The sequence below is a fragment of the Oncorhynchus mykiss genome, chromosome 27 (assembly GCF_057628025.1).
Source record: "Oncorhynchus mykiss isolate SJ-2025 chromosome 27, ASM5762802v1, whole genome shotgun sequence".
In the NCBI taxonomy this organism is placed as follows: Eukaryota; Metazoa; Chordata; class Actinopteri; order Salmoniformes; family Salmonidae; genus Oncorhynchus; species Oncorhynchus mykiss.
This window is the reverse complement of record NC_143048.1, coordinates 8,528,447-8,600,535: the sequence shown is the minus strand read 5'-3', so window position 1 is coordinate 8,600,535 and position 72,089 is coordinate 8,528,447. Positions and strand designations below refer to the sequence as shown.

General features: G+C 43.6%; 2 protein-coding genes across 4 annotated transcripts in view; both read left to right on the top strand.

Annotated features, from left to right (window-relative positions):
• Positions 1-21,231: 21,231 nt before the first annotated feature.
• scn2b (sodium channel, voltage-gated, type II, beta) lies at positions 21,232-51,834 on the top strand. Of its 2 annotated transcripts, XR_002471125.3 has the most exons (6): positions 21,232-21,493; positions 42,729-42,895; positions 44,617-44,827; positions 45,962-46,157; positions 47,026-47,096; positions 48,584-51,834. XR_002471125.3 is itself a non-coding variant. In XM_021587450.3 (5 exons), the coding sequence occupies exons 1-5, from the start codon at positions 21,409-21,411 to the stop codon at positions 48,609-48,611; spliced, it is 687 nt and encodes a 228-aa protein (XP_021443125.1). In that variant the 5' UTR covers positions 21,246-21,408; the 3' UTR covers positions 48,612-51,834. The 2 variants fall into 2 exon arrangements, 1 of the variants encoding a protein (XP_021443125.1); XM_021587450.3 differs by lacking the exon at positions 47,026-47,096 and having other exon boundaries at positions 21,246-21,493.
• Positions 51,835-58,827: 6,993 nt separating this feature from the next.
• LOC110507447 (sodium channel regulatory subunit beta-4) overlaps positions 58,828-72,089 on the top strand; it is a 30,812-nt gene continuing 17,550 nt past the window's right edge. Inside the window, exon 1 of one of the 2 annotated variants that reach the window (XM_021587447.3) lies at positions 58,828-59,665. In XM_021587447.3, coding sequence (XP_021443122.1) covers positions 59,572-59,665 — 94 coding nt within the window. In that variant the 5' untranslated portion in view covers positions 58,828-59,571. The remainder of the gene's footprint in view (positions 59,666-72,089) is intronic. The other variant, XM_021587448.3, reaches the window with a different exon arrangement.

Here is a 72,089-nt window from a genome sequence, read left to right as displayed (position 1 = left end):
TGACAACAATAAGAATAGTAGATATAATACTAATGAAAGAAGTACAAATATAACAAATAAAACAAATAGAAATGTAATAATAGTCCATGTTCGGATTAATTCAACAAAACAAAGACTGGTCCACATATACAGTCTACTAATTATAACACATGGACAGAAGAGTACATTTTATTTTATATTAGGTTGCGGCAATCTGTGACATACTATGCTGCCAACTCTAACCTCAGACATTTGCCCCAAAAATATGCAAAGTTAATCTTTGTTTGATTGTTATGTGAATGGAAAAAAAATACATTTTGAATTTGGGGAAGGAGACTCTTCCCAGCACATTCGGGAAGTATTCAGACCCCTTAACTTTTTCCACATTTTGTTACCTTACAGCGTTATTCTAAAATGTATTACATTAATTATACACACACAATACCCTGTAATGAAGAAGTGAAAAAAATATTTTTTTAATCTTAGCAAATTTATTTTAAAAATCAAAAACAGAAATACCATATTTACATAAGTATTCTGACCCTTTTCTACGAGACTCGAAATTGAGCTCAGGTCCTGTTTCCATCAATCATCCTTGAGATGTTTCCACAACATGATTGGAGTCCACCTGTGGTCAATTCAATTGATTGGACATGATTTGAAAAGGCACACACCTGTCTATATAAGGTTCCACAGTTGACAGTGCATGTCAGGGCAAAAACCAAGCCATGAGGTCAAAGGAGCTCAGGTGGTAGCGTCTGATAGAAACATGGCCCAGGTGGTAGCTTCTGATGGAAACATGGCCCAGGTGCTAGCTTCTGATCAGTACCCAGAACATGGTTGCCACATTCTCAGAATCCCAGAAATGTGTATATTTACAGTAGCATGTCTGTACTTTCTCACATTTGCCATTTAAGTATTGGTGATGCCAGTTATACCAAAACAAGACAGCTATCATGTGGGGAAAAAATAGACAAATTGCAAAAGAATCACTTGGGTCCAGTGTCGTGGGTAATAATATTACTGACAAAGATATTGAGAGCTTCTGTCTGCAGTTTTGTCAAAATCATGTGGATAAGAGAGCCTTGTTCTTTCAATGTACTGTACCTACATAGTACTCTAATTACCCCCAATTCATGTTGATAAGATAGCCTTGTTCTTTCAATGTCCTGTACCTACATAGTACTCTAATTACACCCAATTCATGTTGATAAGATAGCCTTGTTCTTTCAATGTCCTTTACCTACATAGTACTCTAATTACCCCCAATTCATGTTGATAAGATAGCCTTGTTCTTTCAATGTCCTGTACCTACATAGTGCTCTCATTACCCCCAATTCATGTTGATAAGATAGCCTTGTTCTTTCAATGTCCTGTACCTACATAGTACTCTAATTACCCCCAATTCATGTTGATAAGATAGCCTTGTTCTTTCAATGTCCTGTACCTACATAGTACTCTAATTAACCCCAAATCATGTTGATAAGATAGCCTTGTTCTTTCAATGTCCTGTACCGACATACTACTCTAAATACCCCAATTCATGTTGATAAGTTCACTTACAGTAGTTAGTGCACATATACTCATACTTTTTGTACTATATACACACATCACAGGAGGCTGGTAGGAGGATACATAGGAGGACAGGCTCATTGTAATGACAGGAATGGAATAAAAGGAACTGAGTCAAATGTGGTTGGTTTGATACCGTTCCATTTATTCCATTTCAGCCATTACAATGAGCCCGTCCTCCTATAGCTTCTCCCACCAGCCTCCACTGACGCACATCCTTCCCTGATCAGTTAAGGCCAAAGTGCTATGGGGTGAACAGCTTCTCCAAGCTTTGTGTAGGCTGCTTTTGCATTGAAAGGTTCCTCCGTTTTTTTTTTGCATGAGCTGGACCACAGACCTGGGTCTGGGGTCTTTGGGTGAACTCCAGGTAAAATAACTACGGGCATAGCGCCATCTGAAGCCCTCACTTCCCTCACTGATGGATAGCTTCAGAATCTTGTGCAGCTCCTCATAGGAGTCACGGGTAGGAAGGCACAGCTGGTTCAAACAGGTGTGCAGTGGCCAGGGTGCTGTGTGTAGGAGCAGCGATGACCTGGAATGAGGGGCCAGAGGGTGGGTGTCAAAACTCCCGGTGGGCAGCCGAAAGGAGCACGGGGTGAACTGCAGCAGGTGGTCAAACTCCTCCCGGGTGAAGCTGGACACATCACCTTCTCTCTGAAGTGCCAAGACCCCCCGACGATCACAACAGGGGCCTTGAAGTCCGACACGTTGATGTCCCCTGTGACTACACATCAACAGTTCATTCAAACCTTTGAAAAAGTGCTCCGCCTTGCCTCATACTTTGAGCCCCTCCAGATATCAGCTCCACCCCTTTTTCCAGCTGTCCTAAGAGAAGATATGGGGTGTATTCACAACAGTAGGAATGAATCGGAAGCAAATAGAAGCAAACAGAATGAAACGGGAGTGACTGAATTTGTAGAATTAGAAACTCTTGTTTTTATTGCAAAACATTTTCCACTGCAAAACGTTTTGCTACGGTGTGCAATAATGGAATACATCCCTGGTGGTGTCCACTATCTGCCTCAGGTGAGAGGAAGACTGTGCTTTCCTCTGGCTATGATGGATGGGGCTCATGATGCATACCTCACAGCAATAAATCAAGGCTCTCTCCTTCACAAACTCTCTCCGAATGATCTATACTGAATGTAAATATTAACGCAACATGTAAAGGATCGGTCCCATGTTTCATGAGCTAGAATAAAAGATCCCAGAAATGTTCCATATGCACAAAAAGCTTATTTCTTTCTCTCAAATGTTTTGCACAAATTTGGTGACATCCCTGTTAGTGAAAATTTCTCCTTTGCCAACATAATCTAAAGTCTAAAGTACTTAAGTAAAAATACTTGAAAGTACAATTTAAGTCGTTTTTTGGGGGGGGGGATCTGTACTTTACTTTACTATTTATATTATTCCCAACTTTTACTTTTACTTCACTACATCCCTAAAGAAAAGAATGTACTTTTTACTCTGTACATTTTCCCTGATACCCAAAAGTACGTGTTACATTTCGACAAGAAAAGGGTCCAAATCACATGCTCATCAAGAGAACATCTCTGGTTATCCCTACTGCCTCTGATCTGGCGGACTCACAAATCACATGCTCATCAAGAGAACATCTCTGGTCATCTCTACTGCCTTTGATCTGGCGGACTCACAAATCACATGCTCATCAAGAGAACATCTCTGGTCATCTCTACTGCCTTTGATCTGGCTGACTCACAAATCACATGCTCATCAAGAGAACATCTCTGGTCATCCCTACTGCCTTTGATCTGGCGGACTCACAAATCACATGCTCATCAAGAGAACATCTCTGGTTATCCCTACTGCCTCTGATCTGGCGGACTCACAAATCACATGCTCATCAAGAGAACATCTCTGGTTATCCCTACTGCCTTTGATCTGGCGGACTCACAAATCACATGCTCATCAAGAGAACATCTCTGGTTATCGCTACTGCCTTTGATCTGGCGGACTCACAAATCACATGCTCATCAAGAGAACATCTCTGGTTATCCCTACTGCCTCTGATCTGGCGGACTCACAAATCACATGCTCATCAAGAGAACATCTCTGGTTATCCCTACTGCCTTTGATCTGGCGGACTCACAAATCACATGCTCATCAAGAGAACATCTCTGGTTATCGCTACTGCCTTTGATCTGGCGGACTCACAATTCACATGCTCATCAAGAGAACATCTCTGGTTATCTCTACTGCCTTTGATCTGGCGGACTCACAAATCACATGCTCATCAAGAGAACATCTCTGGTCATCCCTACTGCCTTTGATCTGGCGGACTCACAAATCACATGCTCATCAAGAGAACATCTCTGGTTATCCCTACTGCCTTTGATCTGGCGGACTCACAAATGACATGCTCATCAAGAGAACATCTCTGGTTATCCCTACTGCCTTTGATCTGGCGGACTCACAAATCACATGCGTTGTTCGTAAATGATGTCTGAGTGTTGGAGTGTGCCCACGGCTATGTGGAAATGGTGTCGTCTGTTTTTAATTATATTTTAGCAATTACATTTACTTTTGATGCTTAAATATATTTAAAACCAAATTCTTTTAGACTTTTACTCAAGTAGTATTTTACTGGGTGTAACGGTTTTCTTGGTGAGAAGGAGAGTCGGACCAAAATGCAGCGTGTAGATTTCGATCCATGTTTTAATGAACAAACGTAAAACACGAATCAATACAAACACTACAAAAATAAAGGACGTAATGAACGTAACGAAAACCTAAACAGCCTATCTGGTGAAAACACATAGACAGGAACAATCACCCACAAACACACAGTGAAACCCAGGCTACCTAAATATGGTTCCCAATCAGAGACAATGACGAACACCTGCCTCTGACTGAGAACCATATCAGGCTGAACATAGAAATAGACAAACAAGACATGAAACATAGAATGCCCACTCAGATCACACCCTGACCAATCAAAACATAGAAAATACAAAGTAAACTATGGTCAGGGCGTGACAGTACCCCCCCCCCAAGGTGCGGACTCCGGCCGCAAAACCTGAACCTATAGGGGAGGGTCTGGGTGGGCATCTGTCCGCGGTGGCGGCTCTGGCGCTGGACGTGGACCCCACTCCATGACAGTTTTAATCCCCCTCCTAAACGTCCCTAAATAGGTTACCCACCACAATGATAACATGGGACAGAGGGACAGCTCGGGACAGAGGTAACTCGGGACAGATGGGTAGCTCAGCCCTGAGAGGAAGCTCAGCACTGAGAAGAAGCTCAGCACTGAGAAGAAGCTCAGGCAGGTGGTTAGATCCGGCAGATCCTGGCTGGCTGGCGGTTCTGGAAGATCCTGGCTGACTGGCGGATCCGGAAGATCCTGGCTGACTGGCGGATCTGGGAGAATCTGGACGACTGGCAGATCTGGGAGAATCTGGCCGACTGGCAGATCTGGGAGAATCTGGCCGACTGGCAGATCTGGAAGAGTCTGGCCGACTGGCAGATCTGGAAGAGTCTGGTCGACTGGCAGATCTGGAAGAGTCTGGTCGACTGGCAGATCTGGAAGAGTCTGGACGACTGGCAGATCTGGAAGAGTCTGGACGACTGGCAGATCTGGAAGAGTCTGGACGACTGGCAGATCTGGAAGAGTCTGGACGACTGGCAGATCTGGAAGAGTCTGGACGACGGGCAGATCTGGAAGAGTCTGGTCGACTGGCAGATCTGGAAGAGTCTGGTCGACTGGCAGATCTGGAAGAGTCTGGACGACTGGCAGATCTGGAAGAGTCTGGACGACTGGCAGATCTGGAAGAGACTGGTCGACACAGACTGGCTGCTCTGGCTGCTCCATGCTGACTGACAGCTCTGGCTGCTCCATGCTGGCAGACTGCTCTGGCTGCTCCATGATGACTGGTAGCTCTGGCTGCTCCATGCTGACTGGCTGCTCCATGCTGACTGGCAGCTCTGGCTGCTCCATGCTGACTGGCTGCTCCATGCTGACTGGCAGCTCTGGCTGCTCCATGCTGACTGGCTGCTCTGGCTGCTCCATGCTGACTGGCTGCTCCATGCTGACTGGCGGCCCTGGCTGCTCCATGCTGACTGGCGGCCCTGGCTGCTCCATGCTGACTGGCGGCCCTGGCTGCTCCATGCTGACTGGCGGCCCTGGCTGCTCCATGCTGACTGGCGGCCCTGGCTGCTCCATGCTAACTGGCAGCTCTGGCGGCTCCTTGCAGACTGGCAGCTCTGGCGGCTCCTTGCAGACTGGCAGCTTTGGCGGCATCCTGCAGACTGGCAGCTCTGGCGGCTCCTTGCAGACTGGCAGCTCCATGCAGACTGGCAGCTCTATGCAGACTGGCAGCTCCTTGCTAACTGGCAGCTCTAAGCTAACTGGCAGCTCTATGCTAACTGGCAGCTCTATGCTAACTGGCAGCTCTATGCTAACTGGCAGCTCTATGCTAACTGGCAGCTCTATGCTAACTGGCAGTTCTGAACAGGCGGGAGACTCCGACAGCGCTGTAGAGAAGGCAGGCTCTAACAGCGCTAAACAGGCGGGAGACTCCGACAGCGCTGAAGAGAAGGGAGGCTCTGGCAGCGCTGGACAGGCGAGGCGCACTGTAGGCCTGATGCGTGGTGCTGGCACTGGTGGTACTGGGCCGAGGACACGCACAGGAAGCCTGGTGCGGGGAGCTGCTACCGGAGGGCTGGGGTGTGGAGGTGGTACTGGAAAAACCGGACCGTGCAGGCGCACTGGAGCTCTTGAGCACCGAGCCTGCCCAACCTTACCTGGTTGAATGCTCACGGTCGCCCTGCCAGTGCGGCGAGGTGGAATAGCCCGCACTGGACTATGCAGGCGAACCGGAGAAACCGAGCGCAAGGCTGGTGCCATGTAAACCGGCCCAAGGAGACGCACTGGGGACCAGCTGCGTAGAGCCGGCTTCATGGCATTAGGCTCGACGCTCAATCTAGCCCGGCCGACACGCGGAGCTGGAATATACCGCACCGGGCTATGCACCCGCACTGGAGACACCGTGCGCACCACTGCATAACACGGTGCCTGTCCGGTCTCTCTAGCCCCCCGGTAAGCACAGGGAGTCTGCCCAGGTCTCCTACCTGGCGTAGCCATACTCCCTGTTAGCCCCCCCCCAAGAAATTTTTGGGGCTGCCTCTCAGGCTTCCATCCGCTACGTCGAGCTGCCTCCTCATATCTGCGCCTCTCAGCTTTCGCAGCCTCCAGTTCTTCCTTGGGGCGGCGATATTCTCCAGGCTGAGCCCAGGGTCCTTTACCGTCCAGTTCTTCCTCCCATGTCCATTTCTCCAGGTGGTGCAGCCTCTCCCACTGCAGCTGCTGCTGCTCCTGCTGCTGCTGCCTCTGTTCCTTCTCCTGCTGCACCTTGGTGCGGCTACACTCCCCTGGTTTAGCCCAGGGTCCTCTCCCGTCGAGGATTTCCTCCCATGTCCAGAAATCCTTATTGCGCATCTCCTCGCGCTGCTCCTGCCTGTTGACACGCTGCTTGGTCCGTTGGTGGTGGGTGATTCTGTAACGGTTTTCTTGATGAGAAGGAGAGTCGGACCAAAATGCAGCGTGTAGATTTCGATCCATGTTTTAATGAACAAACGTAAAACACGAATCAATACAAACACTACAAAAATAAAGGACGTAATGAACGTAACGAAAACCTAAACAGCCTATCTGGTGAAAACACATAGACAGGAACAATCACCCACAAACACACAGTGAAACCCAGGCTACCTAAATATGGTTCCCAATCAGAGACAATGACGAACACCTGCCTCTGACTGAGAACCATATCAGGCTGAACATAGAAATAGACAAACAAGACATGAAACATAGAATGCCCACTCAGATCACACCCTGACCAATCAAAACATAGAAAATACAAAGTAAACTATGGTCAGGGCGTGACACTGGGTGACTTTCACTTTTACATGAGTCATTTTCTATTATGGAATCTTTACTTTTACTCAAGTGTGACAAGTGATACTTTTTCCAGCACTGTCATGAAGCTGATTAAACAGCATGGTCATTACACAGGTGTACCTTCAGCAGGGGACAATCAAAGGCTACTCTAAAAGGTGCAGTTTTGTCACACAACACAATGCCACAGATGTCTCAAGTTTTGAGGGAGCGTGCAATTGGCATGCTGACTGCGGGAATGTCCACCAGAGCTGTTGCCAAAGAATTGTACTTTCATATCTCTACCATAAGCCACCTCCATCGTTTTTTTTGAGAATGTGGCAGTACGTCCAACCAGCCTCATGACCGCACACACAGCCCAGGATCTCAACATCCGGCATCTTCGTCTGGGACCAGCCACCCGGACAGCTGATAAAACTGAGGAGTATTTCTGCCTGTGGGGAAAAACAGATTCTGATTGGCATAGATTATGGCCTAAGGAATTTATTTAAATTGACTGATTTCCTCATAACTCAGTAAAATCATTGAAATTGTTACATGTTCTTATCATATTTTTGTTCAGTATGTGTGTGTGCTCTAGGGCAACAGTATCTAAGTATAATTTGTATTTGTTGTTCTGTTACTGGATTTTTTTTTGGAACACCATTATTTTTTGTCTTACTGAGATTCACTGTCAGGGCCCAAGTCTAACATAATCTGTGCAGAAGATCTAGGTGCTGCTGTAGGCCCTCTTTGGTTGGGAACAGATCTAGGTGCTGCTGTAGGCCCTCTTTGGTTGGGAACAGATCTAGGTGCTGCTGTAGGCCCTCTTTGGTTGGGAACAGATCTAGGTGCTGCTGTAGGCCCTCTTTGGTTGGGAACAGATCTAGGTGCTGCTGTAGGCCCTCTTTGGTTGGGAACAGATCTAGGTGCTGCCGTAGGCCCTCTTTGGTTGGGAACAGATCTAGGTGCTGCTGTAGGCCCTCTTTGGTTGGGAACAGATCTAGGTGCTGCTGTAGGCCCTCTTTGGTTGGGAACAGATCTAGGTGCTGCTGTAGGCCCTCTTTGGTTGGGAACAGAGGCACCAGATCATCTGCAAACAGTAGACATCGGATTTCTGATTCGATTAAGGTGAGGCCGGGTGCTGCAGATTGTTCAAGTGCCCTTGCCAAATCATTGATGTCGAGGAGGGTGGAGCTCAAGCTGCATTCCTTTCTCACCCCATGGCCCCGAGGAAAGAAATATGTGATTATTTTAACTGCACACTTGTTTGTTTTTTTTGTATATAGATTTTATAATGTCGCATGCTCCCCCCCACAACCGCTTTTCATCAATTTGTATAGCAGACCCTGAAAATCAACCAAGCATAAGACTTTGCTTTTGTTTTGTTTTGTTTGTTTGTCAATAAGTGTCAAAAGCCAATTTGACATTTGCTCAGGACATTATTTTCACTGGGGAAATGTTGGAGTCTGCCGTTGTGCGGGGGATTTTTCTGAGACTGCCGTTAACGCAGATTCCACTGTAATTATTGGGGTCAAATTTGTCTCCAAGTTTGTGGATTGGTGTGATCAGACCTTGGTTCCAAATATTGGGGATGATATGAGAGCTGAGGATAGTGTTGAAGAGTTTTTAAGAACAGACCATTTTAATTTGTGCTCTGTGTATTTTATCATTTTGTTTAGTATACCATCAACACCACAGGCCTTTTTGGGTTGGGGGGTTTGTGTTTGGTCCTGTACTCATCCAATGTAATTGGAGAATCCAGTGGGTTCTGGTAGTCTTTAATAGCTGATTTAAAGTTTGGTAAATGATCATCTAAAAGTTTTTGTTCTTGGTTCTTTGTTATGTGGCCAAAAAGATTGGATGAGTACTTTATCAGTACATCTCCATTTTGGATAGTTAGCTCTTCGTGTTGTTCTTTGTTTAGTGTGTTCCAAAATCCCCAAAAGCTGATAAGTGTGATCTGTATCCTTGATGTCATCCCAGTGCCCATTACAAGCTTGGATCCAACCTTACCCTGAGGCTATAGAGACATTAGACACATGATGAAGTGGGAAGGGCCCGGTGTGCAGCTCCTCTCTCCTATCTCCTGACTGTGGCGTATCTCAGATTTCATGAGTGTGTGGTCTCAATGAATATTCATGAGATGATTAGAGGAAAGCGCATGAATTCTTGATGAATTATTAACACATTTACGACACATTGAGGTGCTCGTCTGTTTTTGGCCTCCCAGAGGAGTGTGATATGATGCCATTCTGATATCTAGTGGAATTAAATCAGCACCACGCTGCCAGTGTGGGGAGGGATTTACTGTGATCGGCAAATATAGTCCCTCTGAAGACCATATCAGTTCACTTCCTGATTATGCTTTTTTTGAGGGCTCATGATTCAGCTGTACCTTTTTTTATGGTTGTTTGATCCTGTTGTTTTTCCTGTGTCTGCTAGGTAATGAATCGACCAGGTAGTGTGTTTGGTGTGCAAATGACAGATTCCATCTCTGTTTGATTAAAATGCTACAGTGTAACCAGCATAGGGCTACTCTGAGGGCCATGGGTTTTGCAGCTGCTCTATCCCATATCTATCTGCTCGGAGTATCTTAAATTAGATCATTCAGAGAGTCTATGAAGGAGAGAGATTTGATTTACTCCTGTGAGGTGTGCATCATGAGCCTCATTCATCACAGTCAGAGAAGAGGACAGACCTCCTCTCACCTGAGGCAGATTGTAGTCATTAGTGAACACCATAGCAAAATGTTCTGCAACAAGGGTTTCTATTGGACAAATTCAAGTAGGTCACTCCCCATTTCATTACGTTTGACTCTATTTGCTTCCGTTTGGATCCTAGTGAATACACCCCAGATCTGTGGAACAGAAAGTCAAAGGGGATGCTTCATCCCCATGGAAACAGCAGCTCTACTTCGCTTCCTCATAGACAGAGGGCGCTAAAGGCTACTATACAGTCTGCAGGAGCCCCACTGAAGGAAGAGTTTGAATGATTTGAGAGTATTATCAAAGGAACTACACATGGTGAGAAGATATTACTACTTTTTTTTATCCTTCTAACTGGAACAAAAAAAGATGTGTTTAAAACAGCCTTTAAAATGCCCATGAATTTAATCAGAAGACTGAGAACACACAATGTGGTTTCGTCAGTGGGTCTTCTGGGGAAGGGGAAACTGTGAGGGACAGAGGGACAGAGAGAGAGAAGGACAGAGGGACGGAGAGAGAAAGAGAGGGACAGAGGGACAGAGAGAGAGAGGGACAGAGGGACAGAGAGTGAAAGAGAGGGACAGAGGGACAGAGAGAGAGAGGGACAGAGGGACAGAGAGAGAGGGACAGAGGGACAGAGGGAGAGAGAGAGAGAGAGAGAGAGAGAGAGAGAGAGAGAGAGAGAGAGAGAGAGAGAGAGAGGGGGACAGAGAGAGAGAGTAAATGGACATTTAAATGTTATGTGTCCACATAACTGAGTGTGTGACTAACCTTGTGAAACTGTCCTGTTCAAATCTCCTCTTCTTGGGAGTATCATCCCGTGTTGAAAACCAGCTTGCACCTGTGTCATCGTATATGTGTATTTGTTATGGATCCCCTACTCTTTCAGGATTCCAGCAAAATTAAGGCAGTTATACAATTTTAAAAACATTACAATACATTCATTACATAATTCTCAACAAACTAAGTGTGTGCCCTCAGGCTCATACTCCACTACCACATATCTACAACACAAAGTCAATGTGTACGTGTGTGTATAGTTCGTGTGTGTGTGTATGCATGTGTCTGTGCCTATATTTGTGTTACTTCACAGTTCGTGCTGTTCTATAAGGTGTATTTTTGCCTTCTTTGTAGATCGGATTCCACCGCTTGCATAAGTTAGCTGATGTGGAATAGAGTTCCATGTAGTCATGGCTCTATGTAGTACTGTGCGCCTCCCATAGTCTGTTCTGGACTTTGGGACTGTGAAGAGACCTCTGGTGGCATGTCTTGTGGGGTATGTATGGGTGTCCGAGCTGTGTGCTAGTATTTTAAAACAGACAGCTCTGTACATTCAGCTTGTCAACACTGCTTAAAAAAAACAAGTAATGAGGAAGTCAATCTCTCTTCCACTTCGAGCCATGAGAGATTGACATGCATGTCATTAATGTTAGCTCTCTGTGTACTTTTAAGGGCCAGCCGTGCTGCCCTGTTCTGAGCCAACTGCAATTGTCCAAAGTCCCTATTTGTGGCACCTTACCACACAACTGAACAGGTGCGACAAAACTAGTCCTGTAGGACCTGCCTTATTGATAGTGCTGTTAAGAAGGCAGAGCAACACCTTATTATGGACAGACTTCTCCCCATCTTAACTACTGTCGTATCAACATGTTTTGACTATGACAGTTTACAATCCAGGGTTACTCCAAGCAGTTTAGCCACCTCAACTTGCTCAATTTCCACATGATTCATACGAGACGTAGTTGAGGTTTAGTGTTTAGTGAATTATTTGTCCCAAATACAATGCTTTAAGTTTTGGAAATATTTCAGACTAACTTATTCCTTGCTACCCATTCCGCTCTTTGTTAAGTCTTGCAGTTATTTCAGTCACTGTAGTAGCTGACGTGTACAGTGTTGAGTCACCCACATACATAGACACACTGGCCTTACTCAAAGCCAGTGGCATGTCGTTAGTCAAGATTGAAAAAAGCACGTGGCCTAAAACAGGGGAATTCCTGCTTCTACCTGGATTATGTTTGAGAGGCTTCCTTTAAAGAATACCCTCTGTGTTCTGTTCGACAAGTAACTCTTCATCCACATTATAGCAGGGGGTGTAAAGCCATGACACATACTGTACGTTTTTACAGCAGTAGACTATGATCAATAATGTCAAAGCTGCACCAAAGTCTAACAAGTCAGCCCCTACAATCATTTTATCATAAATTTCTCTCAGCCAATCATCAATCATTTCTGTAAGGGCTGTCTGTGCTTGTTAAGTGTCCTTCCCTATATGCGTACTGAAAATCTGTTGTCAATTTGTTTGCTGTGAAATACCATTGTATTTGGTCAAACACTATTTTTTACAGAAGTTTACTAACACGGAACCCAAACCGTCTGCGCGCGTGCGCCATCGTGCGCTGTAGTGCATAAATGTATTTTGTCCCCCTACACCAAACGCGATCACGACACGCAGGTTAAAATATCAAAACAAACTCTGAACCAATGACATTAATTTGGGGACAAGTCAAAAATAATTAAACATGTATGGCAATTTAGCTAGTTAGCTTGCACTTGCAAGCTAATTGGTCCTATTTAGCTAGCTTGCTGTTGCTAGCTAATTTGTCCTGGGATATAAACATAGAGTTTTTTTTTTACCTGAAATATTTTTCATATTTTATTCAACCTGGAAAATATTTTATTTTACCTGAAATGCACAAGGTCCTCTACTGCGACAATTAATCCACACATAAAACGGCCAACCGGATCGTTTCTAGTCATCTCTACTCCTTCCATGCTTTTTCATCTTTGTACTTATATGGTGATTGGCATCTACACTTTCATAGTGTTACCACGACAACCGGCAAAGCATTTCGTCTTTCAATCACCCACGTGGGTATAACCAATGAGGAGATGGCACGTGGGTACCTGCTTCTATAAACCGATGAGGAGATGGGAGAGGCAGGACTTGCAGCGCGATCTGCGTCAGAAATAGGAATGAGTTCTTTTTTAGCCCTTGGCAATGCCCCGTTGGGGCGCACGAGCAGTGTGGGTGCAATAATTGAATAACATGGATTTCTACATTTATTTTGCAACGCGACATGTCCGGTCTGGTCTGCACATAAGGGTTGGTAACAGGCTAATTGTTTGGCTATTTGAGCCATTAAAGGGGGCTTTACTATTCTTGGGTAACGGAATGACTTTAGCTTCCCTCCAGGCCTGAGGGCACACGCTTTCTAGTATAGATAAAGTCCCGCCAAAGAACAGGAAACTATAAAGAGATGTGCTTATCACCCAATGCTTTAGAATTCAGATTGTCTCCACTGCGCTGTGTATGTTGGTTTGACTTGGAGTCCAGCAGATCCTTATTTTATATACCCACCACAATAGAGAGAATTCTGACAAGTAATATGTTTACTCTTTGAGTTTCCAACACAGTACACATGTGATTTAATACATACACAGTACCAGTCAAAGGTTTGGACACACCTACTCATTCAAGGGTTTTTCTTTATTTGTACTATTTTCTACATTGTATAATAATAGTGAAGACATCAAAACTATGAAATGGCACATATGGAATCATGTAGTAAGCCAAAAAGTGTTAAACACATCCAAATATATTTTAGATTTGGAGATTCCCTGTGCCTTGATGACAGCGTCTTTCGTAACAGCACGCGTGGGTGTACCAGAGGAATGACAATGACACATCTCAGACACTTTATTGAGGGGTGTGTTTTTCCTTCTCTCCAAAATGAAAGAGCTCTGTTGACCACGGATAGATGTGCCAACCCCCCCCACCCCCTTCCAATCCACACACACATAAGCACTGTTTAGTGAAGGGGAACCACCAGTATGTTGCTGTAACTTGTAGCTGTAAGCCTTTCCACAGTGACAAAGTGAAGAGGCACATTGACCATAGAGACCAGGCCTTTCATCGTCATGAGCCAAACCAGATAAATCAATATGTAATGCATCGCAGAGTCAAGAATAGGTAAGATAATGGTCATGTTCAAATGTAAGTAAGGAACATTGTTGAAACTGTTGGTCACCCAAGAACATGGAAATATAATGGTTTGCACATTGGCAACATGGCTGTTCTATCTGTGAAGGAGACATACTTATATGGCTGGCAGACTGGTGCAATTGACATGTTGAATCACACACTATACCCCATAATGACAAAGAAAAACCCAGGTTTGTAAATGTTTTTTCGCTAATTGATAAAACATACAAAAATGGAAATATCACATTTACATAAGTATTTAGACCCTTTAAACGGTACTTTGTTTTAGCACCTTTGGCGGTGATTACAGCCTCGAGTCCTCTTGGGTATGACGCTCCATGCTTGGCGCACCTGTATTCTTCTCTGCGGATCCTCTCAAAATCTGCCAGGTTGGATGGGGAGTGTTGCTCCACAGCTGTATATTCAGAGATGTTCGATCAGGTTCAAGTCCGGGCTCTGGCTGGGCCACTCAAGGACATACAGAGACTTGTCCCGAACCACTCCTGCGTTGTCTTGACTGTTTGCTTAGGAGGGGGATATGAGGAGAGGGGGATATGAGGAGAGGGGGATGTGGGGAGAGGGGGATGTGAGGGGAGGGGAACCATGTCCTGCTGGAAGGTAAACCTTCACCCCAGTCTGAGGTCCTGAGCACTCTGGAGCAGGTTTTCATCAAGGATCTCTGTACTTTGCTCTGTTCATCTTTGTCTCGATCCTGACTAGTCTCCCAGTCCCTGCCGCTGAAAAATATCCCTACAGCATGATGGTTCCACCACCATTCTTCACCGTAGGGATGGTGCCAGGTTTCCTCCAGAAATTACGCTTGGCATTCAGGCCAAAGAGTTCAATCTTGGTTTCATCAGACCAGAGAATGTTCTGAGAGTCTTTAGGTGCCTTTTGTTAAACTCCAAACTAGCTGTCATGTGCCTTTTACTGAAGAGTGGCTTCCGTCTGGCCACTCTACCATAATGGCCTGATTGGTGCTGCAGAAATGGTTTGGTTTTCGCTCTGACATGCTCTGTCAACTGTGGGACCTTGTATAGACCAGTATGTGCCTTTTTCAAATAATGTCCAATCAATTGAATTTACCACAGGTGGACTCCAATCAAGTTGTAGAAACATCTCAAGGATAACGAATGGAAACAGGATGCACCTGAGCCTTATTTCGAGTCAGGTAGCAAAGGGGCTGAATACTGTACTTATGTAAATACGTTTTTTTTTTAAAATTATTTTTCTAAATGTGCAAACATTTCTAAAAACCTGTTTTTTCTTTGTCATTATGGGGTATTGTGTGTAGATTGCTGAGGATTTGTTATTTATTTAATACATTTTAGAACAAGGCTGTAACGTAACAAAATGTGGAAAAAGTCAAGGGGTCTGAATACTTCCCAAAAGCACTGTATGTTTGCAATTATATGCTAGTTGCATTCTACTGCGGTACAAGTCTAAATGAAGAGTGTATTTTTAAAACGCTATACCCACAACTTTTTCACATTTGTTTTTTTTCATCAGAAATTATTGCCTATGTTTACATGTTTTAATACTGTTCTCAGTTTTTTTATAAAAAATGTTTTGTGTGTGTGTGTGTGTGTGTGTGTGTGTGTGTGTGTGTGTGTGTGTAAAAATGCCATATGTCCATTGTTTTGCTGGAATGCAAGGTTCGATTCCTATATATTTTACTGTGATATGTGGTTGTCTCACCTAGCTATCTTAAGATAAGATGAATGCACTAACTGTAAGTTGCTCTGAATAAGATTGTCTGCTAATTTGTCAAATCTAAATGGTTTACATACAGTACAGATCGCATCTGCATTGAATATCTTTAATAACACTTTTTAAATATTGATGTCTCAAATGTATCATTTGTACTATTCTGTATTAAAAATGTAGTTGTTTGTTATATTCGGACTGGTCTCTGAGAGTGAGGCGGGTATATAGCATTTTGCTATTAAAACCATGATTATTTGTCTCTCTGAAATGAAACCAGTGACAGACTTGAAACAAATACATGTCTGTCATTGAACAACCACATGCCATGATTAGATAATGACAAAATGCACAAGAAAAGAGCTTAATGGATAAAACCGTCACCATATCATATACCACTACCAAGACTGAATTGTCACCGTTGAACCAAGAGTGTTTCTGGTTCGGAAACATCTCTGAAGGTGACTTCTCGCTCCTGCTGCTGTCGGTGACAGTCCAACGTAGTGGCACCTACCTGTGTCTCCTATGTCCTCCACCTGGCAATCCAGACATCCATGAGAGTCACACACAGCTCAGAGTGGTGAAGAGATCAGGTATATACTTTATTTTATAAAGATAACAGTTTGACTAAGCATTAAATACAAATATATGTAAAAAACGAATAATAATAATCAACGTGTATACGCGGGTAAAGGAGTTGTGCTATTCAAGTCAGATTGACAGATTATCTTTCGCCTTTACACCTTGAGATCCCAGGGCGGCACAGGAGTTTCCCAGCAGATTCCCATTAACCTGATGTAACCCATCCGGAGACAGACTGTACCTGCTCGCTCGAACACAACACAGGACACAAACTGCTATGTCACACTCCAGAGGCTCAGGGCCCCGCCCCCTCCCACACCATCTAGAGGAGAGGGCATCCACGTTACCATGGTGAGCACACTGTGTACAGAACAGAGGCTTTAATTCCTCTATTTTGAGATGATCATACAGCCATTTCTTACACTCAATACAGTCCTTGATAATACACAGGTTTTTTGTTTGGCCACTTGACTGAATGTGTGTGTGTGTGCCTGTATGTGCGTGAGCTCATGTGCATGTATGCGTGTTTGTGATGTATCAGAGTAATCTCCTACATATCTCTCTCCTCCCTGCATCTAGCACGGCACTCCCGCTGGGCCTCCAGGTGTTCCTTCCCAGCCCAAGACTCACCCCAGCAGAAAGACTCTCCCAGATGAGATAATAACAGTGGTGTTTTTTGTCCTTTAAACAATGCAAGTATTTCCACTGGGATAGAGTCAAGAACCTACCCAACCCTCCCTAAAGACTCAGACACAGGGAACTGCTGTGTTGAGGCTAATAGCTTGGCTTTTTCAAATGGAGAGAATGACCAAATCTCCCTTTGTTCCTTTGTGACATTGCCCGAAGAACCACTGTGTTTGAGTCATTTCAGAAGGGGTGAAAGTCTGTTATTTTGGAAGAGAATCCAGAACCACTTATATCCACATTCATGTCTCACACTATAATCAGAGTGGTAATTGATTAAGATTCCTATAATTTAGCTATATAAATATAATGTATTAGTATTACTTAGAAGATCCATCCCTCTTGCTAATGGTCCCCTGGGTGCCGAGGAGTCCTCTTAGCTCTTCAGTGTAACCCTAACAGAGATGGACAGTTATTATGTTTGACAGGTAGGGTTTTTAAAAAAAACAGGAAGTGGGTAGAGGGATTATCTTGCACATGGTTTCATCCACCAGCTGGCTCTCTCTGTAGCAATTATCCTGTGGACATTCCACAGGATATGTACAGAACATTCACAGACCATGCACAGGACAATCCATTTCATGTGGCCTTTAGGTACTTTGGCAAGGATGTGATTTGTTTTTGTTGTTGTCTTGGTGTGAAGTATTTTAGTTGAAAATAAATAAACAATTATTTTGCTAAAACTGGCTAAAACTGTTCTTCAAAACGGTCTTGCCTGTCTTGCACATGACAGTTAGGGAAATAGGTAGACACTTCTGTTGAGATGCTAGATTGTTTTTGTTTGATTATTCAACAAGCATACTAGCTCTGTTATTGGTAAGCTGATTTGCTTTTTTATCTGATTGGGGAGCAACATTTGATGTAGCCTTTAGAAATAGGTCATGTCCCGTCTGGAATGACTTGACCGTTACACAATGTGTCCTTATCCCTTAATCCCAGAGTGCTCCTCTCTCAGAGGTGTGGCTGAATGCTTATTGCTCAACATTATTGGGCAGCTCAGTTTCAATACAGATCAATGTCATCGATGACCATTGACAGCAGACTTTAAAAAGACAACTTTGGAATGTATATCATCACACCGTGATAACTTATACAAAAATGTATTATATTGCTTAATCTTCCCATCAATCTCCTCCACTGTTTATCTAATGCTCACCATTCCCTCTCTTGTTTTGTCTCTCTATCTCTCTGCCCTTTTCCAGTGTGACGTGTGAACATCCTTGTCTATTTATTTGTTTCTGCTCTAAAGCCTCTCAACTCATCCCCTGAATCCCCCAGAATGATTGCGTTCTCATCTATGTGAAGGTTTATGCCAAATGGCACTGCCTGCTGTCAAATGATGCCTTCTCCCAGGGGGCACACACAAACACCACACACACACACACACACACACAGCAATATGTTGGAAAGGCCAAACTAGAGCCGTGGAGTCCTTTACACTCATGATCTCCACTGGAGTTGCATCCCCGAGTACTCTGTGGGTTATGCTGCTGTTCACACTTTATTTATTTCATCCTCTTATCTTTAGCATTTCCCACTATGTTCCTCTGCATTAGCTATTCGTGTGTAGCTCCATTGTGCTTGACTGACCAGCGAGGGCTTTGATACCGAAATCTCTCTTTTGTCGGTATTGATCTTTTCATCCCCATCCGTTCATCTGGAGCTCACAGTACATCCCACTCTTTCCCTGTTATCTATCTCTTCCCCCCATCCCCGCCATCACCCCACCCCTTAACATCCATATTAGAGCCCCCTTCCTCCCTTGTTTTCTTCCTAGGTACCTCTTTATTCCTGCACTTGCTATTGATGAACAGAAAGGGAGGGGTCGGGTCTTGCTGCGAGCAGGTTGAATTTTTTGTTTGTTTGGCCACCACGACTGCTTCGTTCTTCGTATTCTCTTTTCACAGACTTCCCAAACTCCTCCTCCCCGGAAACTGAGAGACAGTGCTCATTAAACATCTTCATCCTTTGTCTTTGGATTTCTCTGTTAAGTCTATGACCCTTTGCAGAGATATCACTTTTAAAATGTTCAGAATTACATTACCTTCAAGATCATCTCAGCTCATATCAGCTTTTCTGATACCTTTTATAATCCCATTCATTTCAGTCTAAAAAGCCAGGAGGCCTGTTGTCCACAGGCTATGTTAGAAGATGGCCAATATCCATTCAAATCGTGTTCTACCACTGCGAAAGTGCATTCTACCGCTGGACACTGAACTTCCAACAATGCCTTTTAAAAGGGAATTTCCCCAATGTTCGTGGAGATGGTAAACGCTGTGAATGTCAGCTCAAGTGTCAATTACCAACCGTGCGTCAATCGAATTAAAACAACAACAAACAAACAAAAAATCCATAAAATGTGTCTGTTGAAGATAGACGTAGCAGTTTTATGCGTGGGCTGCGTCTCAATCCGGCACGTCCACCTACTTTGACCTTCCGCATCTGCGGCGGAAAGTGGCAGAGCTACAGCGCCGTTTGTCAGACCGGGAGACATCCCAAAAAAAAATCGGTCTTCTCATGAAAATGTCTGTAGAGTCCGAACGGTTTGGCCTACTGACTAATACCACACTATGGAAAGATGGGGCTATCATTCGTGAACACGGTGGTGTTCTCTATTTTGCTCCATGACCCCCACAAGTGTCACGGGACTTGCCTGAAAGTGACCCATACCTCCATGGAAGTATGGAGGTAGTTCTGTGCCAACAAAAAAAAGAAAGTGTTAAATATGTGTCCAAAAATATTTCCTGAGCTTAAATCTCCTAGATATAGGACAAACTCCTCAAAACCTTATACCTTATGATAAAAAATGTTTACTGTCTTTTTATAAATGTGTCATTCAATGCGTTTCTATGGGCTATAGTAGTAAACGCCAAAGGGCTTTGACTTTCAGAGATTAAAAGGCACCTCTGACATCACCTAAACAAGAGCAATGCATTTGTCGGTCAACGCGCTACAGATTCAATCCCAGACCGTTTCTGTCGGTGTTATAGGTTATTGTTTATGTGTACGGCAGTCCAACTGCTCAGTAATTAATCAGGACTTCAATTATTGACAACTAACATCCTTTACTCATGAAAATGCCCAGGGTATTTCGTTAAGTGGAAACTCTATAAACAAATACACACACACATACAAAGCAGGGCCGTAACTTTGGTTTAAAATAAGGGGGGAACAACATTCGACTTGCCATTCAAAGCTCAATTTGTGCCCGACTGTCCTGCACCCTCATTTGAGACACACTTGTCAAAAACAGTGCAAATATACAATTCAGAATTCTATTTCCATGACCGCAATCAAACAATGTTTTTTATTCATTCCTCTCAGGATGATGTCATGAAAATATTCCTGTCCTTTACTCAATGGGAGATTCCCATCTCCCTCACTAGCTTTAAGAACCAGCTGTCAGAGCAGCTCACAGATCACTGCACCTGTAGACAGACAGACAGACAGACAGACAGACAGACAGACAGACAGACAGACAGACAGACAGACAGACAGACAGACAGACAGACAGACAGACAGACAGACAGTTTTTCAAACCTCTGGGCCCCCAGACATTTCACAATTATGCTGACCTGATTGACCTATTTAAGTGCTTGATGATTAGTTGACAAGTTGAATCAGGTGTGTTAATAATTGTGGAATAGGTCAAATACATGGAACGGTTTTACGTCCCCCAAGGAAAGGTTGGAAAATCCCTGGTCTAGGACACACAGAGATAAAAAGATATCAATATAATTGATTCCGTTAGCTAGTCTATAGCCTATTTATATTCCACATGTATATTTATCACCTATACTGACAGCACAATACACGCACATAGTCTACTGCATGGGAAAATGATAGTCAACACATGTGATGTGATTCTATTTTGAGCCTGATCAAACAAACAACACAATACACTATTATATGATTAAATCTCATTCGTTTATCTAAGGGCATCCGTGAATTATGAAATGCAAGTGCTTTTCCATGATTGTTAAGTTGAAACTGCAGATCGTTGTGGGTAAATGTAATTTAATAATTGTACATTAAAATATAAGATATGAAAGGGGTAAATGGAGGGATAGAGAGGGAGGGAGCTAAGAGTGGAGGCTTTTATTCCATTTCCAACCTCCCCGCCTTCTTTGGAGAGACACCCACAACCATATAATCAACTATTTCTACAGCTACAGTCACTGCCAGCCATATCATAGCACTGAAAAAAGAACACATATTTTAAGCTTTTTTTTAAGTACAACAGAAGATTTGACGATATTTGTATTTTAATCATATAGCGTGACGTTTTACTACAAGGAGATACAATGCATTTTACATTACAAAAGCGAAATAAGACGTGGATGCCAGCTATCAACTTGAGCATCGTGGGATTGGTGGTTTATAGTATGGGTAAGTAGGCTATAACGGAAACGTCTCATGTAACAGCGGATCGTAATTTTGAAAGATGAGTGACAGAGACGCGAGACGACAGAGATTTTACTATCTTGGATCAAATGTGCACCGTTTCCTCGCGCGTTGTGTGTGTGTGTGTGTGTGTGTGTGTGTGTGTGTGTGTGTGTGTGTTTGTAAATGAGCAAAATTAAGATATTCCTGAAATGCTGTATGATTATTGTAGGCTACCTAGTTAATAGACTGGTGGCCCACGAAAATCGCCGCTTGCCATCACTGTAAATTGCCAACTTCATCACCTCTAAGCCTAACACTTTAGGCTATGTCAACAGACTCAGTCAAGGATCCAAAACAGTTGGCTAAACGATGTGCGGTTGTTTTAAATCCAGAGATAAAGTGCCGTGAATCACAAAAAAACATAATTCCAGCGTCCCAACGCCTGATCTAAACCGAAACAACGTGGGGATGTATTATTGGCCCGCTCTCTACCTATAGCTTATTCAGAATATGGAACAGTCGTTTAAGTATCAGGGCTCAGGCAGGTCCAGTGATGCTCTCTCTACTGATGCAGGTGCGGAGTGGAGTGGATGGACGCTGACGCACGGACACCGCGTATCTCCATCATCTCTGCACTAGAGACGCATCGCTAGCAACATCGCCTTGCGTACAGGCTATTTGTAAACAGGCCTTGAATCTGAAATAAATGCTCGTTTCTCCTCAATTACAAATAAAGAAATCGTCATAGTGTTTGCTTTCTCACAATAGCGGGTCGAAGCGTGACTGGCAGCTTGCTTTGCCTCGGTCGGCTAGCTATGACGAAGCCAAACTATACTGAGTTTAGCGCATCTGGGTGGATACACTTATCAATTCACATTTCCTCACTAGTGTAGGTTATATTTCCCGTTTATTCACATAGCCAACACTTTATTATTCGTATCCCAAAGAACAGTCAGATAAAGATGGATAGTGAGAGCGCTGTTTTGTGCTAAGCAAAGGCCTGCTTGGCAACAGGCTACTGGTGCGTAATGACAGCTCATGAGATGAATTTCCCGATCTGTGATTTTGATGCCATGACACCATTAAGCCTATACAGTAGCTTAAACCTGTATTTTCCACATATGTCTGTTCATATCTGTGTTATCGTAATGTTGTAGGATATTACAATAAAAGGTTGGTTAAAAATGTAGAAAATATATATTGGAAAACATATAATTGCCATGCAGTGTCTCTAGTCTAGTTCACACTGTCTGGTCACCGTGCAGTCTGCAGCAGAAGAGATGACTAATACCACACCAGCCTCTGAAACCTTCACCATTTTAGAACAATCATGTATTGTTATGATGCTGCACCTCCTAGACGTTTACACTAGGGGGAGACAGTGCCACGCAGACGGTCTACTTTTTAGACCAGCAGCGATTATGTCTAATGGGCAATGCTGACAAGCTCACATGCATCCTCTCATACTATTTCAAGGAGCAGTTGGTAATAGTAGACGTTTAGGAGCTCAAAAATGCTATTTAACATCAGTATGGACGATATAGAGGACTAGTATTGATATAGAGGTCTAGGCTACACTCGATGACCACCGGGTGCTGACGAACAACCAACAGTATTTGTGATTTGGTATCGGGATCTTTGAGTATACTTTTTTTTATCCACAAGGGGGCAGGCTAATCCACATCCACTGCCACTGTATAGCCCGCACTGCAGTCTGTAGACTACTGTGGCTATGCAGCAGTTAAGCTCAGAGCTGGCAGCATTGATTTCATGGGATAGATCATCAATTCCCATTCTCCGGATGGTGTAACCAGGCTGCTCCTTTTGAATGTGAGGAAGTAGAGAGGAGGAGTAGCTGCTTCCTCGTGGAAGGGACACTGTAGGGTACATGTTTAGATTGAGCTGTGAGGTAGATGCTACTGTGTGTAGCCTGTAGTCCCATAGCCTGCATAATGACCTTGCCTGTCAGCAGGTTCACCGAATCATGTGCCCTGTGTCATATCAAAGGCACATATCTCAGTCATCAGACAGAGATCCAGTATATTTGACCAGTCTTGAACACTGTTACCTCCATATAGCCAAACGTAATAACATTATGACCACCCATATTAAGGTCCCTCAGTAAGGTATTATACTACATTATCCTTCCCCTATTGAACCCACTAGTCATTAAGTATGCTGAGCCACTGCCCACAGCAAAACAAACACGCACACACACACTCACACTGAACACACACAGGACCATGGACATTGGCAATCACCTTTATTCAAGGCTATGGATCACTGTCTGAATGGGCCCAGAGGTTACAGGCGGTCAAGGTCTATGAGAAGGTCTGTCCATCAACCACCTGGGTCAGCCTATCCATCAGCCAGTCAACACCTGCCCCGTCAGCAGGCAACCCGGGTATGAACCGTCCTGGGCTGCAATCACCCAACTACAGGATGAGAAATGGAATCGACATGGGGGTGAGATGACATCTATGCCACTGGTAGAGAAAGAGACAACAGAAAGAGACAACAGCTTCTGGCCCAAACCAGAGCCATGTGTCTAGAGACTTGTGCCATTGAGTTTTCTGCATTATGATTAATTTACATGACACTTAAAAATGATACGTCAGCCATGTTAGCCCTAACGCCCCATTACCTTACATGGTCAAATATTGAAATAAGGCTACAGTTGAAGTCAGAATTTTACAGACACCTTAGCCAAATACATTTAAACTCCGTTTTTCACAAATCCTGACATTTAATCCTAGTAAAAATTCCCTGTCTTAGGTTAGGTAGGATCACCACTTTATTTTAAGAATGTGAAATGTGAGAATAATAGTTGAGAGAATTATTTATTTCAGCTTTTATTTCTTTCATCACATTCCCAGTGGGTCAGAAGTTCACATTCACTCAATTAATATTTGGTAGCATTGCCTTTAAATGGTTTAACTTGGGTCAAACGTTTCGGGTAGCCTTCCACAAGCTTCCACAATAAGAATTTTGGCCCCTTCCTCCTGACAGAGCTGGTGTAACTGAATCAGGTTTGTAGGCCTCCTTGCTCGCACACTCTTTTTCAGTTCTGCCCACAAATTTTCTATAGGATTGAAGTCAGGGCTTTGTGATGGCCACTCCAATACCTTGACTTTCTTGTCCTTAAGCCATTTTGCCACAACTTTGGAAGTATGCTTGGGGTCATTGTCCATTTGGAAGACCCATTTGCGACCAAGCTTCAACTTCCTGACTGATGTCTTGAGATGTTGCTTCAATATATCCACAACATTTTCCTTTATCATGATGCCATCTATTTTGTGAAGTGCACAAGACCCTCCTGCAGAAAAGCACCCTTACAACATGATGCTGCCACCCCCGTACTTCACGGTTGGGATGGTGTTCTTCTGCTTGCAAGCCTCCCCCTTTTTCCTCCAAACATAACGATGGTCATTATGGCCAAATTGTTATATTTTTGTTTCATCAGACCAGAGGACATTTCTCCAAAAAGTATGATATTTGTCCCCATGTGCAGTTGCAAACCGTAGTCTTGCTTTTTTTATGGCGGTTTTGGAGCAGTGTAGCATTTCAGGTTATGTTGATATAGGACTCGTTTTACTGTGGATATAGATACTTTTGTACCTGTTTCCTCCAGCATTTTCACAAGGTCCTTTGCTGTTCTGGGATTGATTTGCACTTTTTGCATCAAAGTACGTTCATCTCTAGGAGACAGAATGCATCTCCTTCCTGGGCGGTTTGACGGCTGCGTTGTCCCATGGTGTTTATACTTGTGTACTATTGTTTGTACAGATGAACATGGTACCTTCAGGCGTTTGGAAATTGCTCCCAAGGATGAACCAGACTTGTGGAGGTCTTGACTGATTTATTTTGATTTTCCCACGATGTCATGCAAAGAGGCACTGAGTAGGAAGGTAGGCCTTGAAATACATACACATGTATACCTCCAATTGACTCAAATTATGTAAATTAGCCTATCAGAAGCTTCTAAAGCCATGAGATCATTTTCTGGAATTTTCCAAGCTGTTTAAAGGCACAGTCAACTTAGTGTATGTAAACTTCTGACCCACTGGAATTGTGATATTGTGATAAGTGAAATAATCTGTCTGTAAACAATTGTTGGAAAAATGACACAAAGTAGATGTCCTAACCGACTTACCAAAACTACAGTTTGTTAACAAGAAAAATGGTTGAAAAATTTAAAAATTTAAAAATTAGTTTTAATAACTCCATCCCAAGTGTATGTAAACTTCCAACTGTATGTAACTGAATGTGTAGAATTAGAACAATTATTCCAAATTCTAAAAGTTGGCCCAACTCTTAAAATACATGTCTCTGGTCCAAACTAGTCTTGAACCAGATGAAAGGGTACCAAGCCACAACCACAGTCTCAGTGGATTGCTGTTGTTTTTTAGTTAGTGAGCTTTCCCAATACTGATCTACCACCTTAAAGTCCTTTGCACACAATTATACTCGTACAAGCACACACACGCATGCACAAACACTTATTGAACCATTAAGTCTGGTCTTTGTATACACACTGCACAAACATTCTGCTGACAATGTCCTGTTGGTTAAGAAACCACAGGAAACTACAACCCCACTCTCCCCACAAAACACTCCGAGATTAGTAAAGGAGGAATGGTAGAAACTCAATAAAAGCTTGCAGTCTCTTCCATGCTATTAGTGTTTTGGCTGAGTCTGAAATGATATGTGTAGTACTGTAGTACAGTATTATCAGTGGCGTGCCGTGGGCCTGGGGCCTGGGCCTTCAGTGAGGTCCTACACAGTCCCACCCGAATTAATCCACCTCTTATTACCATCATTATGATGCCATGGCTCTAGACACTATATATTTAGACAGAAACGCAGTATAACCAGGCGTTGCGTCACCTTGAAATTGACATTTCTATTCAGAGAATTGCAGGGGAAGAGTACAATACCTTTACATTGTGCAGCTCCGTTGCCCTGCGCGCTTGTTCGTTGAGCTGTAGATCCACTCGGGTGTCCCCAAAAGTTTTCAAAAGCACCATTGCTTGTAAGTGCCCAGCCGTACTTTGGTGTCTCGTTGCTGCCTTGGTTAGACAACTCAAGTTTGCAAAGCCAGTCTGGCTCCAAACACCAAATCGATCACTTGCAAATAATAGGCATTCCCAGCAGTACAGTTTGCAGTGCTTCTCGGAGCCTGTGAGCCATTGATAGCGCTCGTAGTTGGAACTTTGAAAGTGGTGAACGAAACCCTTTCCCGCCTGTGACAGGCTTTGTAGCGTCGGCGTCGGGCGACCTCTCCTTACAATGTCTAACTTTTCTTGAAAAGTTCGTCTTGAGAATGGCGTTATAATTATATCCTCGACCAAATCGATATGTTCTCCTCCTTCCGCCATTGTGGGTTGAAAAAACAGCTTAGTAGTACGCAAATTCATTTGTTTATCAAATTCAGTTTCCTAGTTCTGAGGTTCTGCATAGACCTGCCCATAGGACTTGCCTCTCAATATTGGTAATCCAATCAAAAGACGTGCACGCACTACGCCTGCTAGCTGGCTCCTGTGTAACACTGGAGCCAGCCAGCAGGCGTACAATAGCCAACTCTAAAGCTGATTGGTGGATGCTAAATTTTCATTTCCATTCACTTTAAGCTACAAGCGCCCGCACTGTTGATTCTGAAGGCCTGAGGGCAGATTTTAGACATCTGGCAACACATGATGGCTGAATATGATTGGATAAAAGATCTAACATAAAGACCAGCCCTCCAAATCTCAACCTGGGGCTGGAAGCATTGCAACCAAGAGGAAAGCTATGAAATTAAGAGTATAACTCTTACTCTGGGGAATAATTTAATACATATTTGTGGGAAAATATATTTTAAAAAAAATTATATTCTGATGATGTTTAGGCCAGCAGAGAAAGCCTTCCTGGCCCTGACGGCCCACTACTGAGTATTGTATCTACACTCTTAGAAAAAAATTTGCTATCTAGAACCTAAAAGAGTTATTCGGCTGTCCACATAGGAGAACCCTTTTAATAACCCTTTTTGGTTCTAAGTAATACCATTTTGGTTCCAGGTAGAACCTTTTTTGGTTCTATGTATCCCCTAACAACGGGACATTCTACTCCATAGCAACTGGACATTAAGAACTGTAATATCTTATGTGTCACCGAGTCGTGGCCGAACGACGACACAGATATAAAGCTGGCGGGATTGTCCATGCACTGGTAGAACAGAGATGCTACGTCTGGTAAGATGAGGGGTGGGGGTGTGTGTCTTTTTGTAAAAAAACAGCTGGATCGCGATGTCTAATATTAAAGAAGTATCTAGGTATTGCTCGCCTGAGGTAGAGTACCTTATGATAAGCTATAGACCACACATTTACCAAGAGAGATCTCATCTATATTATTCCAAGCCGTCTATTTACCACCACAGACCGATACCGGCACTAAGACCGCACTCAACCAACTCTATAGGGCCATAAGCAAACAACAAAATGCTCATCCAGAATCGGTGCTCCTAGTGGCCGGGGACTTTAATGCTCGTAAACTTAAATCAGTTTTACCACATTTTTACCAGTATGTCACATGTGCAACCAGAGGGAAAAAACTCTACACCACCGTTACTCCACATACAGAGATGTATACAAATCTCTCTTACCCTCCATTTGGCAAATCTGACCATAATTCTATTCTCCTAATTCCTGTTTACAAGCAAAAACTAAAGCAGGAAGAACCAGTGACTTGCTCAATACAGAAGTGGTCAGACGACACGGATGCTGCTCTACAGGACTGTTTTGCCACAGACTGGAATATTTTCCAGGATGAATCCAATGGCATTGAGGAGTATACCACCTCAGTCATCAGCTTCATCAATAAGTGCATTGACGACGTTGTCCCCACAGTGACCGTACGTACATATCCCAACCAGAAGCCATAGATTACAGGCAACATCCTCATCGAGCTAAAGGCTAGAGCTGCTGCATTCAAGGAGCGGGACACTAATCCGGACTCTTATAAGAAATCCCGCTATGCGCTCAGATGAACCATCAAACAAGCAAAGCGTCAATACAGGATTAAGATTGAATCCTACTACACCGGCTCTTACGCTCGTCGGACGTGGAGGGCTTGAAAACTATTACGGACTACAAAGGGAAACCCAGACGCGAGCTGCCCAGTGACGCGAGCCTACCAGATGAGCTAAATGCCTTTAATGCTCGCTTCGAGGCAAGCAACACTGAGGCATGCACGAGAGCACCAGCTGTTCTGGATGACAGTGTGACAACGCTCTCGGGAAGCCAATGTGAGCAAGATCTTTGAGCAAGACCTTTAAACAGGTCAACATTCACATTAACATTCAATCCGCGGGGCCAGATGAATTACCGGGACGTGTACTCAAAGTATGCGCAGACCAACTGGCAAGTGTCTTCACTGACATTTTTAACCTCTCCCTGAGTCTGTAATGCCTACATGTTTCAAGCAGACCACCATAGTCCCTGCGCCCAAGGAAGCAAAGGTAACCTGCCTAAATGATTACCGCCCTGTGGCACTCATGTCGGTAGCCATGAAGTGCTTTGACAGGCTGTTTATGGCTCACATCAACAGCATCCTCCCGGATACCCTAGACCCACTCCAATTCGCATACCGCCCCAACAGATCCACAGATGATGCAATCTCAATCGCACTCCACAACCCCCTTTTCCACCTGGACAAAAGGAACGCCTATCTGAGAATGCTGTTCATTGACTACAGCTTAGAGTTCAACACCATAGTGCACACAGAGCTTATCACTAAGCTAAGGACCCTGGGACTAGACACCTCCCTCTGCAACTGGATCATGGACTTCCTGACGGCCACCCCCAGGAGGTAAGGGTAGGCAACAACACGTCTGTCATGCTGATCCTCAACACTGGGCCCCTCAGGGGTGTGTACTTAATCCCCTCCTGTGCTCCATGTTCACCCACAACTGTGTCGCCAAGCATTACTCCAGCACCATCATTAAGTTTGCTGATGACACAACATGAGAGAGGCTATAGGTAGGAGGTCAGAGAACTTCCAGTGTGGTGCCAGGACAACAACCTCTCCCTCAATGTGAGCAAGACAAAGGAGCTGATCGTGGTCTACAGGAAAAGGATGGCGGAACAGGCCCCTATTAACATCAACGGGGCTGTTGTGGAGCGGGTCGAGAGTTTCAAGTTCCTTGGTGTCCACATCACCAACGAACTATCATGGTCCAAACACACCAAGACAGTTGTGAAGAGGGCACGACAAAACCTTTTCCCTCACAGGAGATTGAAAAGATCTGGCATTGGTCTCCAGATCCTCAAAATTTCTACAGCTGCACCATTGAGAGCATGGTTGCATCACCGCCTGGTATGGCAATTGCTCGGCATCTAGTATTCAGCCTACCTGGCATGAAAATGAACCACGGAAAAAGCGTCTTCTATTCGCTATTGAAGTGAATAGATTACATGTATTTTTCCCCCTGGCCCTGTTTCGAGACAGGTGCAAGATAATGGTCCATTCTAAATCAAAACAAATTTCACATATACATTATGTAGTATATGTAAAGACAAGATTAAATCAAGAATAGTCTAATGGGACAGGGGGGCAGCTGCTGCACTCGATGCAGGGATAACTTTAGAAGAAATTAACACAGCCATAGCACAATTTCCAAACAGCAAGGCCCCTGGGCCCGATGGATATGTAATAGAATTCTATAAGAAGTACTGCGCCAGTCTATCTCCACTTATGTTGCGAATGTTTAAACAATCCAAAGAAAATGCCAAACTCCAGCAAACACTGTATGAGGCTACAATAGCACTGATCTTGAAAAAAAGATAGAGATTCCATGGAGATGTCGTCTTATCGCCCCGTGTCGTTACTCCCCATAGAAAACAAGGTGTTGACAAAGATATTGGCAAACCGATTGAAAACATATACTGTATTTCCGACATCATACACCCTGACCAGACAGGTTTTATCCCGGGCCAAAATATATACTACAATTTGAGACGCCTGTTCAACGTAATGTATCACGATCATAAGGTTGAGGCAGTGGTAATAGCTCTTGATGCAGAGAAGGCGTTTGACCGGATTGAGTGGAAGTATATGATGTCGGTTCTGGAGCACTTCGGGTTTGGAAAGGAATTTATTAATTGGATAAGAATTATTTATGCAAACCCAATGGCGCCCGTGGTAACCAATCAAGAAACGTCGCAGTCATTCCGCTTGTTCAAGGGGTGCCGACAGGGGTGCCCTATTTCGCCTGCTCTCTTCCCTATAGCCATGGAACCCCTTGCTACTCGCATTCGGGCATGTGCCGATATAGCTTCTGTTAAAATAAAGGACACACAGCACAAAATTTCCCTATATGCAGACAATGTTCTTTTGTTTTTGTCCAAGCCTAAAACTTCTATTCCACCCTTACTTAACTTGATAAACACATTTGGCTCCTTCTCTGGCTACAAGATAAACTGACAAAAAAGTGGGTTGATGCCAATATCACGGCCTGTGGATATGCAATTTCTGCAATCTACCCCGTTTAGAACAGTGATGGACAAGTTCACAAGCCTTGGCATTGTAGTGACAAGAGACCTTGATCAGCTATTGAAAGCGAATTGGGACATGAAAATATATCAGCTTAAACAAAATATAGATTTTTGGAAAACTCTGCCTATCTCCTTGGTTGGTCGTATAAACACTATTAAAATGGTTGTCCTACCCAGGTTTCTTTACCTCTTCCAATATCTACCCAATTTCATACCACAAAGCTATTTTAAGAAACTGGATTAAATAGTAACTCCATTTTTATGGGATAACAAGGCAGCCAGAATTTCAAAGAAGCAGTTATGCAAGCGCAAGATAGAGGGGGGCTTTGGCCTTCCTCATTTTAAACTGTATTATTGGGCTGCTAATCTGAACATTGTGTCTTTCTGGAGGGAAAGTTTACCTGCGACGAGACAGAAGGATATGCCTTCATGGCTTTTGATTGAGCAGGCCTCCTGTCAACGTTCCTCACTCCCTGCACTTCTTAATAGCCCATCATATGTGAAAAAATCCACTTATGACTCTAACCCAGTTATTTGTCATACGCTTAGGATCTGGAAACAGATTAGGTATTTTCTTAACATACCCACTGTTTACAGCCCAATTTGCCTGAATGATGCTTTCCACCCTGCATTGGATGATATGGTGTTTTCACAGTGGAGGGAGAAGGGGCTTGTCAAACCCTATTCAAAAGGGTCAGTCTCTAGACTGCCCACATAGAGGTATCCATAGACACCATTAAAAGGGCTTGGGAGCAAGAACTTGGTTCAGAAATCTCAGATGAGGACTGGGTAGAAGCTCTCAGGAACATAAACCACAGTTCAGTGAATGCCAGACACGATCTTGTACAGTTTAAGGTGATACACAGCTTACATTACTCAAAAGTAAAACTGCATAAAATATTCCCGGACACCTCACCACTGTATGAGAGGTGCAAGCATGATGAGGGGACATTGACCTACTTATTCCTAAGTTACATGCTTACTGGGCTCTCATTTTTGATTACTTATCTAGAGCCTTTGATAGAGTTCTAGCCCCAGACCCATTGATCACTCTGTTTGGTACAGTCTATGGGAATAACCAGGAAGGGAAAGCTTTCTCTCTTTGTACTCTATTAGCCAAAAGGCTCATATTGTAATTGTGGAAATTGGAGACTGTACCTACCTTTGGAATGTGGTTACGGAATTTGGGGAATGTAATACATATGGAAAAGATTCGATACAATACCTCCAATAGAAGTCCAATGTTTTACAAAATATGGCCGCCGATACTGGATAAATGGTCTAGTCCCGCTTCATAACTGGGTTAACGATCTGCTGCTACTCTGTGCTGTGCTCCACTCAATATTTATTTTTTGGCTTAACTACACTGCTTGTAGTGACTATATGCTGTCTTCTTATACATGTACCACCTAATAGGATTTTTATTTTATTTTGTGTATGTGTGAGTTGAGTTTTGTTTTGTCCTCTAAATTGGCCATCCCATTCAACAGTACAATGAATGTCATTGTTTGTATTGCTGTCTTTTTTATTAGATTTTTTATTGGAAAATAATAAACATATTATAAAAAAATTTAAAATAGTCTAATGGGTGACAATATTAGCCTATCACTTGTGAATGATGCCCAGTGGATCGCAAGAAACAAAGTCTGTTTTGTGTTATTTTTTCTAATCATAGTCGCACACCTCATCTAGCCTAGCCCATAGGCCTGTATGCTTTGATAAGGTTTGTATCACAAGTAAAGTGGCCAAATAACTTCTTAAAATTAAGCGCGTTAATCCACTTTACAAGGGGTGTAGAGCCTAACTGTCATACATAAACAGGGTGTGAGTTTGGGGATCATTTTCACCATAAAAATGCACCTTTATAATGAAAGCATTAAATGCCTAATCGCATTTGCAGTCACTTTTGATAATGGTGTTTTCCCGCTAATGGAACTTTTGCACTTATAGTCTACTGCCGTGTGCGCATTGTGCGCTTATAATGTGAAAAAAATTGCCTTATAGTTAATCAACATTTTAAGCTAAACGTTCTGATCTGTTGCGTCAGCCACATTTGTCACGTTCTGACCGTAGTTCCTTTATTTTGTCTTTGTGTTAGTTTGGTCAGGGCGTGAGTTGGGGTGGGTAGTCTTTGTTCTTTTTTCTTTGTTGTATTTCTGTGTTCGGCCTGGTATCGTTCTCAATCAGTGGCAGCTGGTGATCGTTGTCTCTGATTGAGAATCATACTTAGGTAGCCTTTTCCCACCTGTGTTTTGTGGGTGATTATTTTCTGTTTAGTGTATGTCACCTTACAGAACTGTTTCGTTTCGTTTCATTCTCTTTGTTATTTTGTTTAGTGTTCTGAGTTTAAATAAATATGAACATGGACATTTACCACACTGCGCATTGGTCCGATATTTCATACTCGTCGTCAGATGACGAAGACAACCTTTACAACATTGCCTTAAAACAGCCACTGGCCACTGGCCGCAAAAGGCATGGATTTTTTTAGTGTGCATTAAAGACACACAAAGAGGATACCACCATGAAATTCAAGGCATTGTCAAGTGATTGTCAAAAATTGTGAATGAGAGACTGATGAAGTGTGTACAGCCTGAAGTGTGTACATGCCTTTCAAGCTACTTTTTCAAATCATCATTAGATTCGCATTACAATGTATTAAAAATCAGAACATATAGCCCAGCGTTTGTAGAACAACTAAAGTTACATTAATTACTCTAAATGAAGCATCTAGGTGTACCTATTTCTTTATTAACTGCTCAACACAGAACTGCTCAACACAGTATTCTTCATACTATAAAATAATGCCACAGAATTCTATGCAAATCTTGTCTGCTAAATTAACTGGTGTACTCCACAGCCACTTGGCATAGCCAGATCAGGATCTAACATAAGGACAACGCAGAGTATGCTATTCTTTTTTTCTGAAATAGATGACATTTTCTTCGTATTATGCTTATTTCGACCTGTCTAAAATAAATAATGGATTTACTGTGAAGGTGTAAGCTGTATTACATGGAGTCTTTTGAAATGTTCAAATATAGACGTTCCAAAGGTCTGCGTCATTGACTTGCAGGCTATGTGTGGAAGCCAGGAGATCCAGGCTGTGTTACATCCGGTCGTGATTTGGAGTCCCATAGGGCGGCGCACGAATGGCCCAGCGTTGTCCAGGTTTGGCCGGGGTAGGCCGTCGTTGTAAATAAGAATTTGTTATTAACTGACTTGCCTAGTTAAATAAATGTTTTAAAAAAATGCTCAATATGTTTATATTAATTGACTATAAATTACATTGAGACCGAGAGTTATTTACTTGACAATCACCAGCTGACAAAATGTTGTGACCGCCACAACCTTAGTCTTTACCTTCTCTTTTACAATGACCTTGAGCCTCAGAAAAAAAAAGCTGAAAGACAGAGAGAGGAGGGAGATATCGGGTGTGCTGAGGGAGGGAGGGAGAGGAGAGGAGAGTAAGGGAGAGTAAAGAAGGACGGAGGGAGGGAGGGAGAGGGCGGTACACTGCAGTATTTCCTGCCTTGAAATAGCGGATCGAGTGGTGCAGAAAAAAAAGCATTGGCTCATATGTTGGTGTTTAAAACCATTTACAGACTTGCCTTATAGGATGACATAATCTCTCTCTCAGAATGCTACACATATTGTACTAGTATAGTTCAGTACATGTAGAGACAATGATCTTAGCATCAGACATATTCTTAACTCCCAGTAACATGTACATGCATACATGTACAACTCAAGATAGAGTTTAACTATTTTTCGCATATTACCAGAGATGACAGTACCTTCAGCAGTGTAGAAGCGGGTAAAAAGTAGCTCAATGTTCATGTGTGATAAATGTCGACTCATCATACGTGGTCGCTACTGACGTGATGTAACATTCCCAACCAAAGCCTCTTGCACAAAAGATAGAGGGGACTTTCATTGGACTCCCCCTGCAGAACCAGATGCTACTCAGGTTAGGTTAGTTCGTCTCTTAGTATTGGCAGGGAGCCACAGTAGCTTCCAATTGCTTCCCATTACATTGGAGATGTAGATTTTGATTGTCATTCAGACATTTCAGCTGAATAAGTGTGAATGGGATTAGCTGATTGTGTATGTTTATTAAAGGATGTGATAGACATACTGTCAAGTAAACCCCTCCTCAGTGTGGGAATGTACTCACCCTACAGATGCGCTAGATACAGTACAGATGTAGGGTCTTAATTTCATCACTATTTGTTGCTGAGAATTTCCTGCACGTCAGGAAATACAAACTTGTAATGTGTTCAAGGTTTAAAAAGGCTTCAAAAGTTTGTAATTTCCTCTTTAAAATGTTGGCCTTGATTCTTCTGTTGCTGCAGGATAACTTTTCTGCTGTAGCAAACTAGCTCAAATTAAGATCCTACATCTGTATATAGATAAATGGGAATAGGCATAGGCTGTGAAGACATTGACATAGCATCAGTAAAGAATAATGCGCATGGCTGAGTGCGTGTGTGTGTGTGTGTGTGTGTGTGTGTGACATACAGGGTGTGCATATGTTTGCCAATGTGTGGTAAATGTGTGAGCACACATATGTGTGTGTGTGGGGGGGATGCGTCATGCTTGTATGTATATTGTGGGATGTCAGCCTATTTGTCCCTACCTCCCTCCCTCCCTCCTCTCTAAGCAGGTGCTGTAATGCGGTACTTCCAGATGACACCTGATTCAGAGAGAGGAAGGGAGGGGAGGGAGGGAGGAGAGGAGAGGAGAGGGAGGAAGTGAGTGATCCGAAGGACTCTAACTGCACCACTACAGCACACAAACAGAGAGAGAGAGAACGAGAGAGAGAGAAAGAGAGAGAGAGATATGAGGGTATGATTAGAGGGTCTAGCTGCTGCAGAGACCCGGTACGATGAAGAGTGATTGCAGCAGCAGGAGGAGCTTGTCCAGTAACACAAAACTCGGCAGACTGGTGCAGAGCCGAGCAAACGCACCCGTCCCACCCTTGCCATCACGCACGTGCTTGTACTCACTAACTGCCACACTCAGACCAATACACACACACATCCCACTGAGGCACTCACACACAGGGCCGTCGTTTAAGGGCGGTTCTTAGGGGGCGTGTCCCATCCTCCTTGCCCATCCAAATAAAACATTGAAATATCGATCATTTATTTGACCGAGACGTGCGCTGAGAGAAAAATGCATCAATTTCAGATGAAGCATCCGAGCGAACAAATCACTGCCACTCTGTCTCATTATGTGTAGACCATGTATCTGATGCTGTCTGGACAGAAATAGTATGACCTGCCATACTGTTTTGGTCCAGACAGCATCAGATACATGGGCTACATATAGTGAGACAGAGGGGCGCTGCTTCGCTCATTCCAATTCTTTATCCGGTGGAGATTCAGCAGAGAGGAAGAGGTGAAGCGAGAGGGCTCACTCTCGCCAAAAGCTGTCCAGAGTAAGCCCAATGCATTTCTATGCGCATAATATGCAGACCTAAGCTTGTCGCCTGCCTTACCGCCTTTGGGACAACGACTCCCATGGTTAGGGGGGAGACATGAGCATCTTGTCATTATATACTAATCTCTGGTTTCAGCCTCTTGAGAATTGGAAAGGAATGTTTGGCGGGTGCACAGAGCACTGTTAGGATAATGGCTTCCCTTAAAATAACATTTATGTTTTGCAAAATTACATATTTACTCCTGTCTAAATAAAAGCATTCAAAGTACTTCACCAGAGAGCATGACTTAGCCACAGAGGATCATTAGCTTCTTTGATAAAAAATAACTGTGGATTGTTTTAAATGACAAATGTGTACGCCTATGACTATTTGGGAAGCCCGCAATTTGGGTAGTGGGCGTGTCAATAGGTCTAGCTGATTGAGTTGCGGCAGTCAGTGAAAAGCACCTAAAACGTGTGAAGATAATGTGTCTTGAGAATAATTTAAAATGTTGCAACCAGAAGAAGGGGAGGGGTGTGCAGGAAATATATGGCTCGTCTCTCTCCAGAATGCATGCACTCAACTCTCCAGAATGCGCTCAGTTGTCTCCTGCCTATTCTTGTGCATTCATTGATACATTGTGTGAATTGTTTGCCCTTTGATTGTTTCTTTTTTATCAATTTCCCATGACATACTGTACAGTTGTGGCCAAAAGTTTTGAGAATGACACAAATATAATTTTCACAAAGTCTGCTGACTCAGTTTGTATGATGGCAATTTGCATATACTCCAGAATGTTATGAAGAGTGATCAGTTGAATTGCAATTAATTGCAAAGTTCCTCTTTGCCACACAAATGAACTGAATCCCCCCAAAAACATTTCCACTGCATTTCAGCCCTGCCACAAAAGGACCAGCTGACATCATGTCAGTGATTCTCTCGTTAACACAGGTGTGAGTGTTGATGAGGACAAGGCTGGAGATCACTCTGTCATGCTGATTGAGTTTGAATAACAGACTGGAAGCTTCAAAAGGAGGGTGGTGCTTGGAATCATTGTTCCTCCTCTGTCAACCATGGTTACCTCCAAGGAAACACGTGCCGTCATCATTGCGTTGCACAAAAAGTGCTTCACGGGCAAGGACATTGCTGCCAGTAAGAAATGACCATTTATCGGATCATCAAGAACTTCAAGGAGAAGGCTTCAGGGTGCCCAAGAAAGTCCAGCAAGCGCCAGGGCCGTCTCCTAAAGTTGATTCAGCTGCGGGATCAGGGCACCACCAGTACAGAGCTTGCTCAGGAATGGCAGCAGGCAGGTGTGAGTGCATCTGCATGCACAGTGAGGCAAAGACTTTTGGAGGATGGCCTGGTGTCAAGAAGGGCAGTAAAGAAGCCACTTCTCTCCAGGAAAAGCATCAGGGGCAGACTGATATTCTGCAAAAGGCACAGGACTGCTGAGGACTGGGGTAAAGTCATTTTCTCTGATGAATACCCTTTCTGATTGTTTGGGGCATCCGGAAAAAAACTTTTCCAGAGAAGACAAGGTGAGCGCTACCATCAGTCCTGTGTCATGCCAACAGTAAAGCATTCCTGAGACCATTCATGTGTGGGGTTGCTTCTCAGCCAAGGGAGTGGGCTCACTCACAATTTTGCCTAAGAACACGGACATGAATAAAGAATGGTTCCAACACATCCACCGAGAGCAACTTCTTCCAACCATCCAGGAACAGTTTGATGACGAACAATGCCTTTTTTCCAGCATGATGGAGCACCTTGCCATAAGGCAAAAATGATAACTAAGTGGCTTGCGGAAAAAAACATCGTTATTTTGGGTCCATGGCCAGGAAACTCCCCAGACCACAATCCCATTGAGCACTTGTGGTCAATCCTCAAGAGGTGAGTGGACAAACAAAAACCCACAAATTCTGACAAACTCCAAGCATTGATTATAACAGAATGGGCTGCCATCAGTCAGGATGTGACCCAGAAGTTAATTGACAGCAGTTAATTGACAGCTTGCCAGGGCGGATTGCAGAGGTCTTGAAAAAGAAGGGTCAACACTGCAAATATTGACTCTTTGCATCAACTTCATGTAATTGTTAGTAAAAGCCTTTGACACTTATGAAATGCTTGTAATTATACTTCAGTATTCCATAGTAACATCTGACAAAAATATCTAAAGACACTGAAGCAGCAAACTTTGTGAAAATTAATATTTGTGTCCTTCTCAAAACTTTTGGCCTCGACTGTATGTCACCAGTAGGCCAACAAATGTAATGTTAATCCCCCGTCATTTGACTACAATCATTTCTATTAATGCAGTTACAGTAACTTACCTGGCCTGCTGCATTCTGATTGTCTTAACTCACCATTTCCACCACAAATAAGCTGATCTTCTCAGTAATTCTTTCTTCACCCCATGCGTTGTAAACTAAGTCCGTTTTTTACATGTATTATTTAACATCCATTGCGAATTATACTTCCTCAGTATTTGAAACATCTTTCCATCACGACTGTCGTTGATCACCAAGCCTCCGTGTGAAAGAGCAAAATATGATCATGATCTGATGATACAGTGGAAACTTCGTAAAAACTGCTGTCTGTCCCAAGCTCACTGGCGCGGGAAATAGGCTATGGCCTGAAATAGGCTTGTTGATACAATGTTACAAGTTCGTAGCCGGACCCAGTTGATGATTTTATACGTCACTAGCAATAACTCAAGTCAAAGGAAGGCGTAGTAGAGAGATGAATGTGATTGAAAGAACCGGCATTTTCAGCCTGGATATTTTCTATTCATTTTATTTTGTAGGCTGTCCTATGTATTTTCTTTTAGTCAACGATGGAAGTTATAGGCCTACTGCTGCATTGGCCTATAGGCTATCTCCGAGTTCTATGCCCTCGTTTCTTTAGCCGCCAATGGACCACAGTGTATCAATGTGTCCATGTGGCAGAGACTGGTGCTCTCGCCTTGTATTTGTATTTATTATGGATCTCCATTATCTGCTGCCAATACTTCTCACAAATACAAGTAGTGATGAAGACTATCTCTCCTCCACTCTGAGCCAGGAGAGATTAACCTGCATATTATTAATGATAGCTCTCTGTGTATTTCTAAGGGCCAGCCGTGCTGCCCTGTTCTGAGCCAATTGCAATTTTCAAGTCAATTTTCAAGTCAATTGCAAGTCTCCTGACCACACGTTTGAACAGTAGTCCAGGTGCGACAAAACTAGTCCTGTAGGACCTGCCTTGTTGATAGTGTTGTTAAGAAGGCAGAGCAGCGCTTTATTATGGACAGACTTCTCCCCATCTCAGCTACTGTTGTATCAATATGTTTTGACCATGACAGTTTACAATCCAGGGTTACTCTAAGTAGTTTAGTCGCCTCAACTTGCTCAATTTCCACATGATTCATTACGAGATTTGGTTGAGGTTTAGGGTTCAGGGTCAGTAACTGCAGCTCTTTGTTAAGTGTTGCAGTCATTTCAGTCGCTGTCGTAGCTGACGTGTACAGTGTTGAGTCAGTAGTGTTCCTCAGTATTTGAAAACTCTTTCCAACACAAGCGTGTGCACAAATAGGAGGTCCAGTGAAAGAACATGCCCACCTATGGATGTCAAAGGCCCATCCAACTGATTTGTTCTGGTGCCGGCCCTGCACACACACACAACACACACAAACGCACACACACATACACACACAAACAGATAATACTGTGCAACGTCATCATACGCAGATCACAGACACAACACTATAGGCACGCACAGGTATACAGCACAGTTCTGCCTCAGTGCCTCAATGAGTTACACATTCCGGAGATCCAGTCAGACTCCTTTTTCTGACGCTTTAGCCCGTTCCCGTGGATAAGCCATCGCCGCAATAACCGCCAATCTCCAAACAACGATTACCGTCACAAATATGAGTGGAATGATTACGGTGCAGAATTACCGGGCTGAATTCCTCTGTGCCTACAGCTGAACCACTGCTTCAACCACTCTGGCTGTTCAAAGTGCTGTCTAAGCATTCGTTCGCATGCAGCTCCTTCAGTATGGTTCAGGGCACAGAGTAACCGGTGCAGGAGTGAGTCACTGCTAGGTGTTACTACAGTATGGTTCTATCTACGTACTATTGTACCTTCTGCTGATGGCTTTACAGAGGACTTCACTGACCCAGAAACAAATGACCTTTGAAATAGATAGCAGTTTGTTTAAGTGACGATCTCCGGTACATATGTGTGTAATCAGAATGATCTTTCTTGTGAATGAACTCACTACTTTTTATTTTTTATTTTATTTTATTTCACCATTATTTAACCAGGTAGGCTAGTTGAGAACAAGTTCTCATTTACAACTGCGACCTGGCCAAGATAAAGCATAGCAGTGTGAACAGACAACAACAGAGTTACACATGGAGTAAACAATAAACAAGTCAATAAGAAAAAAAAGTATATATACATTGTGTGCAAAAGGCATGAGGAGGTAGGCGAATAATTACAATTTTGCAGATTAACACTGGAGTGATAAATGATCAGATGGTCATGTGCAGGTAGAGATACTGGTGTGCAAAAGAGCAGAAAAGTACATAAATAAAAACAGTATGGGGATGAGGTAGGTAAATTGGGTGGGCTATTTACCGTTGGACTATGTACAGCTGCAGCGATCTGGTTAGCTGCTCAGATAACAGATGTTTAAAGTTGGTGAGGGAGATAAAAGTCTCCAACATCAGCGATTTTTGCAATTCGTTCCAGTCACAGGCAGCAGAGAACTGGAAGGAAAGGCAGCCAAATGAGATCTTGGCTTTAGGGATGATCAGTGAGATACACCTGCTGGAGCGCGTGCTACGGGTGGGTGTTGCCATCGTGACCAGTGAACTGAGATAAGGCGGAGCTTTACCTAGCATGGACTTGTAGATAACCTGGAGCCAGTGGGTCTGGCAACGAATATGTAGCGAGGGCCAGCTGACTAGAGCATACAGGTCGCAGTGGTGGGTGGTATAAGGTGCTTTAGTAACAAAACGGATGGCACTGTGATAAACTGCATCCAGTTTGCTGAGTAGAGTATTGGAAGCTATTTTGTAGATGACATCGCCGAAGTCGAGGATCGGTAGGATAGTCAGTTTACTAGGGTAAGTTTGGCAGCGTTAGTGAAGGAGGCTTTGTTGCGGAATAGAAAGCCGACTCTAGATTTGATTTTAGATTGGAGATGTTTGATATGAGTCTGGAAGGAGAGTTTACAGTCTAGCCAGACACCTAGGTACTTATAGATGTCCACCTATTCTAGGTCGGAACCATCCAGGGTGGTGATGCTAGTCGGGCGTGCGGGTGCAGGCAGCGAACGGTTGAAAAGCATGCATTTGGTTTTACTAGCGTTTAAGAGCAGTTGTCGGCCACGGAAGGAGTGTTGTATGGCATTGAAGCTCGTTTGGAGGTTAGATAGCACAGTGTCCAAGGAAGGGCCAGAAGTATACAGAATGGTGTCGTCTGCGTAGAGGTGGATCAGGGAATCGCAAGAGCAACATCATTGATATATACAGAGAAAAGAGTCGGCCCGAGAATTGAACCCTGTGGCACCCCCATAGAGACTGCCAGAGGACCGGACAACATGCCCTCCGATTTGACACACTGAACTCTGTCTGCAAAGTAGTAGGTGAACCAGGCAAGGCAGTCATTAAAACAACTGAGGCTACTGAGTCTGCCGATAAGAATATGGTGATTGACAGAGTCGAAAGCCTTGGCCAGGTCGATGAAGACGGCTGCACAGTACTGTCTTTTATCGATGGCGGTTATGATATCGTTTAGTACCTTGAGCGTGGCTGAGGTGCACCCGTGACGGAAACCAGATTGCACAGCGGAGAAGGTACGGTGGGATTCGAGATGGTCAGTGATCTGTTTGTTGACTTGGCTTTCGAAAACCTTAGATAGGCAGGGCAGGATGGATATAGGTCTGTAACAGTTTGGGTCCAGGGTGTCTCCCCCTTTGAAGAGGGGGATGACTGCGGCAGCTTTCCAATCCTTGGGGATCTCAGACGATATGAAAGAGAGGTTGAACAGGCTGGTAATAGGGGTTGCGACAATGGCAGCGGATAGTTTCAGAAATAGAGGGTCCAGATTGTCAAGCCCAGCTGATTTGTACGGGTCCAGGTTTTTCAGCTCTTTCAGAACATCTGCTATCTGGATTTGGGTAAAGGAGAAGCTGGGGAGGCTTGGGCGAGTAGCTGTTGGGGGGGGGCATCTATGTTTAGCACATCTATGTTTCTTGACCAATCCCCTCAATCCATCCCTCCCTCTCCTAGCCTGCCCTGTGTCCAGTATGGATGTCCTGGTCCATAACCAGATCAACGTCCTGAATGGCACCATGGTGAGGATCCAGTGCATCTTCACCTCCTGCTACAAGATGGACGTCAACAAGTTTGCCATGAACTGGACCTACCAGGAGAACACCAACGAGACTGAGGAGATGGTGAGAGACCAGACCGTGTGTCTGCCCTTGTCTTGTGTCAATGTCAGGCCGATGCACAGTGTCCATTTTAGGACACCCTCTGGCTCAGATTGACTCAAGTAAGGTGAGGACTGACTCAAGGAAGGGTAAGGTGTAAGGCTAAAATGGACACCATACTCCTGACTCTGCCATGATATACAGTAAGATTCATCTTGTTTCTTCTTTTGCATACTCCATCCTCAGCTTTCCTGTCAACTCTCTCTCCTCTCTCTTTCTGCTTTTTTAATGCCATGCTTTCTGCATCTATTTCGATGTGTTTCATTTCATTTTATTTATTTAAGCTGGTTCTCTCAACCAGCTTCAACTGGAATGCTTTTCCAACCGTCTTGAAGGAGTTCCCACATATGTTGAGCAGTTGTTAGCTGCTTTTCCTTCACTCTGTGGTCCAACTCATCCCAAACCATCTCAATTGGGTTGAGGTCGGGTGATTGTGGGGGCCAGGTCATCTCATGCAGCCCTCCATCACTCTCCTTCTTAGTGATATAGCCTTTACACAGCCTGGAGGTATGTTGGGTATTTGTCCTGTTGAAAAACAAACTAAACTAAGCGCAAACCAGATGGTATGGCGTATCGCTGCAGAATGCTGTGGTAACCATGCTGGTTAAGTGTGCCTTGAATTCTAAAGAAATCACAGACAGCGTCACCAGCAAAGCACCCCCACACCATCACACCTCCTCCTCCATGCTTCACAGTGGGAATCACACATGCGGAGGTCATCTGTTCACCTACACTGCGTCTCACAAAGACATAGCAGTTGGAAACAAAAATCTAAAATTTGGACTCATCAGACCAAAGGACAGATTTCCACCGGTCTAATGTTCATTGCTCATGTTTCTTGGCCCAAGCAAGTCTCTACTTCACATTTGTGTCCTTTAGTAGTGGTTTCTTTGCAGCAATTTGACCATGAAGGCCTGATTCACACAGTATCCTCTGAACAGTTGATGTTGAGATGTGTCTGTTACTCTGTGAAAGCATTTATTTGGGCTGCAATCTAAGGTGCAGTTAACTCTAATGAACGTATCCTCTGGAGCAGAGGTCTTCCTTTCCTGCGGCGTTCCACATGAGAGCCAGTTTCATCATAGTGCATGATGTTTTTTGCGACTGCACTTGAAGAAACTTTCAAAGTTTCCGGATTGACTGACCTTCATGTTTTAAAGTTGATAGGCTCAAACGCATTAAGAAGGAAGGAAATTCAAAAAATGTACTTTTAACAAGGCACACTTGTTAATTGAAATGCATTCCTGATGACTACCTCATGAAGCTGGTTGAGAGAATGCCAAGCGTGTGCAATGCTTCATCAAGGCAAAAGGTGGCTACTTCGAAGAATTTCAAATGTAATATATATTTAGATTTTTTAAAACTTTTTTTTGCTTCCAACATGATTCCATATGTGTTATTTCATAGTTTTGATGTCTTCACTATTAATCTACAATGTAGAAAATAGTCACAATAAAGCAAAACCCTGGAATGAATAGGTGTGTCCAAGCTTTTGACACAAAGCTCATCTGCATTTCCTGCAGTGCAGGACAATTCTCAGCAACAAAAGAGTGATCAAATTAAGGTCCTACATCTGTACTCAGTAACAATTGCCACTGTTTTCCAGGGAGTCCTGGGTTAGACAGAAAACATGTTGTTTTTATTTATCTTTCTACTAATCCCCCTCTTCCTCCTCTCTCTTCCAGTTCATGACCTATAAGAAGGGGATGATGCCCCTGCGGACAGACCGGTTCAGTGACCGGGTGCAGTTTGTGGGTAACCTGGAAAAGAACGACTTGTCCATCACCCTCTCTGATGTCCAGCTGTCGGACGAGGGCGTCTATAACTGCTACGTCCGTAACCCCCCCGACCGCATCCAGGGCCACGGAATCATCAACATGTTTGTCGTCACAGAATGTAAGGGCAGGGGGAAAGGCAGGGAGCAAGCAATAGCAGGGACAGGGGGCAAGTTACTGAGCAGTCTCTTCGCGAGCCTGAAAATAGTTGATCTCAGTGATTGATCGTTGGCATTCAGCAGTCATAAAAGTACGCCTTGTATGCTTTGAAGATCTACGAACATCGTGATTTCATCAGACCGCATAGGCAGCAGCTCTATAGAGATGAGGTGGTAACTTGGAATATAATAATAAAGTAAAGTAATGTGAATAAATGATGGTTGATAAGTGAAAAGCAGTAATGGGCGGTCACTAACATCATAGGATTTTTATTGGCCGTTTTATTCTGTGTTGTTAGAGCATTCAACCCACATAAAGCATTGTGTAGTTATTGTTAAAAAAAAAAAAGTTGAAACCGAAAACCGGGATAATTTTTTAAATAATAAAACCTAATCCGAAACGACCTCAAAAAGCACTGATCGCTCAGCACTAATCTGTGGTCAACTCTGGCCTTGTGTGCTAGCATGTCATCAATAAATGTACCCTGGTCTTGCCATTTATTCATCCATACATCAATCCATTCACTCACCAATCCATCCCTCCATCCCTCAGTTCCTCATCTGCTTGTGTTTCTGTTCTCCCTTGGTCTCAACCTTCCTTCAGCCCAGAACGTGATGACTCAACACTTATACAGCTTTTTACTTATTTACTTCCCGAGTGGCGCAGTGGTCTAAGTTACTGCATTGCAGTGCTAGAGGCGTCATTGCAGAACCTGGTTCATTCCCAGGCTGTATCACAACCGGCTGTGATCTGGAGTCCCATAGGGTGGCGCACAGTTGGCCCGGCATCGTCGGGGTTAGGGGAGGGTTTGGCTGGGGGTTAGGCCATCGTTGTAAATAAGAACTGACTTGCCTAGTTAAATAAAAAAAAATGTAATACAAATATTGATGGGCGTGCCAACCCAGCTCACCTCAGAATCATTGCCTCTCACAAATGATGGTCTCACACACATATATGCATGATGACACACATAAAAGGGCATTGCTGTCCTTTTTTTGTTTCCTCACACTGTGGTTTAATCAGCCCTTTGCCAACGATACACTCCATCTACAGAACTGTCTCACCTCCTCTTCCCCTCTCCTCTCCCCCTCCACAGTGCCTCCCCCGCGGGACTCGACCATAGCGGTTGCGATCGGGGCGTCAGTCGGCGGTGCGCTGGCTCTGCTCATCCTGTCCATGGTGGTGGTGAAGTGTATACGGCGTCACAAGAAACAGGAGCTCATCTCTGACGAGCAGAAGATGGAGGAAGAGGGCAAGCTGGATGCAGAGGGGGGCCCCGAGGAGGGAACCAAGTGAGATCCCCTCTTTGTTTTAACTTACCCATCCTCCTCTAGAACGTCTATCTCTTCCTCGACACTTCTACAGATGTCGGATCTTAATTTCAGCCAGTTTGCTACAGCTGGAAAGTAATCCTGCAGCAACATGAAATGTGAATTATTTTGTGTGTTATAATTAATGGACATTTCTCTTGGATTTTACACATTTATAAGGAAAAATCTATTCTGAAATTTCTAAGTAGAAATTGCACACTTCAGAAACAGTTTTTAAACCTCAAATAAGTGTAACATGTCCTGCATTGCAGGAAAGTTATCCTGCCACACGGTGATCATGTTAAGATCCTACATCTGTATATTGTTTTACTCTCTAACTCTTCCTCAAGGTTGTGAAATTCTAATAATGTGTCCCCTGATTTAGGCTATTCTCCTTCTCTTTGTTTTCTCTTTGCTGCTGGTCCTTTTCTCTCTCATTTTCTGTCGTCTACTCGAGGCAATGCTCTTGAGGCAAAACCCGGAGAGTCTTGAAATCCACTCCAGTTCCCTTTCTCTTTCAGCTGTCCATAGAATGTGCACTGACAGGGTGGTCCATACTTTACACCTAACAGGCCACAACATTCTGGAATAACCCCAGAAACCTCACAAAATATAGATGTTATGGAAACACATTCCAGAAATATGTCCGGTGTAATGTATAAGTGGATTCATACATTTCTTTTGAAACCACCCTGGCTGTGGTTGAACAAAGCTGACAAATATCCCCTCTTCCTCTTCTTTTATTCTTCTTTTTTTTTATTTGTGTGTATGTTGAATGTGTGTTCCTGCGGGTATGTGTGTGCGTGTGCATGTGTGTGTATGTTTGTGTGTTTATATTGCCATGAGCCAGGCAGCTATAACCGGCCTGCATGGTCCTGGAGGCCCAAGGTTCGCTGGAGCCCAACCTCCTCCCTCACGCTGGTAACAATCTGTGATTGGTGTTTTGTGCTGGTCATGTGACCCCAGTTAGCCAAGAAGAAGTGGCCACTTATGGCCTTCATCCTTTTTCCTTTGTCCCAAACCTTGCTGTTCATCCCTCTCTCTCATTACCATGTAATGGGAACTTCAAATTCTGTTTGATATTTAAATATGAGGCTCTGTCCTGACAGTCTCAAAATAATAGTCTATCCTTGGCTCATTTCCTGTATGACCACTGATGTGAAAGGACGATAGATTAAATCAACGTGATCTCATGTGTCAGTGGTCATGAAGGACAGGAGACATGGAAAGGACTGTTGAGACACATTCTCACTCTCAACCTCAGTCCTGATCTCATCAAGTACAATGGTCAATCCTATCCTGCCTTTCCCCCTCTGGTCTGCTCTCCCTTCTACCTCTTTTCTACCTGATTATCTCTCTTCCGGGCCTTAGATCTGATCAGTTCTGATTCTGAAAGCCTGTAGGGCTCAAGCCTGGCTTCAGACACAAACACAGAACTTGTCTGCACAAATCTGTCGTCTAACATGATTCGCGAAGAAGGAAAAGTTACACGTGCTCACTGCATCTCAAGTTAGAGTTTGTCCATTAGTTTGCACTCTTGTTTGTTTGACCTGACACATGGCTAGGTTCCAAGATGAATTTGGGTCCCGCTTGATTTGGATAGTCTGGATTTTCATGCTCATTCTATCAACAAACTGTCTGTTGATAAGAAACCTCTCGCTAAAGGTTACGTTTAGGGTTAGGGTTAGGTTTAGGTTTAGAATACGGGTGAGGGTTAAGGTTAGATCTACGATTGGGGTAAGCAGTTAAGTTTAGGGTTACGATAAGAGCTAAGGTTAGGGTTAGAGATAGGGTTAGCGTTAGTTGAAATGTCTGTAGATAGTATGTAGAGCGTCTACAAATGTGTGTGTCATAGCTTCTTCTTTTTTAAGCTATAGCAATCTACAGCCATGTCTCAGGTCAATGTGTTTGTGCGTTTTAACTAGGTTTTGAGTTACTAGTAGCTAACACATTTTCCACACTAACTCTATGAGATATCAACCCCTTCCTGTTTCTGCACAGTAGCTATTGATGTGCTTACATTGTGGTCCTAGCCAATGTGATACGGTGATGTGTGTGTGTGTTGCAGTCTGTGTTTTGATGTATGGGATTGTACAAGTTAGTATATGTCCCAACATTTCCCCCTGGTCCGACAGTGGGATGTAAATACTGTACAACAACAGTAGCATGGAAATCAGCTTAAAAACAAGTCACTGGTTGGCAAGACAACCAGTGCCTACTTTAGGAAGCACTGACCTAGATGTTTCAACTATCTTGTCTTCTACTCTTATGTGACTTTAATTCTGTGAGACATCTCTTTAGTGTGTTGGTATTAGGGGTACTGTATGTACTGAATCGCTGAGCTCATATATATATCTCTGCTCTCTTCTTTCCCTGCCTCTCTGTTTCCGATGAACCATAACCTTCAGGAAAGCATTCCTGCCTGAAGATGTATAGTGACCCTTGCTTGAATCCTCGTCCAGCATCTGCCTCAGCCCACGCCGCCTCCTTTCCTTCCTCTATGGGAAGCCCCAGCCACCAGCCACGCCACCCACACCACCCCTGCCTCTATCTTCAGTCAGTCTTATCTCCTATCTTCTTCGACGGGGGGCCACAAAAGGTGTAGGCGACTAGTAGACGGCAGTCTCCAAACGACATTCCTCTTTCCCCTTTTTCTCGCTTGTGGTTTAGCTTAAGATAGAGATGTAAGACCTTAATTTGATCCCCCTGTAGCAGCATAACTTTCCTACAATGCAGTATGTTTAAAATGTGTATTGTATTGGAGGTTTTAAAAGGCTTCTGAAGTTTTCACTAATGGAAAATGCATCAACTCTTAGAAAAATATAAATTCACTCTAATCCACATAATCATTCACATTTCCTGTTGCTGCAGGACTATTTTCCTGCTGTAGAAAACTGGCTCAAATTAAGATCCTACATCTGTAGAGTAAATGGATGGTTTGACATCCGTGATTACTGGGAAAGATCCTGCTCTCTCTTTCTGTCACTCTCTCTCTCTCTCTCTCTCTCTCTCGCTTTCTCTGTATCACTCTCTTAAATTGTTGTCTTCTAACTTGCCACACCATTGGATAACAAATGATTTACTTCCAAATCATATAATTCTCTCTCGCTCTCGCTTGCTCTCGCTCGCTCACTCTCTCTCGCTCTAATTTTCTTGCTCTATCACATTACTTAGCGATGCATAATGGCTGGGGCAAAAAAGTTCCCTTTTTTTCTGACAGCTCGTGTGTGTGTGTCCAAATTCTACCTTTCTGTGTGAGAATGCTGTGGGTGGATTTTTGGCTGTGTGTGTTAGTTTTTATGTACAGGGTATAAGCTGAATGACCTTCAGACGTAACTACGAGCAGTGTGGGTGTATACACATGTGTGAATATGTGTGTGTTTGTGTGTGTGTGTGTGTGTGTGTATTTGAGAATGTGTTTTAGTGTCCTTAGTGTCCGAGTGTCTTTCCTTCAAACTCAGAGTCTCCCTTAATGGAGAAGCCAGGCATGATTTTATCAGTAGTCAACTCTTCTGAACCCTTGCTTCAATATGATATTTTAGCCTGTGTTGCTTGCTCATACATCGAAACAACACACATGTGTATCGCTATGAATGAAGCTAGTACAATATCATACATAAGCATGGCATTTTTTTGCACACATTAAGACAGGCACAATTCTGTCTACAGTGGATGGATCGTTAATGGTCTGACATTATATACTAACTGACATTGTACAAAAAACCCAATCCCCAAATGATGTCCCCCTTTTGTCCACGTGCAGTAACCCTTACACAACACCTGAATGTCCGGCCCTAGTTGGTCGTTGACACTCAAATGAGCACACAGACACATTGACTATACGTGATCCAACACATAAGCTTCAAACACCACATACAGCCGTGTAGCTGTTTTGCACACCAGAAGTCCACACGCCGAGGCCTACACATACATAAAAGCTGAGCACTTTCAGGGAAAACAGAAAAAAAAAGTACAATAGAGAAAAATTTATATCGGATACATATATTTATACGTTTTGACCAAATACCAAGCGGTACTCTAGAGGTGTGCTTTGATTGTTGTCGCTATTTACGTGTGGTCCTCACTGTCTTAAACTATCAATGTTGGAATGTATGAGGCCTCTCTCCTCTGAGGTAATTGATCTTGGATGTTCTTTGGATGTTACATATTTAGCTATATTAGTATTGCACTGGTTGTGAATGTATTTGGGAGACAACGTGAGATGTCCAAGTGGATGTAGCAACTACTTAATGAAATGAATATACAATCAATCATTCCACTTCTCGCACATTGAATTTGAAACTACCCTCACAGATGTAGGGCTTACGTTACATTATCACACAAGTTTTGTAATGTATGTAAGTCTGTGAAGGATCACACAAAGTATAAACTGTGGATTTGCTAAACAATATCACAACCTTAAAATAGTAACATTTATTTATTTTAGTGAAAATTTGTCAAATGTTACCTTCATTTGCTCCTTGTGTTTAAACGTCTTGGCTTTGTATTTTCCAACAGACAGTGTTGAGGGAGCAGATAGCCTATGGGAGTGTGACTTTAGGTTGGCAGAATATGACTGGGTGCCTCTGGTGTTGTCTGATGTGGTTTTAAGGCCTAAAGCCGGGGGCCACGCTGATTCTGTGCCCAGGAGTGCCCTACCTCATCTGGAGACAGTCTGTCCCTGTCTCTGCAATGGGCACTGCGTTCATAGTCTGCCTTTACGTTATTCACTGCTGAAGCTTCTTTCTTGCACACTTTGTTTCTTATTATTTATCTCCTCAGATCCGTCCTAGTTTAGATTTCATTTGATTGAGTATTGTATTTTGACATTGTTGAATTTTGTACCACGCAGTTATGTAATTTGTACTTTATGATGTGACTTTGTGGTTGTCCTAGCTGTTGACGTTCTGGTAGCCATCATTACTTGGTCTTTGGTAAGTTGGCCTAAGTTTGGGGAGCTCACGTCTGAAAGATCATTAATTTAACAGTGGAAGGTACATGCTGATCTCCACTTGTAGGGTTTACACGCTCCCTTTCTAGAATGACTTCATTACTAATTACTATATGAATTAATTCAACTTCTGTGCAATTGTGACTGTGGTGTTAATCAGTTTGTATGGAGTCTGAGACATCAGCTAGATGCATGGTTAGAAGTCTGGGAAGCTTGTTGTCCTAACCAGAGAATATATCTCTAGGTCACAATCAGACTTAATTTCCAAAGTAATGATGGTACCTCAAGAATTAACCCCCCAAAAATTATAATTTAGATTGTACTGTATTTTATACACGAACACACACACACAGACACACAGTGCTACCGATGGGTAGGGGACAAAGCACATGATCCGAAAACAAAAGGAAACAAAATGTGTAGCCTAATGAAATCAACATGACCTCCATTTCTCCTGTCACTCACTCTGACATCTCCGCTGGAGTCCTGAATGCTGGGTAGCTAGCTGGGATAGTAGTGGAGGTCCCGGAGTTTCCCCTGTCTGTCTCTGTGTGATCATGCATGTTTTTACTGCAGTGTTCCTCTGTGACGCATGGCTCTAACCAGGCCCTCTCGCACCGGACACCCGAAATGCTTGCACTGCACTGTGTCTCTAAGAATGAGCTGTAATCAATATTGTATTTTGAAATAAAAATGAGTACATAAATATTACAGTGTGCATTTTATTGTCAGCAAATTAGCTTCTTTTTTTTTCTTTTTTTTTACTAAGCCCTGGCAAATTAGCTCTAAAACTGCGCCGTGGAATTACTACTGGTGAGAAGGGGTGATTAATTATAGCAGGTGAAGTGTGGAGGCTGTAAGGAGGCTGGGTTATGGCCAATGCACCAGCGTGCTGCGTGTAGCTACTACCATTGGGCAGCACTGTAGAAACATCCAAAGACTTAATCTTGCTGGGCAGAGAGGGGGGGTGGTGGGGTGGGGGGGGGGGGGGGACTGTGACTCAAGCTGCAGATAGATTTTCTCTCTCTTGCTCTACACTTCCATTTTTCTCTCCCTCTGGCTCTCTTAAAGTGAGACAAATAGAGGGAGGAAGGTCAGCTTTTCTGCTGGAGCCTGGAGAAGAAGGGAGGGGGGAAGGTGGAGGGAAAGAGGAGGAGAGGGACAGAGGATGAATGTGTAATACTCGTAGTGCAGGTATCTGGGTCTCAGTGGGAGGGTTCTTAATAAATAGGCCTGGCGGGGGTTTAGATCACAGCAAGGTCAAAAGGTCACTGCAGATTGTGGCTTGATAAGCCAACTGAGGGGTCTCCGGCACAGACAGGATTGAAGGGGACAAATGAATGCTCACAAACTCAGTTATAGACACACACAAGTACTCCGTTGCACAGGTCAAATCCTACTCAGACATACTAGGTCAAAAATGCCGCAGCTGCTGTCCAGTGCCAGCAATTGTATCACCTCAGCCGTTTGCCCTAGAGTCAGTTAGGTATAGGCATAGGTGTGTGTGTGTGTGTGTGTGTGTGTGTGTGTGCGTGTGCTGGAGGTGTGTATTTGTGGAAGGAGAGGGAGCTGCCAAAACTAAAAGCTGGAGTATTTTGACAGGAGTGTATTCAGTAACAGTTAAAACTCCTAAATAGCCGTCAGTAAATCTGGTCTCAGAATATACAACTTGGAAGACCATAGCCAAGCTATTTATTGGTTTCTCTATTGGGATCTTAACTGCATTACATAACACACAATACTTCTAATTCCTCCAGCTCTCCAGTCTTCAGCTCTTAAGTCATCATCCCATTGGAGTTATTCGCTCTTTCTCCTTCCTCCGCTCCCCTTTAAAACACGGGCGGCAGGGTAGCCTAGTGGTTAGAGCGTTGGACTAGTAACCGGAAGGTTGCAAGTTCAAACCCCCGAGCTGACAAGGTCCTTCTGCCCCTGAACAGGCAGTTAACCCATTGTTCCTAGGCCGTCATTGAAAATAAGAATTTGTTCTTAACTGACTTGTAACCGGAAGGTTGCAAGTTCAAACCCCCGAGCTGACAAGGTCCTTCTGCCCCTGAACAGGCAGTTAACCCATTGTTCCTAGGCCGTCATTGAAAATAAGAATTTGTTCTTAACTGACTTGCCTGGTTAAATAAAGGTAAAATAAAAAAAAAGCCTCTCAATTCTGTGAAATCCTGATCAAGAGAAAATCAGTCTCCCTCTCTGAAGCCTGCAGCTACTGACTGTTAGTCATGCTGATTATAAAATACATACCTCAACAGAACTGGGTCTGAATACCAAGCCCAATGATGAATTTAAGTTATTATTTTTACAAACTGAAAAAATATATGTACTTTTCAGAGGAAAGTATGGAATAGTTCCAAACCGCTCTTGAGAAATATTAACAATGAGCGTCAAAACATTTAACAGTTACAAACTTACCCAGACACGCAGCGCCAGATACATGACTGTTGCTTCTCAGTGCTAGACCAGATTAGTCTTACCCACTTGAGAGAACTCCATGTTGTGGCCTATTGATAAGTTCAGCTCCGTTGTGGATTACTCTGGCTGGTTCGTGAAGAAATAGCCCAGTCACAATTGATCATGAAAATAGTCAACCCCACATGAGTCCTAGCCTCCTCTTCCCCAGAGTACCAAGGCCCTGGGCAGGTCTGAGGAAGCCTCCCTAGAGAACATGGTGGTGGATGCTGGAACTGTCGACAGAGGACAATCCCACCTGGACCCCAGCCATTTCAAAACAGATATCTGACTGCAGTGTTTAAGCAAAGCCAGCGACCTGGACTTCCGAACACCTCCTGAATGATACTGTTAAACTGCTTTTAAAAACAACCACGGCAGTGTATCTTTACTTGTCTAATCTTGATGATTACGGTGTTATCAAATTGTTAGTGGGTTAGCCATCAATGCACATAACAACTTACCCATCCCAAGCATAAAAGCTCGATATCCACCATGATGACCTGACAGGACATCTAGTGGTACATCCTGTCTTGCAAAAAAAAAAGATTATGTCTACTCCCCAAAATGCATTGTGCCCATGCGACGATTGCGTCCAAATTGTGGCGGATCGTGTCCATCAGAAAAAAATTGCTGCGACTCTTACAGCCCAGATGTTTTCATTTTAGTGCCGTGCCAAGATAGATCCAACATGTTTGATCCTGGCATGAAATCACCGGTCAGATTTCTACGTCAGTCAAATCGTCAGATGTTTGGGTCAATGGTTGCCCCCCCCCCCCCCCCCCCCCAAAAAAAAAAAAACATCAGCGGAAACCATTCATTTCACGCTGATGTCTCACAGTAGCCCGTCATGGAGTTATTGAATCTCTGACATGCTGCACTCCATTTGCTCGACTACAGTCATACTGACTCCAACGTCTAAACACACCAGCGTGAACACCGCAGTCCATCTCACTGAACAGTACGTCTCTCGGGCTCTTTAGAAGCCATACTCGTCACTCTCACTTGGGACAGGTTTTTGTCAATGATGTACGCCACAAACAGAGGTTATTGGCTGAACGCGGTTTACATACATTGCACTGTGGTAATAACGTTCCATGCAAATTCTTACTATCCCGCATAAAAGCACACCACGTGGTGCTGAAAATGAAGATGCTGAAGTTATCTTGAGAGGTCACCTGAGAAGACTCACTTTACAAAGTTGATGTTTTTTGGGGCCTAATTCACGACATACTGCAATACTGCCCTTTCAACAGCGAACTGCAATAAAGCAAGTAATACCTCTATCAGAACTTATAGGTACACACAGTATTGCTCCTTACACAATGATGCCACTGCCAGCCGTTACACAAGAACATATCATTTGGATAAACTACCTCCAGAACCGGTCATCATTTTATTTTACTCCACACGCATAGCAATCGCCCATACACACACACACACACACACACACACACACACACATTTGATCACCATCACACGACGCAAAACACTGAACGTACAGCAGTAGAACTACAATTAGGAACGTGTGGCTACAACACCTTTCACCTTTGCCACAACATAGTGGTTCAGAACTTCAGACAAGACGGTCACTCACCTTGTCAAGGTCCCCGTGGCGGAAAACAAAGAAATAAAACAATCTCACGGACACCACACGTGCAAAACAAAGAGTAAACGAAGGAGCAAAAATGAGAACTACAGCCCAACCTATCTTCATCCGTGTCCTCGCATATAGGCCTTACTCTGAGCCCCGTACATGCACTGGCTGCTACGAGGAAGAGAGAACGTGCGTGTGTGTGTGTGATAGAGAGAGGGAGGGGGAGAAGCAGAGGGTGGACGGGAGGAAGGCAGGGAGAGAGGGATGATGAGGGAGGGGGGGGGGCAGAGCAGCTCTGTCCTCCTTTCCTTTCTATGTCTCCCTGAGTTCTTACTGGGATGGCTAAGGTCACAGTTCTAAATCTCAGGTAGGCGAGGCTCGATGCACCATTTTACCTTTGCAAAGGGAGGGGACATAGTGAAGGCAGAGACCGAGAGGGACGGAATGATCGAGAGAGACTAAGGAGCGTGAATGCTAGGTCAGGGCTGAGCATTCTATATGCGTAAATGTCTCTGAAGACTTTCCCTCCTCTGTCTCCCCTCCAGCTGTCCTCCAATCATGTCCTCCCTCGCTTCCCCTCCCCTCCCCTCTGCATCCGTCCGCTGCCCAACCCTCTCCTCCTCTCTCACTCTACCAAAGAGTGTTGCTTCATCATGCTCCCCTCAGTCACAGTAGTAGAGGGAAGCAATCCCTTTCTTGTCCGTCCCACCACCTTGTTGTTCCGTCCATAGAATTACAGACAGTCATTTCCTAGGATCACTATGGTTCCCTCTCCTCAGCACCCAGTGCTTTACTCTTCGCTCAGTCTCCAGGTGAGGGGCATCTGTCAGCGATTTGGTGCAGAGTTATAGCGGAGTCAGGCGCAGGGCACAGGTATTGAGTAACACAACTGAGTTTTCTCAAAGAATCAAGCAAAATTCCAAATAGGAACATACAAAATACACTCGCACAAAACACAACCACTAACGACAATAAACAGTCACGGACAGAACAGAAATGTATGCCAGAGGGTTAAATAAGGAACGTGATATGAGAATGGAAACCAGGTGTGTGTGTAATACAGACAAAACAAAACGAAACATGGATCGGTGGTGACTAGAAAGCCGGTGACGTCGACCGCCGAACGCTGCCCGAACAAGGAGAAGGGCCGACTTCGGTGGAAGTCGTGACAGCATCTCTATGCGTTTCTTTCTCATACTCCATAGGGCTCCATTGTGTGCTTCAGAAATCCAAATGTTACGTTTGTCCCGTTTAAGTCCAGCGACAGCGCACAATGACAGAGTTCTGAATCCCGGGAACTCTGTGTTGTTTTCCTTGCTCCAAGTCATGAGAGCTATAGATACTAGGGCACGTATCATCCACTATAGCCACTCTCTTCACTGTCCGTTCCCCCAAATATACTCCCTAAACTGTTTTCATTTATACCCTATCGCCATTCCAACCATCCCGCCACACGCCATGGTCTCACCTATCCAGTCTCGACCGCCCGACTCCCCTCCCTCCCTCCCTTCCTCTCTCCCCTATCTCATATCTCTCTGAGTTGATAGCAGTCACACCCGCCCTCCCGTCCTCTGCCCAGCGCTATACTGCAGACTACATAATGGGAGTTGCTTCCCTTCCCAATTCCCCCCGCCCCTCTTCCTCAACACACATGATGCTGCAATATCTAGCCCAAGGTCACATCGTCCTGAATTCAGAAGGACTGCGTGTGTGTGTATACACGTGTACGTGCACATGTGTTTTATGTGTGTGTGGTGGGAAGGTGCAGACTCATGAATCCGTCAATCCCACCAGGAACGTGTCACTTCTACAGCACTGTCACTGCCTCAGTGAAGATGCCCCTATCAAACCACTCATGAAGCTCCTTACGTCCGTCATCAGTGAAAACTATTTCATTGTGGTGAACATGGTGGTTTTATTTATATGGGACAATTAATAATTCAAGAAGATGATCCACTGCTGATGTGCTAATGTAATGTGTTATGTGAGGACTGTGCGAGTGTTTTCATAATAATCAATTAAATTAACACACACACAGTTATATTCATTATTGCTGTGAATTCTGCTCTATTATTGGACTGCTCCTGGCAAAGTTTCCTCTATATATTAATCATCGAAAGATTTATTTACAAACTCATTATGGAGTCACCTTCCCCGGGAGACCCCTGCATTGCGTGCTACACACACGCAAGCACGGAAGCATGCACGCAAGCACACGTGCACTGACAAACTCACACACACACACACTTCCCATGCCAGGGTGAAAGCTGTTCTCAGATCAAGGTTGACATCATGTTGAATGACAAGCATCAATCACCTCATATAGAGCAGCTCTCACACACACACAGACACGCACACACACACACACACACACACACACACACCCCTTTACACACTCAAGACTAGTAGTTGGAAGGACTGGTGGAGTGTACGGGAGTGCCTTTATCAAAGTGAGGATGTTCGGATACAATATTACTCAATATTTAGTGTTTTTGTTGGCATCCCCATTTACATGACCTTTGACCCTTGCCCTCTGGATTCTGTCATGTGAACCCTCAAAGGTCAATTACAGTGACTTTTTTTAAGGGGTCTCTGTACCTCTCACCGTGCCGCACCCCTCATCTCCACACCCCTCTCACACACCCACACCCCTCATCTCACACACCCTCCCCAGGAATCAAGCACCCACTGCCATGGGAATGGGTGACCCGACACCTACTCCCACTCAACCGGTGACAGGTGGTGGAGGTCACGCATTCAGGGCCCTCAATCATATGGGTGACAGGGTGGGGGTGGGAGAGAGGCAGAGCGCGAAGCATGGGCAGTCAAGTTCAAAGCAACATGTACAGGACATTCTGTGCGTGCACACGGAAATCAGTCAACGTGATTGAAGATTACGACAGCCTTTCTTAAACGTTGGTTATTTTAGTGGTATTTTCTGATTTCCTCATTATTTGGAGAGTTTGTTGATAGAGTGAAACGCGTTTGTGATAAAGTATCGTCAATGCTGCTGCAGAAACAACAGATGCGACAGAGATGTTTTAGCAGGACTATGAAGACCCATACAATCTGAACATGTGTCAATAACGTCCTGGTACTGTGCATGCATGCACATCAATTATCTGGCGTGGCATCTGATCTGGTAGTTGAGCTCAGTGACTTCACTGGTCACAGCCTGCTTTGCAGGAACCCCTCGGTTTTTAAAACTCACAGAGAGAAAAAATGAACTATCTTTGTTCGAAATCCAACTGGATTGAACAAGAACTGATGGAATGGTACATGTAGGGGGAATTAGATGAGTCATGGAAGGGTACATGAAGGGGGAATTAGATGAGTCATGGAGACAAAACACAAGTGTGTGTGGCTAGGTGAAATAAAAACAGCTTTCAAGGAAAAGTCATTATTCTAAAATATATATGGAAAGTTGATGGAAAGTGATGGGAGGTGATCCAGGATGGAGGGGGGTATAGATGGCAGTGTACCCAGAGAAACCCTCCTAAACCCGGCAACGGGCGCAGTGATAGACAGGGTGGGTTGCAGGACCCTCTAGTGTGAGATAGCCCCCAGATGCAATCAGGCTGAAGGTCCCCATTCAACTCCTCTCCTCTCCCATCCCTCCCCCTCCCCTCTTTCCCTCCTACTCGCTCACTCTGTCCTCCATGCCTCTGCTGCAGTGGCTCTCCCTCCCCGCTCATTCCTCCCTGTGCCGGCTAGGGAGACACATACCGCCTGCTGCCTGCTGCCTGTCTGCCTGAGCTCCAGGCTCTGCTGTCCTCGCCGCTCCCTCCCCCCACATGCAGCTCTCCGTAAGGGGCAACGCTGACATCCCCCGACTGCCTCCACAGCTCCATTGCTCTGCGGTGCAGATGCTCGCTCTCTCTGAGTGAGTTTTTTTCCCTCTCCTCTGCTTGCTCTAGCTCTCAGGCTGAGGGATTCAGCAGATAATCAGTGTGTCGGCGAGTGAGAGTGAGCGACTGAAGCAAAGAGAGAGAGAGAGTCTGGATCAGGTGCAGGAGCCTTCCCTTCGTCTGTCTCTTTCTGTTACTCTCTCTTTCAGTCTGCCTTCAGCCTGGCACATACAGAAGGGTAGACAGGACTCATAATCCAGAAATAAGCCATCAATTCACTCTACTTCTCTGGGACTCACCGCAAAGGAGGGAGAAGAGGAGGGAGACACTCACAGCAGGACTTTGCAGACTGACAAGTCTTGCGTTTTTATTTCTTTGCTCGCTCTGCGTCCCACCTCACCCTGCCCCTCCCCTCTATCCCACCCGCACCCCTGCTTGCTCCAGCCAACACACACACACACACCCAAAGTGTGTATCCAGGAGAGGACTGACAGACATACAGATAAACAGACGGACTGACAGATTGCCAGACGGACCCAGTAGGATATGGAGTCCAAAGGAAGCGGCAGGTTCACTATGTCCAGGTGTTTGCGTTCAGGAGACACCGTCCATGCCAGTGTTGTCGTCACACTTCTGCTCGGTGAGTCCAAAAGCTGACTTTATACTGGCATTTTTCGTCTCCTCTCTCTAACTCTCTCTTGCTCTATCCCTTTATCTCTCTCTCTCTCTCTCTCTCGCTCTCTCTCTCTCTCTCTCTCTCTCTGCACCCGTCTCCCTCCATCTACCCCTGGGGTGCCAGCCAAATCACTGCAGGTTCTGCCGAGCTTGCAGAAATGTGTCCGACGCCGGAGGACAGGGTTGCATGCTCATTTACTTGTTGCTTGTAAGGCGGGGGTTTATTTGCTTACACGGTTCATACTTTTCTATATCGGGAGACCCAGAGTCATGTGTTTTAGCCAGGTCAGGGCAGCAAGTGCTGCATCTTGCTATTTCACTAAGAGAGTGAGTGGAGGGGATGAATTTGAGATAGCAAGGCGTAGATCCAGAGTCAATAAGAGGATGCCGGTAACAATGGATCCTGTTTAGAGCAAGTGGAATTATGGGCACTGCCAATGGACCCTGCCAAGTCAATGAGTGTCATAATGTCCAATGTTTACATGTTTAGGGGGGAATGGAGGGAATGGTCCATGGGACAAGACAATATTCATCTATATGAGGCAGTGGGATGGAATTTGTCATGTGAGGAACACCGTGTAGTTGTCAAAAGGCAGCCCTTTACGCTGTCTTCTCATCAGAGGAACCAGTGATGCAGATTCAACTACGCACTTCATTCTGTCACGGTACATTTACACATATCACTTAATCAGGGACATATTTTTCTTATACAGCTGACTGGATGAAGTGTAAGGTCTTACTACAGTGAGGGAAGTGTATAGGAATATATGGAGGAATATCTTATTTTGGGGGAAAATATATTTAAATACATATTTTTTAAAGTCAGATAATGAGCAGGCTGGATCAATACCTACTCAAATCATAGGATATCCATCCATTCTCATTCTCCTCAGTTTTCGTCCTGCAATCTGTTTATTATCCTTTTAACGTGTTTTGTTTAGCTATGTACAGACTAGTATGACCACTTAACAATGATCCAACAACCACATGGTACCCTACATTTGTATGTCTGGGTGATGTGGTATATTATGATACACGTTGCTCTATAGGTTTGCTTTGTAGTAGAGTACCTGACTGCTTTCAACACATAGTGCTGTACAATCTACAGTAATACAATATAGTTACTCAAGCTTGAGACCAACTAAACCCCATGTATTTGAGAATCCACACATGATCATATCAGTTTGTTAACGCTAATTGTTAGCACCTACTGTAATATGGACACAATTCTTAGTGGGGTAACCCTAAGACTCCTCAGCATCTTTTGAGGTGAGTGCCTTATTGGCACTGACATCAACCCACCAATCAAACAAGAGCAAGGTCACAAGATTGCACAAAACATCTTAAAGCAAGTTTTTGAATCTAAATTAGCATACGATTCTAAGGAGGCTAACACAGCAGAGAGCTACCGATAATAAATAGGCTTTTCATTTGCATATTTTTTTGAGATGGAATGTGACATGATATTAGATTAGATTATAGGACGTCCCTGTTAAGTAGCCTCTCTTGTCTGTGTGTATCCACGGCCAGTTTTCTCTGGATTCTCTGCCCGGCGGCTCTCCTTGGCTCTGCGTCGGGGGGGGGGGAAGGGTTAATGTGCATGTTCGTATATAAACCCCTAGCGTATGGTGGATGGTTTAACCTCCAACAAAAAATATTGGGTTCCAGGCCTATAGTAGGGCAAGCCAACACCCCCCCGTGCCATCCATCAGAGACCAGGGAAGGATTTATAATGTTGTTGGCATGTTTGTGTGCCTGTATGTCCCATATAATATCATTAGATCCTATGGTCATTCTACATTGGCAGAGTGGATAGAGAGACTACTAGACTACAGTATGAGAGATGTTCGCTGGTAGACTTGTTCTTTACATCAGGTGATGGATAGAAGGTCAGGGAATTAGGACATCCTAGTTGCACATCAGAATGTAGCCAAACACAAAACACAAAAACATGAGGCTTGAAGATGCGCTCTCAAACTTTAGTATAATTTCAGCCAGTAGTTTTGAAAGTGGTGCTCATGAGCCAACTCTGGTCCCCGTTTTGTGTGTACTACGTCCTCCAATTGTGTACTATGTCATCCATTTCATATGATACATTACGTCCTGAATTTCTTTTTAAGTTTTTTTTTGCAATTTGTATTAAGTTACAAATCCAATTTGTACTATATGTTACAAATTTGTTGTGCTTAATTAAAGATGCAATATCTAACTTTTTGGGCGACCTGACCAAATTCAGAAAGAAATGTGAGATTTGTCATTCTCGTTGAAAGCAAGTCTAAGAAGTGGTAGATCTGTTCTATGTGTGCTATTCCTATGCTTCTTGTTCTTAAGTTTAGTTTTTTGCGTCTTTTACTTTCGGTTCTGTACACCAGCTTGAAACAGCTGAAACATTTTTGGAGGGGATTATTGAACAAATATTTCACAGCAGTTTAGATGGTACTTTGATTGTGTCACAACGTGACCCTTTTGGGTGTATATCGTGGCTCCTCCCCTCTCCCACTCTCTCTCCCACCTCAGGTTTTACAACGGTCATAAGTTCCTGGTAGAAACTCTCTTTGCTGCCATGGAATATTGAGAGGAAAGAAACCTCTGGGAGACTAAAGAGCTTCTCTGGCCAAAACTCCCATGGTCCGTGGGTATTTTATGTCAAAGATGTTTTATTTTGTGACATCAGGAAGTAGGAGGCAGTAGGACAAGATAACGAGATAATCTCTGGAAGTGTACCTTCCTCAGTTATTAGTTTTCTACCTGAATGTTGTGTAAAATATATGATTCAATATGAAACTATTTGTGAGAAGATGTAATGTGATGTTGTCCTTTTAAACAAGATAATTGTTTAGGTATAAAGTTTTAACTAGCCAGTGGCCACGCCCCTGTGACGCCAGACATTACATTAGGCATCATGGTACAGCCCCTTCTTCTATAAAACCAACTTCCGACAACATTTACATTAGACAGCGTGCCACCGCTGACAAACAGTTTAAAACTACAAGACCAGAAAAGATTGAAGCGGTGGCTACATGTTGGAATGGTTAAGAAAATTTACAAACTAAAGTCAGAGAACATCAAGACAGAGTCCCCACGTTGAAATGACTACAACACGATAGACCATGAGACTAGAAAAGTATGGAGTGGTAGCTACATGTCAAATGGTTACGAACTACAACTCTACAGGCCGAGGAGACCATACAGCATGTAGCGTTGGTACACGGCTGGAAATTGTGAAACTCTAAACCATTTCCACAGCAGGAGCAAATCTTAGACGAGGCCTTTTCAGTCTGTAGCTGGAAATGTACATAGCCTAGGACGAAGAATACGACAACCGCCAAAACACCTATTCTCTGCGACAACATGGGTATGCCTGACGTATCCATTAGGAACGCAACCAGAGACTTTTCTGTCGACTCTCTCCAGCAGATGGACCGGCGACCACAGAGAGAGACAACAAGACATACGCACGTAAATATGTCAATTGCAATTTATTTTCGAATGAGCGGTTGTTCATATTTAAAGTATTAGCCATTTCTATGGGTGTAGATATCAGCTATGAGTCTCCAACACTTGAGCATTCCACACCCCCTTTCCTTTGTCTACCAAGCCGTCATTTCGGTTTCGTCCACTAGGGACTTTTCCTTGGGTCATGTTTAGTACCCAATGCATAACTAATGGTGTGTTTATCATGCATTTCTGTGATTGATTAAGTTCGTTAGAAAATAAATAATTAAGCCAATTTGTATGTCGCTGATTCATGATTCTATGCTAGGGTTCGTTCAGATATCCAAGGGTTTGCGACATTCAGTAATGAGACTGATGAAGTGCAATTCATTAATAAGCGACTGTTTTGATAATATATGAAAATATCTGAAGAGTTGTATTTGGGTAAATGACACAATACAAACAACATTTTTTCTGTGGTGCCCCGACATTCTATTCAATTAAAGTTACATGATTAGTTTAATCACGTAATTAAATTACACATAGAGGGGGAAAAAAATCACCTTTATTTAACCAGGTAGGCCAGCGATTGGTAAGCTGCTCTGACTGCTGATGCTTATAGTTAGTGAGTTAGATATAAGTCTCCAACTTCAGTGATGTTTGCAATTCGTTCCAGTCATTGGCAGCAGAGAACTAGAAGGAAAGGCAGCCAAAGTAGGTGTTGGATTTGGGGATGACTATTGAAATATATCTGCTGGAATGCGTGCTACTGGTGGGTGTTGCTATGGTGACCAGTGAGCTGAGATAAGACGGAGCTTTACCTAGCAAAGACTTATAGATGACCTGGAGCCAGTGGGTTTGGCGATGAATATGTAGCGAGGACCAGCCAACGAGAGCATACAGGTCGCAGTGGTGGGTAGTATGTTGTGAAATAGGATGCCGATTCTAGATTTAACTTTGGATTGGAGATGCTTAATGTGAGTCTGGAAGGAGAGTTTACAGTCTAGGCAGAAACCTAGGTATTTATAGCTGTCCACATACTCTAAGTTGGAACCGTCCAGAGTAGTGATGCTAGTCAGTTGGGCAGTTGTGGGCAGCGATCGGTTGAAGAGCATGCATTTTGTTTTACTAACATTTAAGAGCAGTTGGAGGCCACGGAAGGAGTGTTGTATGGCGTTGAAGCTCGTTTGGAGGTGTGTTAACACAGTGTCCAAAGAAGTGCCAGATGTATACCGAATAGTGTCATCTGCTTAGTGGTGGATCAAAGAATCACCCGCAGCAAGAGCAACGTCATTGATATAAACAGAGAAAAGAGTCGACCCAAGAATTGAACCCTGTGGCACCCCATAGAGACTGCCAGAGGTACGGACAACAGGCCTTCCGATTTTACACACTGAACTCTATCTGAGAAATAGTTAGTTAACCAGGCGAGGCAGTCATTAGAGAAACCAAGGCTGTTGAGTCTACCAATAAGAATACTTTGATTGACAGAGCCTTGGCCAGGTCGATGAAGGCAACTGCACAGTACTGTCTTTTATCAATGGTGGTTATGATATCGTTTAGGACCTTGAGTGTGGCTGAGGTGCACCCGTGACCAGCTAGGAAACCAGATTGCATAGCGGAGAAGTGGGAGGTGGGATACAAAATGGTTGGTGATCTGTTTGTTCACTTGACTTTCGAAGACTTTAGAAAGGCAGGGCAGGATGGTATAGGTCTGTAACAGTTTGAGTCTAGAGTGTCTCCCCCTTTGAAGACGGGGATGTCAGCGACCGCTTTCCAATTGATTTGATAATGTACACTCTTCACATTTAATGGTAGTCAACGTCACGACAACTATCTACATTCTGAATGCTTGTTTTGTCACATAAACTGAAATTATGCAAACTATTCAAATTTTTGCAACGAGGAAATGGCAGGGCAATTTCTGCATATTGCACCTTTAGATCCCGGAGTGCATCTTTACGAAGGGCTGTGCAGTCCTGATGAAAAACCAAGCCCCTTCTCATCTGTGTGTTTGTTTGCACTAGAAGTGAGAGAGCAGGGGTGAAATAGCCAACATCTTTTCTGGCATTACCAACTTCATCTATTTTTCTTGTAAGTCTAATGGAGAAAAACAACTCTCAGCCTCAGAAAGACCAATGGGTAATTAACGTAGGGTAGAGTGGGGTAAGTTGAGCTATTTTTTTTACATTGGGGATCACAATGTCAAGGGAAATGTTGTATTCTTTTTAACTAACATATCTACATATAGTTCAGGATGTGTGTGTATCCCTGGGAATAATCAGAATTTGTGTAAATATAACAGTTATGATTACATACAGTTGAAGTTGGAAGTTTACATACGCTTAGGTTGGAGTCATTAAAACTCGTTTTTCAACCACTTCACAAATGTCTTGTTAACAAACTATAGTTATGGCAAGTCGGTTAAGACATCCACTTTGTGCATGACACAAGTCATTTTTTCAACAATTGTTTACAGACAGATTATTTCACGTATAATTCACTGTATCACAATTCCAGTGGGTCAGAAGTTTACATACACTAAGTTGACTGTGTCTTTAAACAGCTTGGAAAATTCCAGAAAATTATGTCATGGCTTTAGAAGCTTCTTGACATCATTTGAGTCAACAGGACTAGTGCCTCTTTGCTTGACATCATGGAAAAATCAAAGGAAATCAGCCAAGACCTCAGAAAAAAAATTGTAGACCTCCACAAGTCTGGTTCATCCTTGGTAGCAATGTCCAAATGCCTGAAAGTACCACGTTCATCTGTACAATAGTACTCAAGAATAACACCATGGGACCACGCAGCAGTCTTACGGCTCAGGAAGGAGATGTGATCTGTCTCCTAGAGATGAACATACTTTTGTGCGAAAAGTGCAAATCAATCCCAGAACAACAGCAAATGACCTCCAGATTCTGGAGGAAACAGGTACAAAAGTATCTATATCCACAGTAAAATAAGTCCTTTATCAACATAACCTGAAATGCAGCTCAGCAAGGAAGAAGCCACTGCTCAAAAACCACCATAAAAAAGCCAGACTACGGTTTGCAACTGCACATAGGGACAAAGATCGTACTTTTTGGAGAAATTGCCTTTGGTCTGATTAAATAAAATTAGAACTGTTTGGTCATAATGACCATTGTTTTGTTTGGAGTTAAAAGGAAACCGAAGAACACCATCCCAACCGTGATTCACGGGGGTGGCACCATCATGTTGTGGGGGTGCTTTGCTGCAGGAGGGACTGGTGCTCTTCACAAAATAGATGGCATCATGATGAGGGAAAATGATGTGGATATATTGAAGCAACATCTCAAGACATCAGTCAGGAAGTTAAAGCTTGGTCGCAAATGGGTCTTCCAAATGAACAATAACCCCAAGCATACTTCCAAAGTTGTGACAAAATGGCTTAACGACAACAAAGTCCAAAGGTATTGGAGTGGACATCACAAAGCCTTGTTCTCAATCCAATAGAAAATTTGTGGGCAAAACAGGAAAAGCGTGTGCGAGCAAGGAGGCCTACAAACCTGACTCACTTACACCAGCTCTGTCAGGAGGAATGGGCCAAAATTCACCTAATTTATTGTGGGAAGCTTGTGGAAGGCTCCCCAAAACTTTTGACCCAAGTTATACAATTTAAAGGCAATGCTACCAAATACTAATTGAGTGTATGGAAAATTCTGACCCACTGGGAATGTGATGAAATAATAAAAGCTGAAACAAATATTTCTCTCTACTATTATTCTGACATTTCACATTCTTAAAATGAAGTGGTGATCCTAACTGACCTAAGACAGGGAATGTTTTCTAGGATTAAATGTCAGGAATTGTGAAAAACTGAGTTTAAATGTATTTGACTAAGGTGCATGTGGCTACTTTGAAGAATCTCAAATTTAAAATATATTTTGATTTGTTAACACTTTTGTGGTGACATGATTCCATATGTGTTATTTCATAGCTGTGATGTCTTCGCTATTATTCTAAAATGTAGAACCTTTGACTGGTACCGTATGTATATGATGGTGTGTAATTTATTTATTTATTTTTTATTTCACCTTTATTTACCCAGGTAGGCTAGTTGAGAACAGGTTCTCATTTGCAACTGCGACCTGGCCAAGATAGAGCAAAGCAGTGCGACACAAACAACAACACAGAGTTACACATGGAATAAACAAAACATACAGTCAATAACACAGTAGAAAAATAAGTATATATACAATGTGAGCAAATGAGGTGAGATAAGGGAGGTAAAGGCAAAAAAGGCCATGGTGGCGAGGTAAATACAATATAGCAAGAAAAAAACTGGAATGGTATATTTGCAGTGGAAGAATGTGCAAAGTAGAAATAGAAATAATGGGGTGCAAAGGAGCAAAATAAATAAATAAATACAGTTGGGGGAAGAGGTAGTTGTTTGGGCTAAATTACAGCTGCTCTGACTTTTTGTGCTTAAAGCTAGCGAGGGAGATTAGTGTTTCCAATTTCAGAGATTTTTGCAGTTCGTTCCAGTCATTGGCAGCAGAGAACTGGAAGGAAAGATGACCAAAGGAGGAATTGACTTTGGGGGTGACCAGTGAGATATACCTGCTGGAGTGTGTGCTACGAGTGGATGCTGCTGTATTACTGTATTGACAGTATGGAGAGTGTAGGAATGGAAAAGGTGTGAATAGCAGTAGTTATATAGGATAAGCCTAGACCAGAATACAGTATATACATTTGAAGTGGGTAAAATAGTATGGAAATATTATTAAAGTGTCCAGTGTTCAATAACTATATGTAATTTATATAGGGCAGCAGTCTCTAAGGTGCAAGGTAGAGTACCGGTTGGTAGCCGGCTAGTAACAGTGACTAAAGTTCAGGGCAGGGTACAGGGTGGATGCCAAGGGGCAAGTTGAGCCAATGGCTACCATACCCCATACAAATTATGATTATATTTTGTCAGTTTTATGCATAATATGCATGGTATTTTTGCAATAGATAGTGCATTTTTTTTCAAGATAGTGCATTTTGTATTGGTACAGAACAGACATGTCCTATGTATGCATGTGTAAAACAAACAGCGGTTTAGCCCCTCTTGAGGTTCATGAGAGTGCAGCCAAGGAAAGGAGAGAAGGGAAGAAGAGCATTCGAGCAGCAGCAAATTATGAAAAAATAGACTGAATGACACTGAAGGGATACATTGACAAAAAAAATAAAACAAACATACCTGGACGAAAGAGCGGCTATGATAGAGTAGCAGAGGCACATAAGGTCTTATCTGATGACATGGAGTCTGAGCTTGCTAAACATATCAAGAATTTTTCAGACCAGTTTCATCGTCTATTCTACTTCGGTTCAACGTAATTTCATTGAAATGACATGGAAACAACAATGATGGCACTGAACGACAAAGATGGCGCTGAAGTGGATGGCTGACGTTTTGCTCCTGACTAACTGTGCTATTTTGTTAGTTTTTTTGCGTTGTTTGTAACTTCATTTTTTCCTTATTTTGTACATTATGTTGCTGCTACCGTCTCTTATGACCAAAAATAACTTATGGACATCAGAACAGTGATTATTCACAACGAACTGGAAGAAGCTTTTTCCTTTAACGAGTCCGACGAGAAGGATATATTGCTCTCCCGGGAACAGGCCCAAATCCCTGTCATTTGGGTGAAGAAAAGATGGAGGATTAAAGGACGCAGATCGGGCTGCCTTCGGAGAATCCGTAGGCGAACGAGTAAACTCCCACTTCCTTCCGTTGTACTTGCTAACATTCAATCATTGGAAGAAAAAAAAATGATGACCAACGATTACGATTATCCTACCAGCGGGACATTAAGAACTGCCAATATCTTATTTTTTACCGAGTCGTGGCTGAACGACGACATGGAAAATATAAAGCTGCCGGGATTTTCCATGCACCGGCAGAGCAGAGATGCTACTTCTCATAAGACGAGGGGTGTGGGTGTGTGTGTCTTCTTGTCAATAACAGCTGGTGCGCAATGTCTAATATTAAATAAGTCTCAAGGTATTGCTCGCCTGAGGTAGAGTATCTTATGATAAGCTGTAGACCACACTGTCTACCAAGCGAGTTCTCATCTATATTATTAGTAGCCATCTATTTACCACCACAGAACAATGCTGGCACTAAGACCGCACTCAACCAACTCTATAGGGCCATAAGCAAACAACAAAATGCTCATCCAGAATCGGTGCTCTTAGTGACCAGGAACTTTAAAGCAAACAAACTTAAATCAGTTTCATCAAATTTTTACCAGCATGTCACGTGCAACCAGAGGGAAAAAAACTCTACACCACCTTTACTCCACACACAGAGATGGATGCAAATGTGGATGCTACGCTACAGAACTGTTTTTTTAGCACAGACTGGAATATGTTCCGGGATTCATCCAATGGCATTGAGGAGTATACCACCTCAGTCACCGGCTTCATCAATAAGTACATCGACGACGTCGGCCCCACAGTGACCATACGTACATATCCCAACCAGAAGCCATGGATTACAGGCAACATCCACATTGAGCTAAAGGCTGGAGCTGCCACTTTCAAAGAGCGAGACACTAATCCGGCTATGCCCTCAAACAAACCATCAAACAAGCAAAGCGTCAATACAGGATTAAGATTGAATCCTACTACACCGGCTCTTACGCTCATCGGATGTGGCAGGGCTTGACAACTATTACGGACTACAAAGGGAAACCCAGACGTGAGCTGCCCAGTGACACGAGCCTACCAGACGAGCTAAATGCTTTTTATGCTCGCTTTCAGGCAAGCAACACTGAGGCATGCACGAGAACATCAGCTGTTCTGGATGACTGTGTGACAACACTCTCGGTAGCTGATGTGAGCAAAACCTTTAAACAGGTCAACATTCACAAAGCCACGGGGCCAGATGGATTACCAGGGCGTGTACTCAAAGCATGCGCAGAACAACTGGCAAGTGTCTTCACTGACATTTTCAACCTCTCCCTGACTGAGTCTGTAATACCTACATGTTTCATGCAGACCACCATAGCCCCTGTGCCCAAGGAAGCGAAGGTAAACTGCCTAAATGATTACCGCCCCATAGCCCTTACGTCGGTAGCCATGAAGTGCTTTGAAACGCTGGTCATGGCTCACATCAACAGCATCCTCCCAGATACCCTAGACCCACTCCAATTCGCAGACCACCCCAACAGATCCACAGATGACGCAATCTCAATCGCACTCCACACTGCCCTTTCCCACCTGGACAAAAGGAACACCTATGTGACAATGTTGTTCATTGACTACAGCTCAGCATAGTCACTATGGTTTTGGTACTATGGTGACAACACCATAGTGCCCACGAAGTGCACCACTAAGCTAAGGACCCCGGGACTAAACAACTCAGATCCACAGACAAACTTTGAAAGTTTCTTCAAGTGTAGTCACAAAAGCCACCAAGCACTATGATGAAACTGACTGCCACGAGGACCGCCACAACAAAGGAAGGCCAAGAGTTACCTATGCTGCAGAGGATACTTCCATTAGAGTTACCAGCCCAAATAAATGCTTTGCAGATTTCCAGTAACAGACACATCTCAACATCAACTGTTCAGAGGACACTGCGTGAATCAAGCCTTTATGGTCGAATTTCTGTAAAGAAACCACTACTAAAGGACACCAATAAGAAGAAGAGACTTGCTTGGTCCAAGAAACATGAGCAGTGGTCATTAGACCGGTGGAACTCTGTCCTTTGGTCTGATGAGTCCAAATTTGAGATTTTTGGTTCCAACCACCGTGTCTTTGGGAGATGCAGAGTAGGTGAATGGATTATCTTGGCATGTGTGGTTCTCACCTTGAAGCATGGAGGAGTTGTGATGGTGTGGGGGTTGCTTTGCTAGTGACACTGTCAGTGATTTATTTAGAATTCAAGGCACACTTAACCAGCATGACTACAACAGCATTCTGCATCTATACGCCATCCCATCTGGTTTACACTTCGTGGGACTTTCATTTATTTTTCAACAAGACAATGACCCAAAACACACCTCCAGGCTGTGTAAGGGCTATTTAACCAAGATGGAGGGAGAGTGATGGAGTGCTGCCTCCACAATCACCCAACCTCAACCCAATTGAGATGGTTTGGGATGAAATGGACCGCAGAGTGAAGGAAAAGCAGCCAACAAGTGCTCAGTATATGTGGGTAATTCTTCACAACTGATGGAAAACCATTCCTCATGAATCTTGTTGAGTGAATGCCAAGAGTGTGCAAAAATGTCATCAAGGCAAAGGATGGCTACTTTGAAGAATCTAAAATATATATTATATTTTAATTTCTTTAAACACTTTTTTGGTTACTACATAATTCCATATGTGTTATTTCATAGTTTTGATGTCTTCACTATTATTCTACAATGTAGAAAATAGTACAAATAAAGAAAAACCCTTGAATGAGTAGGTGTGTCCAAACTTTTGACTGGTTCTGTATGTATTTATATTCTGACATTGGTCCTATTGATATTTACTAATTCATTCATTTCAATGTTTTGTTTTGTACTGTGCGTACTGTTTTGTTCTGTGGAGCTGGCATCCCAAGCATTTCGCTGCACCTGCGATAGCATCTGCTAAATATCTGCACGTGACCAAGAACATTGGATTTGATTAGATTATTATTATTTTTTAATTCTAAGCGTGTATTTTTAACTTGAAGCTCCATTCAGCTCCTCTTATATGAAAGTCAAGTTTACAGGATCAGACTGGGTGGATATGTGGTTGGGTCTGCGATCAGATAACGTTGGCCACTACCAAGGCATTGAATTCCTGGAGGGGGTAGTGATGCTTTATCTCTGAAATAGCCATGTAAACTACCCCGGTGGATATCTGTTGGATGTCTGTCGCGTAGCTAAAAATATAGTTGATTTTAAGCCGTTCAAATCATGTACACACACATGACGTCCTATAAATACCTGGGCTTTATTGACTCCTGAGAT

Bases quoted from the DNA above. Each gene is read 5' to 3' on its own strand.
- scn2b (XM_021587450.3), top strand. From the start codon at position 21,409: ATGCATTTTACATTACAAAAGCGAAATAAGACGTGGATGCCAGCTATC. The intron at 21,494-42,728 runs GTAAGTAGGCTA...TCCCTCTCCTAG, and splicing joins ATTGGTGGTTTATAGTATGG to CCTGCCCTGTGTCCAGTATG. The intron at 42,896-44,616 runs GTGAGAGACCAG...TCTCTCTTCCAG, and splicing joins CCAACGAGACTGAGGAGATG to TTCATGACCTATAAGAAGGG.